Here is a 72089-nt window from a genome sequence, read left to right on the forward strand (position 1 = left end):
GCTGCTCCCACACAGAAAGCAGTGCCAGTTCTCAGGAGCTGCAGTTACCCAAAGTTAGGCTTAGAACAGGGACATGAGGGTCATTCAGATTCCTTACTCTTCCCCTAGACCTCCCCTTCCCATTACTGCAGGAGGGTGAGGAAAGTAATATCCAAAGAGAGACAGAGAGCTGGGGGTAAATTTATGTTCTGGGATTTATAGTCTAATAGTTTGGTGGCTGAGAGAAGCCAGTATGAAGGGCATCTTTGCTAAGACAGAATGCAATAAAAATAATTGAGTGGTTCAAAAAGAAACTATTTTCACAAGAACAAAGTCAAAACACTTTAATAATTTAAATAAAACCAACTTCAGGAACAATATACACCATACATAAAAGTTGAACAATTAAATTGAACAGTGTATTTAAAAGCATCAAATTCTTAAAAACTCCCAAAATGAACTCAAGGCCACGGATATGAAAAGGTAATTTTGAAGAACTTACAGACCAGAGTAAAACAGACAAGGTAGTTACTCTGCATTTACCAACACTCTAGACCGATACCATGGATATTTTAAACTTTTATGAGAACACTTCTAGGGAATCTTAAAATAAAGAGTTAAAAAGGAATACAATTGATCTCAGGAAGATGAATTAACAGCTAACAATTTCTTTGGTCCTCCAAGTCACAGCTGTAAAAACTTGAAAATATTAAGCATGAGATGAATGTTAATTCTATCTCTGTCTAAATGTTAGGTAGGATAATGTCTATATCAGGTAAATTTTAAAGGGAACTCCGAATCAACCACCAAACTACTTTAGAAACTCCAAATATAGAGAAAATAAAGGAACTAAAAGTAGGGAAGAGTTAAAATTAAAAAACAACAACAAAAAAAAAAACCACCTCTGCCATCTTGCCCTTGCATAAGCCAAATAGCATCAGAGTGGCAGAGGCAGAACTACCAGAGTTACAGCAAGTATGCGGTTAATCCTTGTTAAGGTAACAGGATAAATTTGAAGAGCACAGTGTCAGCCTTCTCCATATCAGAGACTTCTCCATGGAATAACTGTATTTGTTTTTGCAGAGAGTTGGGGTTTTAGTTGTTGTTGTTTGTTTCAATTTGGCCCACACTGCCCCAGTGGAGGAAATTTTAAGATAATCATTAATAAGGCAGCAGCTTCCTGGACTAAAAGACCTATCCCACTTGAACAGTCACACCAAAGATAAGATCCACTTGGACCACACGGGAAACTCGTATACCCTTTTCCAGTATTTTACACTCATTCCAGAAAATGATGGTGCATTTTCACAGACACCAACAAAACCGCTTTCATTAGACATGGGACAGAGCTCAAAACAGTTCACAGTGCAATCTGCATTCTCTCACATTCACGGAAGCTATGGTTCTGCAAACCCGAAAATGATGGACACTTTCAAAAGTTTCTGTAAATACTTAGAAAAACATTTGATAAGTTAAAAAAAATTTTTTTGAGGCATCTACAAGGAACTCACAAAGTAAGCTCCCAAGAAAAATGAAAAGGTAGAACTGTGAGAACTAGTTATTTGCAATGTCAGGACTAAGTCTTATAAAATAATGGCTTTTTTTTTTTTTTAAAAAAAAGGCAAAGGTATCTACACTCTAAATGGTGTGATATTCTCCTCAAGGCACAGAGAGTTAAATGTCTAAATCCCTGTATATTGACATGAGAATATACTCGTAAACAACTCCAGGAACTAATCTCCTGTACTTGAATTTTAAAAAGAATAGAGGGTAGAAATTGCCTTTTTAACTCACAGTGAAATTAAAATACATAGATAGTCCACTACCTTCCCCTTGGTGACATATGTTACAACTGGATAGTTTAAAAAATATATAAAAAATAAAGTGTCAGGTGGTTAAATAATCATGATTAAAGTGGAGCCTTTTGGATTTTCAATTTGCAGAGCAATGCTGCACACTGTACATAAATTATTTCAAGCACACCATTTTTGTTTGGAGAGGGTAAAATAAACATATTGACCATAATCTTCTCCCATCCCCAACATTCCTGTGCTTCTGAATCAAATTACCATACTCTGAACAAAACACATGAATCCTTCTCCCTTCCCAGCACCCTCAGGTTACCTGAAAGGCAGTGGTTTTATACAAGTAACTTACACTATCCTGGAAAAGGGAATGGCTACCCACTCCAGTATTCTTGCCTGGAGAATTCCAGGGACAGAGGAGCCTGGTGGGCTATAGTCCATGGGCTTGCAACTTATACTATTGGCAGTTTTCTTGAATGTTGCCACTAAAAGGTGGCAAGAAGAAAATACAGGGCTCACCCCTTTATTAATTACTTTTATTTGACTTGCTATAAATAATTAAATACAATTAATGACAAGGATGAGAGTTCACATCTGTAACAACTGAAAGTGGAATGTACAAACAATTAAGACCAGACAAAACGATGCTTCTAGCTGCACGATCTGTAAACCATGTGGCACAAGCTGAGGCTCAGCTCTTGATGAGGGTCAGAAACTCCTCCCGGGTCTTCGGGTCCTCCCGGAACACCCCCAACATTGTGCTGGTCACGGTTCTGCTGTTCATTTTCTGCACTCCTCGCATTACCATACACATGTGTCTATGAAACAAGGCAACAAAGGTAGTCTCATGGAGCAGACAGCTGCTGGGTTGGGTTTTAAATAAGAGCAGCCCAAAAGACTAAATCACAGTTAGCAAGTATGTCAAAAAGTCACTTCTTAGATAAATTTGGCCTAAAACATTTTTTTAAGTTCGTAAGCCTTATAGCTTTTATTTGTATCAATGGTTGGGTCCTTAAGGCATCCAGTCAGAGGAGGAAAAGTGGAATTTTCTTCCTGGGTGAAACTAATACAAAGGTCTACAAAGATACACAACTTCTAGAGAAAAAGAAATTCAGAGTTCTCACTTGATCCATCTTCAGGACCAAGTGAGCACTTAGCTAGCCTAGGTGTTCAGAGAAATACTGAGGTACACTGGTCTCACCAAGCGGGATCCAGAGAATGGAGACCAAGGTGGGTGACGTTAGCCAGCAGTGCACAAAGAATGGGTGAAAACTGCCCACAAGATGTACATAATTCTCAAAATTCATTCTAACTTAAAGAAGTGTCTTCAGTTGCCCTTTTTACCTGTTTTTAGGTACAACTCTTTATTTTTTAAATGTGTGACAACGTATTCAGAAAACTCTGCTCAAAGAATCAAAGAGCTAAAGAAATCATTAGCTGTTATTGTTGTGTACATTCACTACACCTAAGCCTATGACTCCCTACACCTCCAACCCCCAAAACCACTATGACATTATTAAATGCAAACAGACTTACGTTGCTTCAACCACGACCCCCACTCCAGCAGGTCGCAAGGCCTCTGTGATTGCTACGGCAATTTGCTTCGTAAGGCGCTCCTGAACTGTGGATGTGACAAGGAACTCAGTTTAAGAGTCTGACATGAACAGACAGCTGGAAGCTTTTGCTGTTTCTAGAATATTTGAAATCTTAAAAGCAAGACTTTGGTGAAGCACCCTTCACCAATGTGCTTGCTCTGCTGTCCAGGCCACAGGACGCCCCTGTTCGATTCCCTCACCTGCAGTACAGATGCCAAAGGGAACTGAGGAAGCCCTGGTGCCCTCCAGCACCACTGGAGGGAACAGATTAGAATGACGGCTGTCTCTTACGTGTGCAGAAAGACCAAGAGAATATTGACAACCAGCACCCCCATGGACGGAGAGTAAAAGAAATGAATACACAGCTTGCAACAGGATTAACAAAGGGGCTATAGTCCAATTATTAAATTGCTCTTAGAGCCATGCTGACAACCAATGATTTAACCTAAATTTTCCTGTGCTGAATAAACAATATCTTTGAACTAAGTGTTCACTGCAGCACTGCATTTATTTGAAAACTCCAAATATCAGAGCAGGAATTGGTTAAATTAAGCCACAGCACAGTTGTACAATGGAATGCTGAACAGTCAGCAAATAAAAGACATGGTTATGTGTATGTGGGGGGAAAAAAAAGTTTGATAAGGGAAAAAAGGGTGAAGCCTGTTTTCAAATACTATAATAAAAGTAAGTTGATTTTTTAAATGTTGGTATATACAATAAAATACGAAAGTCAAAGTGTTAGTCACTCAGTCTTGTCTGACTCTTCGTGACCCCATGGACTATAGCCCATCGGGCTCCTCTGCCCATGGGATTTTCCAGACAAGAATACTGGAGTGGGTTGGTATTTCCTTCTCCAGGGGATCCTCCCGACCCAGGAACTGAACCCAGGTCTCCTGCATTACAGGCAGATTCTTTACCATCTGAGCCATTAGGGAAGGTGGAATCTGCAAATGCAATGATTTTTTTCTGGAAGCTTGAAATACAGTGGACGTTCTCTCTCTGTTTTATATTCCCAACAAGGTTTCTTTTACTCTTTTATTTATTTATTGTGTGCCATGCCATGCAGCTTGAGGGCATCTCAGTTCTCTGACTGGGGTTGAACCAGGGTCACCACAGGGAAAGCACCAAGTCCTAACCATCAGACCGCCAGGGAACTCCCTTAATTTCTATAAGACATACATATCACACTTGTAGTAAGAACAAAGAACACTTTTCCCTTAATAAAAAATGGTTTTCTGTAAATAGAATAGTTTAAAAGTTACCTTGTAATCTTCTACTGTAGATTTCTACAATCCTAGAAAAGAAAGAATTGTTTTAATTTTAAACTGAAGTGAAACTGGAAGCCTTCCCCGTAAGTCTAAAGAATAATTGCTTTACTGAAGTAATTGTAGGGTGTGGGCAGTGGATAGATGCTTAGAGGAGAAGGATACAAGTAAATGAGAAAAGGGAGGTCTGAAGGAGACCACCAACCACAATAGAGCGGTGCTTCCCTAGGTCTGCAAAGACAGAATGAAGTGTAAATATTCACTGAGGAAAAACAACAATTAGAGGTGAGTAATTTTCAAGCTCCCAAATCACCAATTTTAGACCATGTCTCAAGTGTTCTAATTAATCATATTGTTTAATCAGAGCTTAAATCTCAAGCTAAAAATAAAGACTATTTGTTAATTAATAGCAGACTAACGTCAACTATGTACCAACTAAACCTATTAGGATAATCAGATTAGAGCTAAACGGACTTCTTCTTCAGACATCTCTTTATAATACATAATCACACAGCAATCTCGATAGGAGCCCTTGATCTCAGCTTACAACAGTCTGTCCAGTGATGCATTTCCCCTTTCAACACCTCTTCTTCTGGCTGTAAAATATGGGGATAGCCACCGAATTACACATTTGAGGATTGCAATTCATGTGAAGGATCTTTTCCCTAAAATTTGGCATTTTAGTCATGAATCTGGACTCAATTTAAGGATCAGCTCGCCTACAAGGTGTGTTACAGCCCTTTTCCCCACTGTGCCATTCAGACAGAACTGACGACTTGCTTTATTACTTGTGATAGTCAAAGAAGGCAGTCACAGGTAGGCCGCCAAGTCTCACAGGAACGCCTCTTACCTTTCTCTGCCACCCACAGTGCCTGCATATTGCTGGTCGACAATGGCTACCGTGCTGAAAGAGCATCGTTTGTTATTGACCGTCTACTGTGTGTGTTGCAAGTATGTGGCAAACAGGGGTCTTATACCCAGTTTATAATTTCTTATTCCTATTCTTTTTCAAGTAAGAAATAGGTATTGAATCCCTGTCTTCTCAGCATTAAAGATAATCATATAGTGTATTGTCAGGCCATTCAAGATGGCTGTAGTCTTGCTTTCTGGACATCTGCTCAATGAGGCCCTGCCTCTCTCACACGACTATCCAATTTTCTTAACTACCTCTGTGCTTGCCCAATGCCCAGTTGCTAGTTTCCCTGGTAACTGATGAGTCAACCTGATGTCAATTCCCTCTATAAATGGCAGCCTCCTCCTTCCCAAGTAGCTAAGGTGGCTGCTGGGCACAATGAGGTGTTGTTTCAGGACCTTGCTTTGAACTCATAAGGCTCCCCTGTGCACCAAACTGTTGATATCTCTGTTGCTGTTTTGGGGTTTGTTCTTCGGTCTTGAGGCTGGGCAATCCAAGGCTTGCAGGCCTGTGGGGTGCAGCCCAACAACTGCCAAGCCAGCCAAGGCAGAGGAAACTGCCATGAAAGCAGAGATATCAGGGAATGTGGGTGGGGAATGCAAAGTTTTGGGGGAATCCTGAGGTGGCCATCCATGAGCAATGTGGGACCCTGTGGCCACTGCATCATGAGAGATGCCCGCTTTATATTTCCCCCAATGAGTGAAATGTTGATACACCTTATATCATATGTTATACCAAGATATAGCATAAGTATGCCGTACCAAGATATCATTATAATCTAGTTTACCATGTTACTGGAATCAACAGTTTTCTGTTTTAATCTAAACTATTTTTGTATTCTTAAAGTAAAGCTCCTTGGATGATAAAAGTTTTTTGATAGTTAGGATTTTAATGACTATACTCATAATTGAAATTAGTCTATAATTAAACAGCTTTGTCAGGCTTTGTTATCAGGCACAGGCAACTTCATCTAATACAGCTTTTTAGGTTTTTTCACGCTCTTGAATTACTAACATGAAAGTCAATGGTTACTCAAAAGTTTGAAAAAATGCCTACTACACTAACTAGGTTTAGCCCCTTCCCTGCCACTCCTCTTCCAACATTAATTTTACTTTTCCTAATGGTTACTAGCTTATCTAGGTTTTCTAATGCTTGGCTCATTCCCATCCATCTTCTTCTTTAATCTTTGAGTAAGTTGTTAAGAAATTTTTAAGGAATATGTTTTGTTATATAACCTCTCATCTCTAGATAAAATTATTAAACTTATAAGCAATTATGATAGATCATGCTTTCACCTTGTCACCATTGAGTAAGATGCTAGTTGTGGGTTTGTCATATATAGCCATTACTATACAAGACAATGAGGTATATTGCCTTTATACTCTTAGTTTTTATCATGAATGGACATGGAATTTTGTCAAATGCTTTTCTACATCTATTGAGATGATATGGTATATCCTTTAGGGCTTCCCTGATAGCTCAGTTGGTAAAGAATCCACCTACAATGCAGGAGACCCCAGTTCAATTCCTAGGTTGAGAAGATCCCCTGGAGAAGGGACAGGCTACCCACTCCAGTATTCTTGGGCTTCCGGGTGGGTGAGTTGGTAAAGAATCTGCCTGCAATGCAGGAGACCTGAGTTTGATCCCTGGGTTGGGAAGATCTGCTGGAGAAGGGAAGGATTACCCACTCCCGTGTATCCTTTTGTCCATATCAAAGGTTGGGAGGTAATTAGTGTTCCTACTCCTTCAGGTTTGTCAGTTGCTCTATGCATTTCAGCCAGTTCATGTTTTGTTTTGAACTCATTTGATGAAGATTCATGACTACTTTTAATTTTTTTTGTTTTTTAATTTTTTTTTGGCCAAGCCACACAGCATGTGGAATCCTAGTTCCCCAACTAAGGATCAAACCCATGTCCCCTGCATTAGAAGCACAGAGTCTGAACCACTGGACCACCAGGGAAGTCCTCATTACCACTTTTATTATACAACCTTCTCAAAATAAGAGGACCCACTTTATCCCCTTTGACAAATTTTGCCTTAATTTTAACTAGCATTTTATTTTTTTTAAAGGGGGGATAGGGTTGGATACTACACTTAATCCAACGAGCCAGGTGGCTCAGTGGGAAAAAACCCACCGACCAATGCAGGAAATTCGTGCTTGATCCCTGGGTTGGGAAGATCCCTAGAGACAGGAAAGGCAACCCACTCCAGTATTCTTCCTGGAGAGTTCATGGACAGAAGAGTCTGGCAGGCTACCAGACCATGGAGTTGCAAAAGAGTTGGACATGACTGAGCATGCACACACTTACTGGTCTTATAACATCTCTGCTAGGTCCTCTGTTTTATACTTTCTCTCTGTATTACAATATAATATATATAATAATATATATAATATAATAACTCTGTATTATACTTTCTCTCCTCTTCCTCCTCTGGCAACTGGGAAAGTAATCTGGTGATACTTTTTATAGGAAGAACCCATGGATGGTATAATTTAACCTTTGCAAATCTCAGAAGTGTTTCTGATGCCTTCATATCATTTGACTTGACAAGCTAGACTTGATACCAGGCTGCAAATTCTCAAGTGTGGCTAGAGAAAAAAGCAAAAGAACAGGAAGAAATAGAGCCAGGTCACAGTGGGACTTAGCTAAAGTAAGAAGTTTGAACTTTATTAAGAGCTATAGAGCTATGAAGGGGGAAGCACTGTCAAACCCACACTTGAGAAAGAACACCCTAGCAGCACACGAGAGCAGAGCTGAGGATCCTAAGCGACGTGAGGACAGGAGTCAGGAAGTTAACACAAAATCCAGGAGGAACATCAAAGTCCCAAGAGTAGCAGGAAGGATAGCCAGCAAGCAGCATGGCAATGCGAGGGAAGCGGGGTGGTACAGGAGGTCAGTGAGCATACAACAGCAAGAGAGGGATTCCTCCTCACTCCTCGCCCCAAAATACATAGAGCAGAGATCTACATATAAAAATAAGGTCATAAAAATAACCCCCCAAAACATGAATTTATGACTATGCAAGTTTTAAACTTCATGAAAAAGGATACTAGAAAACAAGACAAATGATAAGCCTGGAAAATGATTCCCAGCTTTAATATTCAGAAAGCTCATATAAACCAGTAATAAAAAGACAAGCAACCTAATTGAAAAATTAGCAAAGACTAAGATCAGGAAGTTTCTGAACAAATTTAACCTCACTCTAAGTGCAAATTAAAACAATAGGTACCAATTTTTACTTACCTTGTTTGGACTTCAGACTCTTCAATGTTTGCCAGTGCTCGCAAAACGGTAAAGAAACACGTGCCACTAACCTACTATTAGAGTACAGATCTGTAGGATCTTTTCTGGACAGCAATTTGGTAATATAAACAATTCAGCTACTCTCAACCCAGTAATTTTATTCTACTCTTAGACTCAAAGTATGGAAATAGATAAAAATGTATTCACCGACAGTTTCTTCCCCCATCCATTTTTGACAACAGTCTCAAGCTGTAGGCTCAAAGACTGGTTAAGTGAATTATATTAAAGAAATACTGGACTTCCCTGGTGGTTCAGTGGTTAAGAATCTGCCTGCCAATGCAGGGAACATGGGTTCAATCCCTGGTCCGGGAAATTTTCACATGCTATGGAGCAACTAAGCCCCTGTGACACAATTACTGAGTTCGCTCACTGCAGCTAGAGAGTAGCCCTCGCTCACCAAAGCGCAGACCCAGCTCTGCCAAAAGTAATTAATTAATTTTTAACAAATACAATGTGGCCATTAAAAGGAACTTGGACTTTTTAGACTAAAAGTTGCCCAAGGAATTTCACGTTGTTTTTTTTTAAAGTAGTAGTAGATGTAGGACATGATCCCCTTTTGTCTTATTTAGCGAGCAGTTTTAAGGCCACATGTTCGCGTTGAAATCTTCCAGAAGGATAGTGAAAGATCTCTAGTGGGGAATGGAAATAGGAAAGAAAAGTTTTCCCTTTAGTCATTCACTTGTATTTAAGTTTAACTGCCACATTACTTTTATAAGAGAAAAATGAGAAAAAAAAACCAAACAAACAAAAAAAAACCATTCCCTTTGTAATCTAATCTACCATTGTTAACTATCTCCCAGTCTGAACCTCCTGGATCAATTGACCTGCTGCCCACCCACTGGAATATGTCTTGCTCCTACCCTCTGATTTTCCTTTGGTTGTTCATTAACTATACCTAGAGGCGCTTCTCTTCTGTTCAGAGCTCTGCTCAGCCCTCCACCCCTAGGTCTCCTCCACCCTGCCAGGCACAGCCATCATGGGTCCTCTGCACCCAGGGCTCCTGACCAGGCGAGCCTTGGCACCTGCTGCCTCCTACTGCTGGCTCTCCTCGAGGGCAGTGGCCGTGTCCTACTTCCCTCCAGCAGCCACAGTAACTGGCACGGTCCTTTCACAGTAGTTGCCAACAGCTGAGCCACAGCCACGTGAGGCACTACAATTCTATATTCAAGATTTAATTGTGTTCACTCAATTATTCTAAAGCAAGAAAACAAATACATGTTCAATGGATTTTCAGCAACAGAAGGAATTTCTATTCAAACTAAATTTACTCTAGAATTCTACCAGGGTTAAACCAGATCAACTTACTTCTGGCATTTTCTTGTTACTTAAAGCTTTACTGTTTGATATTTGACTTCCCTGGAAATGAAAGGTCATTCATTTGAAGGCAAGCATATAACAAACTTCACATACAAGATTAAAATGAGCGGTGAAATTTTGCTAAGACATTCAGCTTTATTCCTTTTCATTCCCTAAATATTCCCAACTTCGTATAAGGAATAAGCAATTGGATAATATCTTAGCCTTCTTTTTATTTAATAGATCTTTTATTTAAAACCTTTACAAAATATCTGAAACTAATATACACTCAATTTTCAGTTCTTTGGTTCCTTTTTTTGGTGTCTTACGTTTTAATCCTATTCGTCTAAGGACAAATCCCCATGCTAATAATTAACCCCTTTGTATTGTTCATAAAAGCTTAATTATTGGAGAGCTTTTTCTCCCATTAGGAAAGGAAATAACCAAAGGCTATTCCCTTCCACCCTCAAGTCACCACTTCTTCAAGGACCTCACTAGATCACTCTCACACCCATTTCTATAAAGTGCTGCTCATGGTCTACACACAGTGAGGTCTTCTAGAGAAGACTGCTTACATTAAGACCACAGCCTAGTGTAGTCTGCCAGGCTTTTTATAGTATAAAAACTATCTATTTTACACCTTTCACACACAGAGAGTCTACAGGTGGGAGCAGGGCCAAGATTTCTATACGAAGTGTAGGACTGGCAATCGTGCTGGAAAAGAGGGTACCAGGGGACTGGGCCTACTTCTATGTTTGCACAGCAAGCCCACTGAACTTACTTAGATTATTTATTAGAAAACAGTAAGCATAACCAATTACAATAAAGACACTTGTATTCAGTTGATATAACTTTATCATTTGGGAGTAAAAGTTATTGGGGAGGAGGTTGCTAATAGAAATTATAATAAGGTAAATTACCCCACCACCACCACCCGTGCTATTTTTCAGCCACTCCTTGGCACTGCCATTGGATACAGATCACTGAAAGACACCAACATGCTTGCATATTTGTATTAAGAGCCTGACTGCAGTAAAGCAATAGTTATGATTTTAAGAACATCCTTTCATGGTACCAAGGAGCTCTGTCTGGTTGTGAGATTGAGGAATGAGGTCAGAAACTAGGGAAGTTAAATTTCTCTCTTCTACCTACTTTCTCCTTAATCCCTAGAAGAAATGAGTAAGAACATGGACATGAAAACAAAGTAAAAAGAACTGCTGTGGAAAGCAGGTGTCAGACTGCTGGGGTGGTATTTACAGAGTCCAACACAGAATTGGAAAGGATTTGGACCACTGTTTCAGGATCGTCTAAGTGGCGAAGAAACAGGAACATATCAGAGCCATAGGATAGTCGGTTGGTCACAAAGTTATGTTTATTTCAAGTTTGCTATGCTCACTTTCACCTCAGTCAAGTTATCCAACTTAGCTTGCTTTATTTTTAGAAGGAGGGGGACAATGACTGCATTTCATTACCTACTCCTTCATTTTAACCTCCTCCAATACACACACCTCCCAGTATTTCCTCATCACACAGGAGTCACTAATGCTATACAAGGAAACTATACAAAAGGGTATTTAGGTCTGGCCCCCAATATTCCACTGTTCCTATCAGAGATATATAAACACTAACCCTCAGGTTGACTTCTAGCTAAACACAGGCGACCATGCTGGTATATCACCACTTCTTTCCTAAAACTTAAGAATAGTAGTAAAGCCCTGAACCCACAGGATAAAGAGAAAAAAGGACTGTAGCACAAAGAGAAACAGGAGAGTAAGCATTCTCAGAATAGAGCTGGGGGAGCGGCGGGGATGAAAAAGTCAAGGAAGGCATAGTCTTGGATCTGAAGAGTGAGAGGAACCAGAAGTGAACCAACTGGCCCTGCAGGACCCAGAGAGAGGCATGGAGGTACCCAGGCACAGTGGAAAGCAGGGCTGAGGCCCAATGGGGGTTCGTTTAAAAGTCAGAAGTGCAGTGCAGTTACACCTCCGCCCAGGTTTCCTCTCTCAGCCCTCTTAGCTAAACCACCCTTAAAGAATGGGAGCTGGGTGTACTTATGGCTGATTCTTGTTGATGTATGACAGAAAACCACAAAATTCTATAAAGCAATTATCCTTCAATTAAAAAATGAAAAAAAAAAAAAAAAGAACAGGGCTGAGCTGAACTTACCCTCAGGGCCTCTCCAGTCAGGAAGGCTCTCCCGAGAAAAGTGTGAGGTAAGGCTTCAAGGCTGTGCAGGTGGGAGGTGGAGAAGGAAGGCAGGCCAACAGAGGAGTGAAAAGAAAAGGGCATCTGTGTTTCAGGTCCTCTAAGTCTGTCTTAGACAGACTACATATATGTCTATATATTATTTCTGCAACCATGAAGTAAGTTGGAATGTGCCTTCCAAGTGAGATCCACATGGATCAAGAGACAAAGCTTGATAAGATTTTCACCATGAAGGGACAGGTCCTATAAACCTGTCCTCTTATTCACTACAGTCATACTTACCGAGCAAGTTTGCTGAGGCCAAGAACTTGCTTGTTAGGAAGATAACCGATATGGACCTTCAGAGAAGAGACAGAAATCATGAACTAAGTGAAACACAGTACTTCTTTGTGATAAAAGGAAACAATACAGTATACTTACTATGTAGTTCAGCACAGTGAAAACATATTTCTAAAACATCTAGATACTTTAAGATAGAAAATGAAGCACTTGCATAAATAATGAAAAATTACATAAATGAAATAAAAGGGAAATAAGAATGATTATTAATAAAATGACAAGCTTGAAGTATAGTTGTGGTATTTCCTTGTGAAGTTAAACTCTGGATACAATTCTTAAAATCCTTCCTCTGTTGAGAGGAAACTTTCTCAGGAAAGTGCAAATTATCCCACAGCAACATTAAAATGTAGTTAAAGAAGGCGTCCTTTAAACAGCTAAAACTGTAACTACAAATATTGCCATTCCACACATCATGGTGGCCTTGAATCCCACCCTGTTGCAGATCTCTGTTGCACAGAAAGAGGGTGCCGAGGCCCTCTGTCGTGCTGGGAAGCCCCATTTCTAAGCTGCTGGAGAACACCATCCTCCTGACAGGGGAAAAAGGACACAGTTACCAGCTGGGACTCAGAATGAACCTGGATCCTAAGTCCTAAATTCTTGTAGGACCTACTATAAAGCAAAGCCATTTCTATAATCTTACAGAGCACTGGTTAATATCTAGTATGAAAATGTTACCTTTCAGTCAAGTATGAGAGGACATTAAGTTCTCCAAAAAGATTAATAAACGATCATTTATAGGCAATCAATTTACCTAATATAAAATGACTAATTCATTTGCATGACAATTTGCCAGTCTTAGTTGCATTTGTTCACCCAATATTTACTGTACACTTCAATAATCAGTAATTAGTCATTTTAATGACTAATTAGTCATTGGTCATAGTAATGGGTGCTATGCTTCGGGAGTCTGAGAATACCAACTCATCACCTTCCTGGTCAGCAGAAAGAAAAAATTATGTAGCACCTGGACACTGGGTATTTCAAAGAAAAATTAGAGTGGAAACTTCCCCATAGAACCAAGATACAGAAGTATCATCGAGATTTACATACTTATATGCAGAGCTATAATTTGTTTGCACAATTTTTAGTCTTCCTTAAGATCCCATCATCTAAATGACCACTTTAGACAATCATCACTGAATAATATGTTCAAAAACAGAGCTAATGAGAGCACAGACACAGAGGCAACCATAGCAGAAGGTAAAAGGGTACAGTGGAGAGAGGCTGAGTACAGGATCAAGCTCCTGGATTTGGCCCCAGACTAACCCCCTGTGTCTTCTTGGACAAGTCATAGCTTCCTAAGCCTAACTTTCTCACTTAAAAGGTGGAGACGAGCTCACACGTTCCCTCATGTTTTAAAATCCTGAACCCTGCTGTCACAGTCGAGCATCATTAATTGTGGAACTACCAGACCATATATGCCTCCTGATATGATGGAATACAGAGCTCTCAGCATCCCAATGAACTACTCTATTCAAATATGTTTTTAACCTTAAACTTAAGAAGTTTTAGATCAAATCTAGTATATAGAAAAATCCAAAGACTGAATGGAGAGCAAATTCAGAAACTGAGAGGCTCTATAGAACAATTGGCCTAGTTAGTTGAGTAAAAGAATGTCATTAGCGTGGATAGGTGGGTGGCTGTCAGGGGAGACTATTTTAAAATAAGAGACTTCAGATGCATAACAACCAAATGTATAAGCCTTATTTGGATTCTGGTTTAAACAAACCAACCACAAGACAGTTGAAACACCTGAGAAAATATAATATGGATTAGTTATTAGATGCTATTTAGGAATTACTGTTAGTTTTGTCTGGGCTTCCCAGGTGGCACAGTGGTACAAAACCCACCTGCCACTGCAGGAGACGCAAGAGATGCTGGTTTAATCTCTGGGTCGGGAAGATGCCCTGGAGGAGGAGATGGCAGCCTGCTTTAGTATTCTTGCCTGGAGAATCCCATGGACAGAGGAGCCTGGCGGGCTACAGTCCATGGGGTTGCAGAGTTGGACATGACTAAGCAACTAGAACATGCACACTTTTGTCTACGGTAGTGCTACTGTGGCTAAGTAAGAATATTTTAGAGATGGGTATTAATAATTAGTAATGAAGAGTCCTGTTGTCTAAGATACTTCAATATATTAAAGGACTTACTGCCAACTTTTAAGGTTGATAATCCAATCAGTTATATTTCTCAAAAAAAAAATCCTTATCTTTTAGAGAAATATGCTGGAAGAAATTACAGGAAAAAAAATGTCATCTAGGATTTGCTTCAAAACAGTCCAGTGGGGACGCATATATTAATAGAACAAGACTGGCCCTTTACTGACAACTGTTGAAACTGGTTGATGGAAACATGGAATATTATATACTAATCTACCTATTCTTAGATATGTTTGAGAATTTCTACAATAAAAGGTTTAAAAAGAGATGCCACTACACACACATCAGAATACTAAACTTAAAAACACTAAAAGTGCCAAATGTTGATGAGGATGTGAGTGACTAGGACTCATGAGAGTAAATGAAATGTAAACTGTACCAAATTGCTACAACCAATTTGGAAAGCTAAAAGTCAGTATTTAATAAGTTGAACATAGGTATACCCTGTATCGGCAGTTCCACTCCTAGGTATACTGCTAAAGAAATTCATGTGAGAGGTCGGTCAAGATGGCAGAGAAGGAGGATATGGAGCTCAGCTTCCCCCACTCCCCAAAGTCACATCAAAAATCCATCTACACGTGGAACAACTCACAAAGAAAACCAACTAGAAACTGACAAAAGATTTCTTATATAACCAAAGCTATAAGAAAGATTTCCATGTAATCAGGTAGAGATTTGATTATGGAAAAAAAAGAAGGCATCAGGGCCAGTGCCCCTACGAAAGAAGGCCCACAGGTGCAGACCCTCCCCCTGCGGAGCCCCCTTGCCTACTGGGAGGTCTGCTTGAATAGAAGAGGGGCTGGAGCGGCCTGGACTCTTCTCGCAAGGAATGTATACATGCTAGCTTGCTAGCAGTCAGTGAAGGGAGACTGGCTGTGGCTCCACCTGGCTTCCACACTTCCAGTCCAAAATGCTTGCTGAGGGAGGCAGGGGTGCATGGGAGGAGTGCTGCTAGTATAGATGATTCAAAGAAATGGAAATATATACCATCCTCTTGGATTAGAAGGATTTTTACTGTGAAAATGGCCATATGACTCCAAATACATATCTACAGATTTAATGCAATCCCCAGTTCAGTTCAGTCGCTCAGTTGTGTCTGACTCTTTACAACCCCATGGACTGCAGAACGCCAGGCCTCCCTGTCCATCGCCAGCTCCTGGAGTTTACTCAAACTCATGTCCATTGAGTTGGTGATGCCATCCAACCATCTCATCCTCTCTCATCCCCTCCTCCTCCCGCCTTCAATCTTTCCCAGTATCAGGGTCTTTTCAAATGAGTCAGTTCTTTATATCAGGTGGCCAAAGTATTGGAGTTTCAGCTTCAGCATCAGTCCTTCCAATGAATATTCAGGACTGATTTCCTTTAGGACGGACTTGTTGGCTCTCCTTGCAGTCCAAGCAACTCTCAAGAGTCTTCTCCAACACCACAGTTCAAAAGCATCAATTCTTCAGCGCTCAGCTTTCTTTATAGTCCAACTCCCATATCCATACATGACTACTGGAAAAACCATAGCTTTGACTAAACAGGACATTTTTTGGCAAAGTAATGTCTTTGCTTTTTAATATGCTGTCTAGGTTGGTTATAGATTTTCTTCCAAGGAGCAAGCGTCTTTTAATTTCATGGCTGCAGTCACCATCTGCAGTGATTTTGGAGCCCCAAAAAATAAAGTCTGCCACTGTTTCCCCATTTATTTGCCATGAAGTGACAGGACCAGATTCCATGACCTTAGTTTTCTGAATGTTGAGTTTAAGCCAACCTTTTTCACTCTCCTCTTTCACTTTCATCAAGAGGCTCTTTAGTTCTTCTTTGCTTTCTGCCATAAGGGTGGTGTCATCTGCATATCTGAGGTTACTGATATTTCTCCTGGCAATCCTGATTCCAGCTTGTGCTTCATCCAGCCCAGCATTTCTCATGATGTACTCTGCATATAAGTTAAATAAGCAGGGTGACAATATACAGCCTTGACGTACTCCTTTCCCTATTTGGAACAAGTCTGTTGTTCCATGTCCAGTTCTAACTGTTGCTTCCTGACCTGCATACAGATTTCTCAAGAGGCAGGTCAAGAGGTCTAGTATTCCCATCTCTTTCAGAATTTTCCAGAGTTTGTTGTGGTCCACACAGTCAAAAGCTTTGGCATAGTCAATAAAGCAGAAGTAGATGTTTTTCTGGAACTCTCCTGCTTTTTTGATGATCCAACAGATGTTGGCAGTTTGATCTCTGGTTCCTCTGCCTTTTCTAAATCCAGCTTGAATATCTGGAAGTTCACGGTTCATGTACTGTTGAAGCCTGGCTTGGAAAATTTTGAGCATTCCTTTACTAGCGTGTGAGATGAGTGCAACTGTGTGGTAGTTTGAGCATTCTTTGGCATTGCCTTTCTTAGGGACCGGAATGAAAACTGACCTTTTCTAGTCCTGTGGCCACTGCTGAGTTTCCCAAATTTGTAAACTATTTGTAAAAATCAAAATACCTAATCACAGAACTGAAACAAGTAACACTAAAATTTACTAGAATTGCCATTTACAATTCACTATATTTGTCAAAACAATCCTGAGGGAAAAGAGAAAAGCTGCAGGCATAGTTCTCTCAGACTTTGGACAATACTACAAAGCTCCAGTGCACAGAAATCAGTGGAACAGGACAGAAAGCCCCCAAATAAATCCACGTACTTACTTACAGTCAATCTGTGACAGAGGAGACAATATACGATGCAGAAAAGACAGTCTCTTCAATAAATGGTGTTGGGAAAGTAGGACAGCTACATGGACATTAATGAAATCAGAACATTCCCTCGAACTATAAATAAAAATAAACTCAACATGGTTTAAAGACCTAAATATAAGACATAACACACCATAAAACTACTAGAAGAGAACATAGACAAAACATTTTCTGACGTAAGTCATAGCAATATTTTCTTAGATCAGTCTCCCAAGACTAAAGAAATAAAAGCAAAAATAAACAAATGGGATCTGATCAAACTTACAAGCTTTTACACAGCAAAGAAAATCATTGACAAAACAAAAAGACAATCTATGTAATGAGAGAAAATATTTGCAAATGATGGGATCAACAAAGGGTTAATATGCAAAATATACAAACAGGTCATACAACACAATATTGAAAAAAACAATGCATCAAAAAATGGGCAGAAGACCTAAACAGACATTTCTCCAAAGAAGACATACAGATGGCCAACAGGCACATGAAAAAAATGCTAATTATTAGAGAAATGCACTCAAAACCACAACAAAGTATCATTTCACATAAATCAGAATGACCATCATCAAGAAGTCTACAAATAATAAATGCTGGATAGGGTGTGGAGAAAAGGGAACCCTCTTACACTGTTGGTGAGAATGCAAATTGGTGTAGCCATTGTGGAAAAACAGAATGGAGGTTCCTTTTAAAAAAACTAGAGTTACCATATGATCCAGCAGCCCCACTCCCAGGCATATATCCAGAAAAGATGCAAACTCTAATTCAAAAAGAATGTTCACAGTAGCACTATCTATATGAACATCACAATGTTCACAGCAGCACTATTCATTAATACAATAGCCAAGACATAGAAACAACTCAAGTGCCCATCAAGAGACAACTGGTTTATGACGATGTGTTATATGTATGTGTGTGTGTGTATGTTAGTTGCTCAGTTGTGTCTGACTCTGCGACTCCATGGACTGTAGCCTGCCAGGCTCCTCTGCTGTGGGATTCTGCAGGCAAGAATACTGGAGTGGATTGCCATTTTCTTCTGCAGGGGATCTTCCCAACCCAGCGATCGAACCCAGGTCTTCCACATTGCAGGCAGACTCTTTACCGTCTGAGCCACCAGGGAAGCCCAGTTATATGTATACAGTGGACTATTAGTTAGTTAAGTCGCTCAGTTGTGTCCAACTCTTTGCGACCCCATGGACTGCAGCCCACCAGGCTCCTCCATCCTTGGGATTCTCCAGTGGACTATTACTCAGCCATAAAAAAGAATGAAGTATTGCCATTTGCAGCAACATGGATTGAGCTAGAGAACACTAGGTGAAATAAGTCAGAAAGGGAAAGGCAAATATCATATGATATCACTTATATGTGGAATCTCAAAAATAATATACAAAATAGAAACAGACTAATAGACATAGAAAACAAACATATGGCTACTAAAGGGAAAGGCAAGAGGAGGGGGATAAATTAGGATACAAACTACTATGCATAAAACAGATAGGGAATGAGTATTTACTGTATTGTACAGGGAAGTATATTCAGTATCTTATAGTAACCTATAATGCACAAGTCTGAAATATAGATACGTATATAGCTGAACAACTTTACTATAGCCCTGAAGCTAATATAATATTGTAAAGCAACTATACTTAAAGTAAAAAATAAATTAGGGAGTTCCCTGGTTGCCTCGTGGTTAGGATTCTGGGTTTTCACTACCATGGCCCAGGTTCAATCTCTTGTTGGAGAACTGAGATCCTACAAGCCACATGATGTGGCCAATAAATAAATATAATGTTTTTTTTAATTAAAAAATAAATAAAAATGTTAAAAAGAAATATGATGCATCTGTACATCAAAAGAATGCTGGTAGCAGTATTGTTTGTAATAGCCAAAAAGAAAAAAAAACAAAAAACAAAAAAATCACCACCACCACCAACCAAAAAACTCAAACACAGAGAGAGAGGAAAAAAATACAAATATCCACCAAAAACAGAACAATAAATTGTGGTATGTTTGTACAAAGGAATTATATATAGCAATGAAAATAAACAAACTACAATGACAGGCAATAACATTAATGACTCTTGCAATGTAGAACAAAAGAAGCCAAATACGAAAGAGTACATGTTGCAGACTCCACCTATTTATATACAGTAATTGAAAAACAAGAAAAACCAATCAATCTATAATGTTAGAAATCCATATACTGTGCTGACAAGATGGGTTGGGGATTAACAAGGGGCACAAGCTGAGCTTTCCAGACATTGATAGTGTTCTAGTTCTTGATCCGTGAGGTAGTAGGGAATACCCTAATGAGTTGTACATTTTTCTACGTTTCATTTCGCAAAAATGAAAGAAATACTTTAACAAAAAATGTGAGGCAAATGTTAACACATTAAATTTAGGTGATAGGTATATTCATACCACTATTTCCTATAAGTCTTCCATTCAAAAATTATTAATAAAAAGTAAAAATATAACATAAAATTATGATATGGGAGGAGGGAAGAGAACAGGACAACTCTTGGGAACCCACTTGTTCTCAGAGGGGTATTTAACTACAACATTAACTTTATCTAGCTCACAGATTCATTTTTCCTAAAATATTTTAAAAGGGTTGGAAACAAATCCACTAATACTATAACCTCTGCCACAAGGAATTCTGCAATCATTACCACTCATGTCATATTACACGGAAGTATAGCTTGGATCAAATATTATTTAGTTAAAATAAAGGGCAAAGGTTTTTCAGAGACTGCAGCAGGTACCTAGAAAAAAAGATGGTCTTTAATCTCATTATTTTAACCTATTAACATGGTATTTACTGTGAAATGCTTGCCCTGAAGGGCTTTTGCTACTTGTTTCTATTTAGTTCATTTCCAGCCATTAAATTAGTTGGGCTGATAAAGAATAGATATTCATGTGTATCTGGGATATTAAGAATTACCAGGTGACAGTTTAAAATGTAATTATCCTAACTTTAAAACTGTCATTGTGCTTTTAAACGCTGTTATGAAACAACACAGAAAAACTTACCTTTCCAACAAAAGGTACTAGATGATGTTCACACATGGAAAACATGTCTATGTCCTTCACAATCACCATCTCATCATGATCTTCATCAAATATGGCATCATTTAGGACATCTGAAACCAGAGGCTTGCTTTAGTAATGTTTCCAATTTTACAGCAAAATAAAGAATAGAGAAGTTAGCACTCCATAGGTTACATATAAATTGACAGTCAAGAATGTTAATCCTAATTAAAACATGAACAGCATGCAAATTAAAACTAGCTATTTTTCTTCCACCAAATTAGCAAAGTCTTTTCTTTAAATGATAGAAAATCCTTAGCATATGGTATTACATTTAAAATGCAGGATTACCAGTGTATTTGCAGCATAAGAGAGGAAAAGAAAAAGGAGGAAAGGAGACAAACTATGCAAAACAAAAGAATGGGTGTTTCTGGCGATAAAAATGGGCTACTTTCACTTTCTACCTCACATCTTCTTGTACCTAACACTTTGTCTATAATGAACATGTAGAAAACTCTATATGAGAGAAAGTTAAAATAATGACATAAAAAGTTAAAATAATGAGATTAAACACCATCTTTTTTTCCAGGTAGCTGCTGCAGGCTCTAAAAACCTTTGCCCTTTATTTTGACTAAATAAAATTTGATCCAGCATATACTTCTGTATAATATGACATTAGCTTTCTGACTTCTGAAGCTATATCCAGATATCCATAAACTTGACCTCTGTTATTACTATCCTAAATAATTTTCTACTCTTATAATATTTTCTAGCTATTGTATGCAAGCATCAGACTCATTCTAAATAGTTGCCTTCCTCCCTTCCTAAGGAAATTAACACTATAGTTTTTATGTGTGTACCTATTCAGGTTGGCTCTGGGTGATGAACAGTGTCTGGTTTACCCTGTGGACACGGTCACATGTGACCAGGCTTACAACAGACATTTCGAAACAAAAACTTTATTGTTAAAAACTACACTCATATCTGAACAGCGTGGCAGACTGGGTATAACCAAGTCATCTAGCTGTGTAATTTCAGAGATTTGGGGATACCCAATCCACACAGCATGAGACAGAAGGGAGGAGATGAATAGAGCTTGTAGCCACCTACTGCAGGCTGCTGAGTGAGTCACAGAGAAGATGTGCAAATGTCCACCCACACAGCCCAACCTTCCGTGGCTCCGTCGCTACTAGAAGAGAGTCATCATTGATACTGAGTCATCATTAAACACAGCTGTCACTGCCTGTGTTAGGCTATTCAGAGACACACCTGACTGTGTCGCAGAGCAGTCGTTAGTGGGGTAAACAGAAGTGAACATGTGGGGTTTAGACATACAGATAAACACAACACCCCTGTTGAGAGAGGTTGATAAAATCCAGGGAGGAGAAGGCTCAGGGCCATTCTTTTAAGTAGATACTCCTTCTCCAAAAGCAGTTTTCTATTCTGAATATGAGGCCCTAACCTTCAGCTGTGTTTTTGAAAGAAGTTCAAAAATAGATTCTCAATGCTCCCCAAAGGATCCTGGAGTTCTCCATGATTTCAATGTAACGGTACTGCCACTCATAGCTGACTAAAATCTTGAGTCACACAAGGAAATCTCCCTGAAAGTAAAAACAAATTTTTTTTTTCTTAAAGAACAAAAGAGAATTGTCAAATATAGGAAGTGTTCATTTGTCTTCTCTGGCAAAGAATGAGAACATACCCTTCTAAGTTCTGACAACAACCATATGGCATGTGTTAAATGTTGGCCCTGGAGTTACGCTTATGTTAGCATCTGGCTCCATCATTAACTGCTGAATCTTGAGCAAGGCACTCTATGCCTCAATCTTCTCAGCTATAAAATGGTCATGAAAAAAGCTTCTACCTCATAGGGATATCCTGAGAATTAAATAAGATAATCCACTTGTGTTTAGAAATATGCAGGTGGGATCAGTGGTAGATAGTAATATTACTATTACTATAATTATGGTTAAGAGAGTTGCCAAACTATGTTCCCATGCACACTGATGTACGTGCACGTATGTGTGCCAAGTTGCTTCAGTTGTGTCCGACTCTTTTCAACCCTGTGGACTATAGCCTGCCAGGTTCCTCTGTCCATGGGATTCTCCAGGGAAGAATACTGGAGTGGGTTGCCATGCCCTCCTCCAGGGGATCTTCCTGATCCAGGGATCGAATCTGCATCTCTTATGTCTCCATAGTAAAGTGTCTGCCTGCAATGCGGGAGACCTGGGTTCAATCCCTGGGTCAGGAAGATCCCCTGGAGAAGGAAAATGGCAACCCACTCCAGTACTCTTACCTGGAAAATCCCATGGATGGAGGAGCCTGGTAAGCTACAGTTCATGGGGTCACAAAGAGTGGGACACGACTGAGCGACTTCACTTCACTCTTTGCCACTAGCGCCACTTGGAAAGCCCACATTGATGTACATCACAATTTAAAAAGCAACAATTTGCTTCTAAGGAACAGACTACAGAAAAGGAAAAGCAGTAACTTTACTATGGAGAAACATGGCAGACACTCCTTTAATCAAGTAATTAGGGTTAACTTTACCAGTAATAGGGGGCTTCCCCAGTGGCTCAGACAGTAAAGAATCTGCCTGCAATGCAGGAGAATGGGATTCAATTCCTGGGTTGAGAAGATCCCCTGGAGAAGGGAATGGCTATCCACTCCAGTATTCTTGCCTGGAGAATCCCATGGACAGAGAAGACTGGTGGGCTAGGGTCTGAGAGTCAGATATAGTTGAGCAACTAACACAATAAACTACAAGTAATAAGACATATTGATATTATGCAGCACCTAACATAAGACCATGAGCAGGGCACATCACCTCTGTAGTATTCTTCCCCAAAATCTGAAACTGCAGTCTCATCACCAGACAAATCGAAGGACATTCTACAAAATACCTGATGTGCATCCTGTGCTCAGTCGTGTCAGACTCTTTGTGACCCCATGGACTATATCCTGCCAGGCTCCTCTTTCCACGGAATTTTCCAAGCAAGAATACTGGAGTAGGTTGCCAACAAAATACCCAGACAAGTACTCTTTTAAAGAAAGACACAGAGGGAATTCCCTGGCAGTCCTCTGAGTAGGACTCTGCACTCCCACTGCTGTGGGCCTGATTGGGGAACTCAGATTGTACAAACCATGCAGTGCTGCTAAATAAGTAAATGAAAAATACAAAAGATATGGAAAGATCAAGGAATTGTCCACATTAAAAGAGACCAAAGACACATAACAACTAAAAGCAATAGAAAAACTAAAATTGAAATAAAGCCTGTGTTTTAGGTCACAGTGTTGTATTGTACCGTGGCCATATGAGATGTTATCACTAGATGAAGCTGGGGGAGGGCTATATGGAATCTCTTTGTACTACTTTTGTCATTATTCTATAAGTCCAAAAGTATTTCAAAATAAAAAGTTTGAAAGAAACAACCAAACAATGTCTATCAACTGTAATGTATAAACAGTGGAACACTATTCAGCAATAAAATGGGATAAAATAATGATTGGTGCACTGTGGTTGAACATTCTAAGAATTATACCGGGTGAAAGAAGTCACATACATACACACACAAAAACTATGTGAGATTCTAGAAAAAGTAAATATAGTGATAGAAAGGAGGCAGATGGTGTATCAGAGACCATAGAGATGGGAGAGAGGAATGGCTGCAAAAGGATATGAAGACATTCTTTGTTTGATTGATGGAAACCATCTAAACCTTGGTTGTATTGGTAGCTATGCAACTGTATGAGTTTGTCAAAATTCAAATTGTACACATAAAGTTGGTAAATTTTATTGAATACATGTTGCAAATTAATAGAGCTTTCTTTAAAAAAAATTGTGGTATATTATGCAACTTTTTGTGTAAAAGTCGAAAGGAGGAGTTATGAACATAAACACATAAACACTTATCTTCAAAGAGAAACACTAGAAAAATAAGCCAAAAAGCAAACAAAATGATTACCCATACAGGACCAAGAGAACAAGGGGAAAAGGATACCATGGAAGTGAGATATCTTTGAATAAAATCTGTTCTATAATTTTGACCTTGAAATCATGCAATTGTTTTACATACTCAAAACTAAACCAAAAAGAAGAAAACTAGCAACCTCATATGTCGTCATGCTTTGTGTGCTAATGGAACACTGATATGTTGCCTATATTCCATTTCATTAAAATGGACCCAGACTATAAATTTGACCCAGCCGAGTCATTTTTCTTCAGTAATGAAGTCTCCCTGCTATATTTATTTATGTTTTGCTGCAACATATCTGAAAGCTACCATCTGTAGCTAATAAGAACAAAGCACTGTCACAGATTGTTTTAATTTCCTGCCTGTTATCAGCAGCAAGGAGGTAACCCTGGAAACAAGGATTTATAGCATTCTAATTCCTACTGTTGGTCATAACCAACAAAAGAAACCGAGCTGCCTCCAAAAGTTAAAGGTCCATCTATAACACCACCACACACAAAATGTATAAAAATATACCTTTTGAATGTCATTAATGACTAAGCAATGACAACGAATAACCCTGCCGGGCAGCCATCCCTCAAGTGTTTAGTCCCTTCCTGAAAGTGCAGTAAGGCAGGCCTACGATATAACCCAAAGTACATATGTACGCACCCTCTGAACCAGGAGTTCTGACTCCTCCAGTGAGCTTGTTAAAACACAAAATCACTGAACCCTGCCCCTGGAGCTTCTGATTTAGAAGGTCTGGGTGAGCCTGAGAATTTATATTTTTAACAAGTTCCCAGAAGATGCTAATGCATCTGGAACCACACTCTGAAAGCAGCTGTTTTGAAGTATTCCATGTTCTGTGCTGCTACAGAATCTTTACACCTTCAAATACTCCTAGTAACACAAACACATATCTTAAGGAACACAGACCTGTTTTTGCAGGGGTAGAAGGAAACTCCTAGAGGAAATTCCACACAAAAGGAAAATTACATCTAATGAAATTTCTTTTGCATGAATGGTAATAGTAATTAGCACTATCCTGGATGTTTTGTGATCAGCACCAAAAATGAGAGATCTCTGAGGAAGTAAGAATTGCACAGCCAATGCATTGTCTGGAGGACAGTATTTAAAAATGACAGAAGAAGACCTGGAGCACTGAACATGTGCCCGATTTAAGTGACAGGAGAGAGAGAATGGGGTCTGCCTACTGCTTTCAAAATTAAGACAGAAAAAGACACAGAGAGTGAGACCTAATAAGGCATCAGACCTCTGTGCTCTCGACTGGAATTAAATCAACTCAAGGGGCCAACAAAGATAAGCCCAACTGATTTAGTGTAGAAACAGCTGAATCACTGGCCTGAAACCTCTAACATTAGAGCTGCCGCAACCAGCACACAGGACTTACTGTGTTGTACTTCCTGCACCACTGTTAGGCGTGCTCATTTCTCCCAAACTTGGAAGTAAGTACTGCAGCTTAAGGCTTTGGAGTTTCCACACAGGACCCTATATGCCATGCGCAGAGCCAGAGCTAAACAGAGATCTTCCATTTTATCTAATTAATATGTCAGTCTTTACCCTGTGATTTACTTCCTTAAAATAGAAGAGACTTTAAAGAAACTCATGAATTCTTACTGCAGTATTATTGGTAATAACATATATTTGGTATTTAAGTATGCATCAGAAGAACACTTATACATCTTACTTAGAAAAGCACTGAAACAGACTTCCCTGGCCATCCAGTGGCCAGGATTCCATGCTTCCAATGAAGGGGGCCTAGGTTCAATCTCTGCTCAGGGAACTAGATCCCATATGCTACAACTGAGAGTTCATATGCCGTAACTAAGACCCAGCGCAGCCAAATGAAAATAAATTTTAAAAATATCATTAAAACCATCAACTAAGATATCTCCTCCTCATGAGCAACAGTAACCTTCTACCAAGATGTATGTTTGATTGCATGCACCCCTTTGTCAAAATCACATATGTCCTGACCACCCCGCTTACCTCTGCTGAACAGTTTTCAAAGTTCTCTGAGACATTGTCTCTTGGGTTATAATCCTCAGGTTGACTGGAATAAAAATTTCCATTTCTTACTTAGATTGACTGTTAATTAATTATTCCATCAACCAGAATATAACCATTTAGAAGAGATAAAAACAATACTACCTGTTTGTGGACATACACATAAAATGAAAATATAAATATAGGCATGAGAGTAAGAGAACAAATTCATGGCAGTGGTTAACTTTGTGAAGGGGGGGAAACAGAATCAGAAAGAGATAACGATGAGCTTTACATGCATTTTTAAGAGCAATTATAGCAAAATATTAAAGTTGGCTAAAATCAGATGAATGCTGGCTAAACAAGTTCTTTACACGTCTTCTTATATATTTGAGATATTTCATTAATAATGAAAAAAGATTCTTTAAACTGAGCTCATACACATGCTGGTAGGGTTTTCTTCCCCCTGAAAAAAAGCAAGCAACTAGAGTAGGATTTCATAGGAAAGACTGTTTGTAATGCTACAAACTCCTTCAGAAACACACTAAATCACACTCTGCAATTAAAAAAAGGCTTCTGTCCTGAGTGTGGCATTGAGATGTTTGCTTTCTACCTCTTGTCTGAAAAGTTTGTCCTAAGAGCAACATTAAAATAAATTAAAAGAGCAAAGAAAATCACTATTGCCACTTTCATTTCCATCATGGTACTACACATCTTGTTAGTACTTATAACACACACAGCTTTTAGCACTTAACAAGACAAAGCTAACATTTGTGAAAACTGGCCAAAATAAGCATGAACCCGAACATTCCACAGACTGACATAATGACAGAAGCTAAGATGACTTCAGACAACCATTCACACCATCTGCTGGAGCAGGCAGAGCTGCTGCATGCTTTGGTATGCTCCATGAACTCATTTCACAAACTGCAAGTTTGTCAGCAGGAAAGATCCAGTGCACTGCAGAAAAGTAAAAGTCTGGTTATTTTGGGAAATTTTCCTTCCTGCCATACTTCAGTTCAGTTCAGTTGCTCAGTCATGTCCGACTCTTTGCGACCCAATGGATTGCAGCACGCCAGGCTTCCCTGTCCATCACCAACTCCAGGAGATTGCTCAAACTCATGTCCATCAAGTTGGTGATGCCATCCAACCATCTCATCCTCTGTCATCCCCTTTTCCTCCTGCCTTCAATCTTTCCCAGCATCAGGGTCTTTTCCAATGAGTCAGTTCTTCACATCCAGTGGCCAAAGTATTGGAGCTTTAGCTTCAGCATCAGTCCTTCCAATGAATATTCAGGACTGATTTCCTTTAGGATGGACTGGTTTGATCTCCTTGCAGTCCAAGGGACTCTTAAGAGTCTTCTCCAACACCACAGTTCAAAAGCATCAATTCTTTGGCGCTCAGCTTTCTTTATGGTCCAACTCTCACATTCATACGTGACCACTGGAAAATACCACAGCTTTGACTATATGGACATTTGTCAGTGAAGTAATGTCTCTGTTTTTTAAAATGTTGTCTAGGTTTGTCATCCTTGGCAGAGGTAAATTCTCATATTGCTTCTAAGCAATTAAAATATAGTTAAGACAACATGAATAGACCTTGAGGGCATCACACTAAGCAAAATAAATCAGAGAAAGACACACAGCATATGATCTCACTTATAAGTGGAATCTAAAAAGGCTGAACTTGGAGAAACAGAGTCTAATGGTGGTTACAAGAGGTTGGGAGGGTGAAGGAGATTGGGAGACGTTAGTCCTAGAGTACAAACTTACAGTTAAAGATGAATAAATTCTAGGGATTTAATGCACAGCTTTTTTATTATAATCAACACATAGGACTGGCCAAGGCCAGTTTTCATTCCAGTCCCACAGAAGGGCAATGCCAAAGAAAGTTCAAACTACCATAGCATTGTGCTCATTTCAAATGCTAGTAAGATTATGCTCAAATTCCTTCAAGTTAGGCTTCAACGTTACATGAACTGAGAACTTCCAGATGTTTAAGCTGGGTTTAGAAAAGGCAGAGGAACCAGAGATCAAATTGCCAACATTTGTTGGATCATAGATAAAACAAGAGAATTCCAGGAAAACATCTACGCAAAAGCTTTTGACCATGTGGATCACAATAAACTGTGGAAAATTCTTAAAGAGATGGGAATACTAGACCACCTCACCTGTCTTCTGAGAAACCTGTATGCAGATCAAGAAGTAATAGTTAGAACCTCACATGAAACGAATGACAGTTTAAAAATTAGGAAAAGAATAAGACAAGGCTGTATATTGTCACCTGTTTAACTTTTATGCAGAGTACATCATGCAAAATGCCGGGCTAGATGAATCACAAGCTAGAATCAAGATAGCCAGGGAAAATACCAACAACCTCAGATATGCAGCTGATACCACCCATCCTTTCAGCTGGCCTTATCACGAACACAACATCTATCAGTGAGAGACATGTTTCATATAGAAGTTAAAGACCTTTTTCTTGATTACAACAGTAATGTTCATAATAGTTTATTCATAAGACAATAAAATAATGAAATGAGAAAACGGAAGCACATAAAACCTCTCTACCCACAACTACTTGACTGGCTCTTAGGGACCCACACGCACAGTGGTTCAAGAAGTAGTACAGTAAAGTAGAAGGAATGAGCTCTCTCTCAGGCTCTGCACAGACTGTGACCTGGCTGGCAGGGCCCTTACGGGTAAGATGATGGGTTTGAAAAAGGAATTCAACATGACTCCTAGGTTCTGGCTTGCACAGTTCGGGGGTGTTGGAAATCAATGCCAAATTACAATAGAATTACCCTTCCACCCCACTGGTCAGCTTCTGGGATGTGCACAGCAAAGGCTAGTGGCTTTCTGTACTGAGGCAGAGAAATGCATCTGTTTTATTCAGATGGATTCATGGATAAAACTGAAGGTTGCCAATCATATATACTAGTGACTCTCAAAGTTACCTAAGCCAAAGAACTCTTGTTCTGGTCACAGTTTACTACTCTGAAAATTTGTAGTAGATGAAAATAAGATCCTTAAAAGGCTATTTAAAGAAAGAAACATGGTATATTCAAGGAGTCATTAAAACACACACATACACATTTGTCAAATTCAGTTCTTTAATTGGATAATTCTGTATATCTTCCACAATCCAGCTGTGTAAGTGAAAATGGAACTTATAAGATAGATGGTGGTAACAAGGTCTGGTTCGTGGCAGTTCTAAAGAAAGAACACACCAATCTGATAAACTATCCATTGCTTTAAAGTCTTTAATACATTCATCCTTAGCATTCTGCTTCACTTATGTCATGAGATTTCATATTGACGGATTTTATAGAACCATTCCATTTTATGGAACCATTTGACGGATTTTATGACAGATAAGTACCAGCAGGGTGTACAAGCCTCTATCATTCATGACAAATGATTAAAGGACAAGAAATCATCTTTTAGAACAGTGGCTCCCAATCGCTTCTCGGTCTTTTGGCTAAGATCAAGTGCAGAACAGTGGCTCCCAAATATAGCCAATCATAGGACACCCTGGAAAATATAGTTTCCCAAGCCACCCTGACAAAGTCTGATTCACTGGCTATGGGGTAATCCCAGGATTATGTCTTTTAAAAACCCAAGCAATTCCAATAATCAGTCAAACCAGGAGCACACGCTTTTAGGGGTGAGAGAGGATGAGGATTGAAAATGGACCTACTACTGGCTGTAATTTGTTGTTTAGCAAGGCCTGAATGATGGGCAATATAATTTCTCTCCATAAACCCTCACTACAGTCACACAGCAGAGGGTGACAACTCAGGCAGAACAGTGTGAGCTCTGCGCAAGAGGCCTGGCAGAGGGACTGAGGTTGGGGGCAGTGGGGTGGGTGGCAAGAGGAGAGAGGAAGGGAAGAAGGTGGAGCTACCTTCAGAGCAGGTGGCAGAAAGAACCACGTGGTCCAGCAAAAAGCAGAGGAAGGAGGACCTCACACGAGAAAGTTGTTCCCATCTCCCTGAAAAATATGAGCCCTTTAAGAAACCAATTGGCTCCTACAGCTCACTAGAAATCAGTTCTGAGAGTAACACGATCAAGTTTTCCTAGGAGTCCTGTACTACTGCTTTCCAAGCTGGACACAAACATATCAAACCGTGATATCAAAAACCTTAAGATCTGAGAAATAAGCCTATATGTAAAAATATTCAGAGAAAGACCATAGCTAAACTACACAAGTAATAGTTTCCATAAGGGGAAAATTATGGACCAGGAGAGGAAATACAGTTAAACTAAAGATACAGATTTGAGCCAGGCCTTAAAGATGGATAGGAGGAAAGAGAGGGTTTTCTAGAGGGGATGAGGAAAGGAGGTACTATGTGAAATGAAATAGGGAGGTGGGAAACAATAAAGGTGCACTTCCTGAACAAGTCATGCACTGGGCAGAAACTAGATTCCCTTCGTTTAGAGCATTTTTCTTTCGAGTGAAAATTTATATTTAGTTCATGGCCTCTTTCAAGTCCTGCCACAGTCTGCATTGGTCAAAAGTTATCATCCCCATTTAACAGATGAGGAAATGGATGCTCTATTTGGAAACACAAAGTCCTGCTGAAGAAGAGCCAACTGTTAGTCCAAGAGCTGGAGTTTGACCCCTGTCCTCTGCCTTCCAGATGAGCGCCTCATCACCAGCCACCTGCACCTGGAGAGACCAGACCAAACTGGGAGTTGCTGCAGCTATGAGGTGATGAAATCCAAAGTCAATGACAGCAAAGGAAATGTTGTCATTGTTATTCAGTCTCTCAATTGTGTCCGACTCTTTGAGATCCCGTGGACTGCAGCATTCCAGGCTTCCTTCTCCTTCACTATCTCCCGGAGTTTGCTCAAACTCATGTCCATTGAGTTGACGATACCATTCAACCATCTAATCCTCTATTACCCTCTTCCCCTTTTGACCTCAATTTTTCCCAGCACTAGGGCCCTTTTCCAATGAGTTGGCTTTTCACATCAGGTGGCGAAAGTACTGGAGCTTCAGCTTCCACATCAGCCCTTCCAATAAATATTCAGGACTGATTTCCTTTAGGATTGACTGATTTCATCTCCTTGCTGACCAAGAGACTCTCAAGAGTCTTTTCCAGCACCGTAATTTGAAAGCATCAATTCTTCAGTGCTCAGACTTTTTTATGGTTCAACTCTCACATCCATACATGGAAAAACTAGGACATGAAGAGAGCAAATCTGATTTTTTAAAAGAAAGATATGAAAAAATAAATAAATAAAGGAAAAATTAAAAAATAAAAGAAAGATAAAAGTAGTTATAAATATGGAGGCTGAAGGAGAGGAGAGGGTCAAGCTAACTGCCAGCCCAGGAGAGCAACTAGAAAGAGTGGCCTGATACCAGCTGGCTGCTGGAACCCACAACTGATGCACCTCAATGGCAAAATTCTGTTTTACCAACTATTTATTTGGTTTATACACAGGAAAATTCAGTAATTTAATGCTATTTTGACCTTTACTTTTTGAAATCAAACTGGAAGTTTCAGGGGAAAGGAGAATCCCATTAAATCTTCAAACTAATAAAAAGACTTTTTTAAAAAAGGAAATTCTCTATGGCAGTTTATCCTAGGCAACCAGTAAAAGACTATTTTTCAAACCAACTAGAGTCTTACAATCTTCAATATCCAAATATTGTATCTCTTCTAATTGTGATATTACATGAAGAAAACAGTGCTCCTGCTGAAAATGTTTTCCCTGAATTTAATCAAGTCTTTAGACCTAAATTCCAGTTTCCAGGAACATGAGGGGTAGAGAAACAAGTTGAATGAAAACAAGAAGAAAAGAATCACACAAATCTCAAAGGTAGAATATCTTACAGGAGAGCTGACAATCTCTGATAAATTAAGGGGAGGACGGTAGTAGAACTTTAGATTAAAACCTAACGATCAAATGCAAATGTATGGATACCGTGTGGGTCGCAGTCTGAAACAAATCATGAGTGAAAGACATTTGGAATAACTGGAGAATCTGAATGTAGATTAGGTACTAAATGATATGAAGGAATTAATAGTTTTACTAGTTGTTGTTTCGTCACTAACTCACGTCTGACTCTTTGAGACCCCATGGGCCTGCCGGGTTTCTCTGTCCGTGGGGTTTTTCAGGCAAGAATACTGGAGTGTGTTGCCATTTCCTCCTCCAGGGATCTTCCCAACCCAGGGATCAAACCCATGTCTCCTGCATTTGCAGGCAGATTCTTAACACTGAGTCACCTAGAAAGCCCTAGTTTTACTAAGGATAGTATAAATGGTTAAGAAGAAAAACACCTCTGAGTGTGACACTTCACCTCAAAACACACACCTCTGATTTGCTCTCAGAAAGGAAGAGGCCATACCAATGTGACAAAATGTTAATTTTGAATCTAGGTAGTAAGTATACAGTTGTCCCTTATACAATTTTATCTACTTTTATATTTGGAAGTTTTACATAATAAAAATTAAATGTAAAATAAAACACGACGACTCTAACAGAATATCAGTTTTCTTGGTATTACAGTTTAACCAACAATTCCTCTTCTAAATGATATGAAGATTTACAACAGACTAAAACCTCAAGTGCTAGTATGACTAGCAACTGTTTATTCTTCTTGAAGAAGTGTCTACAAGACTCCTGAGGTGAAAGTCTTTAAATAAAGGCTTTGTACAATCAGAGGGGCTAAGGTTAGAAGACCACCAACCCTAAAGAACGCATCAGTGAAGAAACTTCAAAAAAAATCTGTGTCACAAGAAAAATAAGAGAGTCCTGTTACCATAGAAACTATCTGTGCAGCTTGAATGTTTCAAAGGAACACAGCACCTCGCGCAACAAAGCAAGCCTGCGGTCCTTGCTAGGACCTCACCTGTCAACTGCTGGAAGTCAACAGAGTGAGCCAAGAGCCATGCTGACAAGTGTGCCCACAGTCCAGAGACCTCGGCAAGACAATTCAACTCTAATCTATCTGCCACTTCCTGCAGACCAGATCCACAACAGTCCTGAAAGTCACTTGAGTAGGGTCACAAAGTAGTTAGTGTGGATGCCCTGACTAGTCCAGACTAGTTGTTCTTCCAGTTATGCCAGGATGATTCTTGCCTAACACACTAAGATAGCTTGAGAAGCACCAAATGGACCCTTAGTATTATATCAGTGAGCATTTATAACAAGTAATTATGTAGTTAAAATACTTGTCTTTCTCATAAACTACTTCACTTGTAAAGAGCCATGCTCAAAAAGGTTCAGTTTATTGTGAAGGGGGTATAAAAAGAAAGAGATGGAGAGTAAAATGAAACAAGCAAACAAAACCCAGCATGTCCTAAGTTTGGCCTCCACTGAGGCAAAGCCTGAAGGTGCTAACAGCTAGTGGCTGTCAGCTCACTGCACCTTACCCTCACGGCTGAAAGGCAAATTGTTTCTGACGGGCAACCAGAGTGGCACACCTCCACAGTTCCCTGGGCATTAACTGAAGCGCTTCTGTACTGAAGGGGCGGTGAATTAGAGAGGTATGATCCACAGCAGCGCTACCTTAAAGTGGTCTGGAGTTCCACCACACCCTCGCCAGGTTCACAGCCTCTCAGCTGAACTCCAGCACCCATCACCTTCATCACTTCTCATGAGCATCTTACTACAAGTGCATAAAGTATACAGCCGGTATAATTATATTTTAAGCTATTTTAGTGACAAATTCCTTGTTTGGGATGTTTGTCAATGGCCTCTTGAACTGGGCCCTGATTTCCACTTGGAATAAACACTAAGACAGGCACATAAAATAAATCATGCTTCACAGCGATAGCCATGAATTTCAGTGAAACAGCATCTGGACAAATGATCTCAAAAAAATTCAGCACAGAACTCAGCAACTGCCAATTTCCTCCTCTAAACCTGGATGCTTTTTCTCAGAACTCCAGAGAAGCGAAAGATGTTGATTGGGCTGGGGAGATGGGGGCGGGGGGAGAGACTCATGTTTAGCAACCAAACCCCCTACCCCCCAAAAAGAGGAAAAATCAGAGGAAGAAAGCAGACATAATGACCAAATACTGCAGGACAAGCCTCATGCAGGATGTGTGCCTGAGTCTCCAGCTCCAGTGTGAGAAGGAGAAAGAGTGGTTTTTCAAACCAGGCTATTCACTAAACTAAAATGCTCAATTGCCCTCCTGAGGAGATGGTGATGGAAGATAATTTTTAAACGCAGGCAAGAGGCTGGAACACAATAAAACCTCACAGCTGTGGTGAGGAAAGACAGGAGGAAAGGAGTCAAGTGTTTTCAGAAAGCAGAGACCTATGCCATGTCTGTAAGATCACGCTGACACTACCGGATGGGAGCAGGAAAAGCTAGAACGCAAACAGCCGGTAAAGACGTCACTGTACTTCAGGTGAGAGATGACTGAGAGTCAGGCCAAGACAAGGTAACAGAGTCTACAGATATTCACGGGGTACAAAAGTCAGAACGTGGGGCACAAGTAACCAAGGCGATTAATGAGAAGGAAGAATCGCAAGATGAAATGAACAACCTTTACAACATTTATAACATCTGTAAATGTGTTCAGGTGAAGTGGCCCATTAGAAGGGCTGACTCACCAGAACGGACTTTAAAAACATCAGAGAAAGGAGCCAGCCCTTTCTATGCCGATCTTTAAAAAGTTTAAATAAACCTAACTGCTGTGAAAGCTTCATTTAATTCTATGATACGGACAACCACACATGTAAGTTGTAACAAAGATATTCTTCTTATTCCAGAATACCTAAGAGCATAATCTTGACAATCATGGACTATTTCTGTTTAAAAAAAAGAAAAAAAAAGATAAAAAGAATTTCCTTCTAGGTTCAGCTCCTCTATAGTCATCTGTGGTTTCAAGTTTCTCTGCCATAAGAAGTCACCTTCCTTGTGACCACACAGAACCCCACTTGCTCCTCTCAGCAAGAACTCACTGCCTGGTCCCTGCTAAGACAGATCATGGGCTCCTTGCAGAGCAAGCCAAGGCCAACCAGTTTTCCTTTCCCTTTAAGAGTTAGCACAGGGTTATTCACAAACCTAGTGTTTGACAAATAAATACAAACATAGTTAAAGTATCTTTGATTCTAAAGATTTCTTTAAATAAGTAAATAAAAATGTAATACAAATTTAAGAACATACAACATTCTACAGAATGAGTTACTGGCTAAAACAAGGACCATTTTCTAACTTTAAAATGATGTTCTTAACACGGATGAACCTTGAAGACATTATGCTAAGTGAAATAAGCCAGACACAAAGGACAAAAGGTGTGATTCCACTCATAGGAGGTCCCTAGAGTACTGAAAGGCACACAGAGTAAAACGGAGGTTACCAAGGGCTGGGAAGAACGGGGATGAGGGAGTTATGGGCTAACAAGTAAGATTTCAGTTTGGGACAAAGAAAATTTTCTGGAAACAGACTGTGGTGATGGTTGCACAACAGATGACTGTACTTAATGCCACTGACCTATACACGTAAAATGGTTAAAATGGTAAACTTTATATTGTGTTTTACTACAAAAAAAAAAAAAAAAGCAAACAAATTTTAAAAAAAAGAACATACACCCTTCAACTGTATGCAACATCAACACAGTTGCAGGTATGCGGTAGGAAACACAACTGGGTGAGCTGGTACAGATGCAACATAATTTTGCTATACTGTTTTGCCTAATTATCTGAACAGAAGATAAGATAAACTTGCATCTCTGCAATTTACATACCATTGTAGTTACAGAAAAAATTGCTTTAAACAACAGGAAAGATTAAGAATGTATAACTTAATTGAACAAAAAGGACAAGCCCTAAAAACAGATATTTAAAACAGAACTAAAAAGTTTCTAAACAGTAAAACCATTAAAACAGACTCACAAGATGCATGTATAACTGAATCTTTGCTGTATACCTGAAACTAACATAACACTGTTAACCAACTACACTCCAATATAAAATAAATATAAAATAAAAAGCTAAAAAAGACTCACATTGATAAAATGACCACAACATAAATAAATGTGCTTTAGACAAAATATATAAAATTTTGGTTTTCAAATATCTCCCACAAGGATTAAGTGGAGAAGTTTAGAAGTTTAATTCGCGTTAGAACTGAGTGTAATTTAGCTACATTTTTGTAATTATTCACAAATTCCCCTGATTAAAAATTTCATGAACTATCTCAAAGTCAGGATGTTAAAAGATGCCTCAAAATGAAAACTACTTGGCTTTCTCTTTGCTAGAATTCAGAATGAAAAGCAGAGTTCCTATGGGTTACACTTCTCACATCTTAAATGGACCTTCATATTAAAACGTAGCACAGTCACTTAAAACCTGGGCGGGCATGATGTTGACGGGAACGTGAGCACTGTCCTCACACACACCTGGACGCTGCTGCACTGTGCCCTCTGGCAAGAGACCTGAGCCAGACGCCCCTCAGTTTCCACCTCTTGTGCAGTCTCCAAGCCGACAGAAGGATATTATAAGCTCACATGCACACAACCTAGCTCACTTCCCAGGGTTTGGGTGCCCACACTCTTTTCTTCAAAACCTAAGGCTTTCATTTACCAGCATCCAGCATGCTGATGCCTCGACACACACCAAGGGGAAGCTCACAAGATCCTACCAGTCAGGGAAAAATACCTCCAAAAAATGTCTTGTTTTCTGTAATTTATCACATTACTCTCTGAAGTCCTACAATCTGACTTCTAAGCACATTAAGCTATTTAAACTACTAACACTGAAATAAAATATCAGGACTCATTGATAACACAGACAGAATGTATACAGCACTTCACAGACGCTGGGCACTTTATGTGTACTAACTTACTTAATCCCCCAGTAACCTTATAAGATAAGCGAGTACTATCAAATGCCCTGTTTTACAGATGAGGCAATCAGGCACAGCTGCTCAGTAACAGGGTTTGAAGCCAGGCAATCTGGCTCAGGTTCTTTGTCTCGGGACCTTTGCCTTCTGTTCTGGGTTCCTCTTTAAGCCATTTCCTGCCCACTCCTACACGCCGGGATCTCCCGCCCCTCACACCTCCCTTTAAGGCCGTCCCTGCTGGTCTTGCTCTCACTCTTCTTGGCGTCAGCATGCTGACATCGCCTCATTCCTTGGAGGAGCTCAATCGCTCTCCTAGCTGCAACTGTCAGCCTTATACTGATAATTCACAAATTTGAATTTCTAGCCTTAAACTATCATGTTATCTCTCGGCCTGTTTAAGTCACTTTGTTTTCCTCTGCCCAAATACAAATTCTAACCACCCTCATTTCAACGTCTATTCCCGTTGCTTTTAGTGCATAACAGGATATCCCAGAGTTTACTGGTGAACAACTATTTTATTATGTCCTGGGATTCTGTGGGTCAGGACTTCAGACAAGGCACACAGATGACTGACCTCTCTCTGCTCCACAACATCTGGGGCTTGGCAGGGATGACTATTTGGCTGGGGACTAGAATCACCTGGAGGAATCTTGACTCGAATGTCTAGGGTTTGGTGCTAGCTGGTGGGTGGGCCTCAGCTAAAGCCATCAGCTGGAACACCCAGACGTGGCCTCTCCTCGAGGCAGAGACCCTCACAGCATGGCAGCCTCAGAGTAACCGGACTTCTACACAGTGGCTCAGGGCTCCAGAGTCTCCCATATTCTTAAAACACTTTCCAACTAATCCAAGTCCACAGTTCCTCCTCACCACAAAAGAAGGAATATACTAATAAGCATCAAGTGTTTTTCACATACCTTCTTAATTCTTATAAGATCCCAGGCAAAGCAAGCATTGTCATCCTTCACAAAAAGAGAAAGATGAAATTTAAGTTTAGACACATGCCAATAATTATACAGATAGTTAAGGGACGAAGTCACATTCAAACTCAGAATCACCATGAAGATCAAGCTTGCAAATATATACATCTAAATATTTTTTCTCTAATTCCAGGGTAAAGGTTTTCTGTAACTAGATTTTTCTTATCAGCTAACCATTAAAAAGTTGTATTTCTTTTGCTCCTAGACTTGAAACAAATTTGTCACAATGTTTTTAATTTACCTATTGGGAAATACATGCACATACTGCAAAAATTGAAAACTGAAAATACAGTGAAAAGTCAAGCATGTCATCTGCCATCTGCCCAGTTCATACCCCTGATTAACATGTAACCACTTGTGCATCCTCCAATTCTTAATGAAATAACATTTTAATTGCCACCTACACACCCACACACACACCTTTCCCCTACAAAACAGAACTCATCTGCATCACTTAGCTATTCTAAGGGATCAGTAGGGTGCTTCCTTTTTCATGGCTGCAGTGACTAACCTTGAGCATGAGGCATTTTGTGTTTGCAAATCCCAGAAACAGGATTTTTAAATACGATATATGCATTTGTATTCAACAGCTGTTGCCAAATTATCATAAGTATAGTTACACTCTCAATGTTAATATTTGTTTCCCTGTAACTTCAATAACGTAATGAGTATCAAGTTTCTAGGCTCTGGCCAATCAAACGAGGAAAAAATATATCTTTGAGTGGTCTTTGTGTATATATTTTACTAAGGATGAGGTCAAGCAACTTTCCATGTATTTAAAAGTTATTTGATTTCCCTTTCCTGTGAATTGTGCCCTCAGGTCTTGCCAACTCTTCAACTGTTTTTGGCCTTTCTCTCACATTAATTTATAGCATCTCTTTCCATATTAGCATGGTTATTCTGTTGTCTACAATATGAATTATAAATATTTCTTCCCAGTTTCTCATTTGACTTCATTTCTGTTAGTATTTTATATGTGAAAATTTTTGGTTTTTATATAAAGTAACTGTTTTCTTTTATGGCTTCTATATTGGTCATAATTAAGCAGATCTCCAGTGCAGAATTAAAGAAATATACATAAGAAAAATTAACAACTTTATGTCTCTTTAAGCTTTATTTAAAATATTTCTAAATTTACTGAATGGTTGCAAAGATGGCCTAAAGACTTCCCATATACTTTCTTTATAAAAGAACTCCAGTTAATAAATTCAGAAATTAAAGAACTAAACACCCCTATTTTTCAACTTCTAAAAAACACTGGATCTAGGCAGTCACCAAGGACTACTAAAATCTGTAATTGAAAGGCTGGTGAGAAACTCTTAAATGGACAAATTGGGCTGATAACACCTAAAGTCGATCCATTTTAACATCACAGAATGACAGACAACCAGATATTTAGCTGCAACCAGATATTAGAAAAATACACCACCAACCATGAAGCATTCTTGACTAAATTTAAGAGTCAGTGTGATGAGAGGGAGGCAGGGAGTTGCTGCTCAGTTGCCAACTCATGTCTGACTCTTTGGGACCCAGGGACTGCAGCACACCAGGCTTCACTGCCCCTCACCATCTCCCAGAGTTTGCCCAAGTTCACGTCCATTGAATCAGTGATGCCATCCAACTATCTCATCCTCTGCTACCCTCTTCTCCTTTGGCCTTCAATCTTTCCCAGCATCAGGGTCTTTTCCAATGAGTCAGTTCTTCACATCAGGTGGTCAAAGTACTGCAGCTTCAGCTTCAGCATCAGTCCATCCAATGAGTATTAAAGGTTGAGTTCCTTTAAGATTGACTGGTTTACACAATGAGGTACCATTACACGCCAGTCAGGATGGCTGCTATCCAAAGGGATAGAAAAGGGAACCCTCTTACACTGTTGGTGGGAATGCAAACTAGTACAGCCGCTATGGAGAACAGTGTGGAGATTTCTTAAAAAACTGGAAATAGAACTGCCATATGACCCAGCAATCCCACTTCTGGGCATACACACGGAGGAAACCAGATCTGAAAGAGACGCGTGCACCCCAATGTTCATTGCAGCACTGTTTATAATAGCCAGGACATGGAAGCAACCTAGATGCCCATCAGCAGATGAATGGATAAGGAAGCTGTGGTACATATACACCATGGAATATTACTCAGCCATTAAAAAGAATTCATTTGAATCAGTTCTAATGAGATGGATGAAACTGGAGCCCATTATACAGAGTGAAGTAAGCCAGAAAGATAAAGAACATTACAGCATACTAACACATATATATGGAATTTAGAAAGATGGTAACGATAACCCTATATGCAAAAAAGAAAAAGAGACACAGAAATACAGAACAGACTTTTGAACTCTGTGGGAGAAGGTGAGGGTGGGATGTTTCAAAAGAACAGCATGTATAGTATCTATGGTGAAACAGATCACCAGCCCAGGTTGGATGCATGAGACAAGTGCTCGGGCCTGGTGCACTGGGAAGACCCAGAGGAATCGGGTGGAGAGGGAGGTGGGAGGGGGGATCGGGAAGGGGAATACATGTAAATCCATGGCTGATTCATGTCAATGTATGGCAAAACCCACTACAACATTGTAAAGTAATTAGCCTCCAACTAATAAAAATAAATGAAAAAAAAATAAAATAAAAGGAAAAAAAAAAAAAAGATTGACTGGTTTCATCTCTTTGCTGTCCAAGGGACTCTCAAGAATCTTCTCCAGCACCACAATTCAAAAGCATCAATTCTTCGGCACTCTGCCTTCTTTATGGGCCAGCTCTCACATTCGTACATGACTACTGGAAAGACCATAGCTTTGACTATACAGATCTTTGTCAGCAAAGTGATGTCTTTGCTTTTTAACACACATCATCTTCCAATTTCATGGCTGCAGTAACCATCAGTAGTGATTTTAGAGCCCAAGAAGAGGAAATCTGTCACTGCTTCCACCTTTTCCCCTTCTATTTGCCATGAAGTGATGGGACCAGCAACAGAAGCAGCAGTTAGAACTGGACATGGAACAACAGACTGGTTCCAAATAGGAAAAGGAGTACGTCAAGGCTGTATATTGCCACCCTACTTATTTAACTTATATGCAGAGTACATCATGAGAAATGCTGGGCTGGTGGAAGCACAAGCTGGAATCAAGATTGCCGGGAGAAATATCAATAACCTCAGATATACAGATGACACCACCCTTATGGCAGAAAAGTGAAGAACTAAAGAGCCTCTTGATGAAAGTGAAGAGGAGAGTGAAAAGTTGGCTTAAAGCTCAACATTCAGAAAACTAAGATCATGGCATCTGGTCCATCACTTCATGGCAAATAGATGGGGAAACAGTGGAAACAGTGGCTGACTTTATTTTTCTGGGCTCCAAAATCACTGCAGATGGTGACTGCAGCCATGAAATTAAAAGATGCTTACTCCTTGGAAGGAAAGCTATGACCAACCTAGACAGCATATTAAAAAGCAGAGACATTACTTTGCCAACAAAGGTCCATCTAGTCAAGGCTATGGTTTTTCCAGTAGTCATGTATGGATGTGAGAGTTGGACCGTGAAGAAAGCTGAGTGCAAAAGAATTGATGCTTTTGAACTGTGGTGTTGGAGAAGACTCTTGAGAGTCCCTTGGACTGCAAGGAGATCAGTCCTGGGTGTTCATTGGAAGGACTGATGTTGAAGCTGAAACTCCAATACTTTGGCCACCTGATGTGAAGAGCTGACTCACTGGAAAAGACCCTGATGCTGGGAGGGATTGGGGGCAGGAGGAGAAGGGGACAACAGAGGATGAGATGGTTGGATGGCATCACTGACTCCATGGACATGGGTTTGGGTGGACTCCAGGAGTTGGTGATGGACAGGGAGGCCTGGCGTGCTGCGGCTCATGGGGTTACAAAGAGTCGGACACGACTGAGTGACTGAACTGAACTGAACTGATGGGACCAGATGCCATGATCTTAGTTTTTTTCATATTGAGTTTTAAGCCAGGCTTTTCACTCTCCTCTTTCACCCTCATCAAGAGGCTCTTTGGTTCCTCTTCACTTTCTGCCATTAGAGTGGTATCATCTGCATATCTGAGATTTTTGGTATTTCTCCCAGCAATCTTGATTCCAGCTTGTAACTCATCCAACCCAGCATTTTGCATGATGTACTCTGCATGCAAGTGCAAGTGAAAGTCACTCAGTCATGTCCAACTCTTTGCAACCTATGGACTATATGGTCCATGGAATTCTCTAGGCCAGAATACTGGAGTGGATAGCCTTTCCCTTCTCCAGGGAATCTTCCCAACCTAGGGATCGAACCAAGGTCTCCTGCATTACAAGCAGATTCTTTACCATATGAGCCACAAGGGAAGCCCAAGAATATTGGAGTGGGTAGCTATCCCTTCTCTAGCAGATCTTCCTGACCCAGGAATTGAACCAGGGTCTCCTGCACTGCAGGTGGATTCTTTACCAACTGAGCTATCAGGGAAGCCCTGTACATGTAACAGGGTGATAATAAACAGCCTTGACATACTTCTTTATCAATTTTGAACCCATCAGTTGTTCCACATAAGGCTCTAACTCTTGCTTCTTGACCCGCATACAGGTTTCTCAAGAGACAGGTAAGATGGTCTTGGTATTTCCATCTCTTTAAGTTTTTCCACAGTTTGTTAAGATCCACACAAAGGCCTTACTAGCATAGTCAAGGAAACAGAAGTAGATGTTTTTCTGGAATTCCCTTGCTTTCTCTATGATCCAATGAATGCTGCCAATTTGATTTCTGGTTCCTCTGCCTTTTCTAAAGCCAGCTTGAACATCTGGGAGTTCTTGGTTCCATTATGCTGAAGCCTAGCTTGAAGGATTTTGAGCATAACCTTACTGGCATGGCAGATGAGTACAACTGTCTGGTAGTCTCAACATTCCTTAGTACTGCCCTTCTTGGGAACTGGGATGAAGACTGACCTTTTCCAGTCCTGTAGCCATGGCTGGGTTTTCCAAATTGGCTGACATATTGAGAGCAGCACTTTGATAACATCATCTTTTAGAATTTTAAATAGCTCTGCTGGAATCCCATGACCTCCACTAGCTTTACTGGCAACAGTGCTTCCTTCCCAAGGCTCACTAGACTTCATACTCCAGGATGTCTGGCTCTAGGTGAGTGACCACACCATCGTGGTTATCTGGGTCATTAAGGTCTTTTTTGTACAGTTCTTCCATTTACTCTTGCCATCTCTTCTTGATCTCTTCTGCTTCGATTAGGTCTTTACTGTCTCTGACCTTTATTGAGCCTATCTTTGGATGAAATGTTCCTTTGATACTTCCAATTTTCTTGAAGAGATCACTAGTCATTCCCTTTCTGTTGCTTTCTTCTAACTCTTTGCATTGTTCATTGAAGAAGGCCTTCTTGTCTCTCCATGCTATTCTCTGGAACTCTCCATTTAGTTGGGTGTACCTTTCCCTTTCTCCCTTGCTTTTCGCTCCTCTTCTTTACTCAGCTGTTTGTAAAGCCTCCTCAGACAACCACTTTGTCTTGCTTTTTTTTTCTTTGGGATGGTTTGTTATAATATTATGAACCTCTGTCCATAGTTCTTCAGGCACTCTGTTTACTAGATCTAATCCCCTGAATCTATTTGTCATCTAGACTGTATATTTATTGGAGATTTGATCTAAGTTGCACCTGACTGGCCTAATGGTTTTCCCCACTTTTTTTAGTTTAAGCCTGAACTTTGTTATAAGGAGCTAATGATCTGAGCCACAGTCAGCTTTCAGTCTTGTTTTCGCTGACTGTATACAGCTTCTCCATCTTCAGCTACAAAGAATGTAATCAATCTAATTTTGGTATTGACAACTTGGTGATCTCCATGTGAAAAGTCATCTCTTATTGAAAAAGGGTGTTTGCTATGACCAGGGCATTCTGTTAGCCTTTGCCCTGCTTCATTTTGTACTCCAAGACTAAATTTGCCTCTTACACCAGGTATCTCTTGACTTTCTACTTTTGCATTCCAATTCCCTATGAATAGGACATCTTTTTTGGCATTAGTTCTAGGAGGTCTTGTAGGTCTTCATAGAACTAATCAACTTCAGCTTCTTTGGCAAGCCTCTAAATCTAACTACTAATATATAAGCAACACAGGAGCTAAAGGAACATGTTAAACTATTAATAAATTGTGAAAAAATAATAAGCAGAACCCAGGAGGTGGGGAATTCTATAAGACAAATGACCTTGTTTCTTCAACAAATTGTTAGCAGATAAAAAGGAATACCAAACTAACAAGTTAAAAGAGACATGAAGACATTTATCAGATATAATGTGTGAATCTTATCTGAATCCTTATTCAAACAAAGCAATTTGTAAAGAGATACCTGTGATAGGCATATACAAACTCATTATACTATTCTAACTTTGTATACATTTGAATATTTCTACAATAATTTAAAAACTGACTGCAATCCTGACATTTTCTAGCAATTTTTCCCCATGAGAATTTTGATGTGCCAGGCAAACAGGCCACTCACTTCAATCAATTCCCAGTCACTTCAATTGATACCTTGGAATAACATGTTTACTGAATATAGAAAAAGCCATCTCACCAAATAGGTGAGTTTCTACAGGTGCACGACTCCATGAAGGACACAAAGATGTCTAAAGGATGACCTCTGGCATAGAAGTGTTCAGGAGATCCAATAGAAATAACTCCCATGACTTTTTCATAAAGCTAAATCCCCTACATCTTTCTTTAGTGTTTAAAAAAATCAGCATTTATTGAGCATTTATGCATAGAGCACTGTGCTAGAAGACACACATTAAGAAAGGGTCCTTGTCATTAAGAAATTAATTCAAACATTCATCAAGTTGTCTACATGTGCTGGGCAATCTGCTAGACATTCTAAGGTAAGGACAGACAGTCACTTTTCTTCTAGAAAACTGTGACTCAGGCTTTAATAAAACCAAATTCTAATGAGCAAATGTTCTCTCAACCTTGAGTGTAACAAATTTACCTTGATTCAGACAATCTTTGGACAATCTTTGATTCAGTTCAGTTCAGTTCAGTCGCTCAGTTGTGCCTGACTCTTTGCGACCCCATGAATCGCAGCACGCTAGGCCTCCCTGTCCATCACCAACTCCCGGAGTTTACTCAAACCCATGTCCATCAAGTCGGTGATGCCATCCAGCCATCTCATCCTCTGTCGTCCCCTTCTCCTCCTACCCCCAATCCCTCCCAGCATCAGGGTCTTTTCCAGTGAGTCAGCTCTTCACATCAGGTGGCCAAAGTATTGGAGTTTCAGCTTCAACATCAGTCCTTCCAATGAACACCCAGGACTGATCTCCTTTAGGATGGACTGGTTGGACCTCCCTGCAGTCCAAGGGACTCTCAAGAGTCTTCTCCAACACCACAGTTCAAAAGCATCAATTCTTTTGCACTCAGCTTTCTTCACAGTCCAACTCTCACATCCATACATGACTACTGGAAAAACCATAGCCTTGACTAGATGGACCTTTGTTGGCAAAGTAATGTCTCTGCTTTTTAATATGCTGTCTAGGTTGGTCATAACTTTCCTTCCAAGGAGTAAGCATTTTTTAATTTCATGGCTGCAATCACCATCTGCAGTGATTTTGGAGCTCAGAAAAATAAAGTCTGACACTGTTTCCACTGTTTCCCCATCTATTTGCCATGAAGTGATGGAACCAGATGCCATGATCCTAGTTTTCTGAATGTTGAGCTTTAAGCCAACTTTTTCACTCTCCTCTTTCACTTTCATCAAGAGGCTTTTTAGTTCCTCTTCACTTTCTGCCATACAATCTAAATTATCCCTCAATCTAATTTCCATAAACTCAATGGAGAATGTATAACCATAGGGAACATATTCATTATATTACCTGGAATTATGAATTGTTCATATAATCTTAGATTCATAACCTAGGATTCATCAAAGATTAGATAGTTGCCCTCTCCTGGCAAATTCCATTACTGCAATCTGACTCAACCAAATACTGGACTCAAATTAGGGAGGTATACAGCAATGAGTCAGTGGGGGAATGCCCAGGCATGGAACAGTTTCCAGAGCTGGACAAAGAAAAGAGAGAAGATACAAAAAGGGAAGAGGAGGAGAAGGGAGGTGATTCAAGCAAATCTGTAAATTACTATTGTTGCAATTAAATTGTGAGAGATTATGATGATTCTCATTCTCTATCATTCTCCCAATGCTGATACTTTTCAGATAAAGTGAAAGTGAAAGTCACATCCAACTCATTGCGAACGCGTGAACTATACAGCCCGTGGAATTCTCTAGGCCAGAATACTGGAGTGGGTAGCCTTTCCCTTCTCCAGGGAATCTTCCCAACCCAGGGATGGAACCCAAGTCTCCCGCATTGCAGGCGGATTCTTTACCAGCTGAGCCACAAGGGAAGCTCAAGACTTGGGTAAGTTCTTTCTATGCCTCAGTTTCCTTATCCCTAAAAATAGGGCTAATATTACCTACCCCATTGGCTTATTGTGAGGATCAATGAGGCAATACATGTAAAGAATGCACACGGTGTTCAGCACATAGTAATCAGTTGTGTTTGTTGTTATTCAGACATCAGCTCAAGCATCCACACTTCCGATCTCCCAGCACAGATCAAGTTCCTTTGTTAAATGCTCTCACTGAGCTGTGTACACACCTTTTCATCATTACATTTCTCAATCTATAATCACACATTCATGTGATTCTACTGAATATTTGATTTAATGCAACAGACTATTCTATGAGAGAAGAAACCATACCTGGTTTTACTCAGTCTACTTCCCAGCATTCAGCACAGTGGGTGGTACTCAATGAATAAATTAAATTCAATTGCAAAGTTCCCAGACAGTCTAATGAATAACATCACTTAACACTCGAATAGGCTAAATTGTGTTGAAGATAAGTTGAAATCCTAAATCTCAATACCTCAGAGTGTGACCTTATTTGGAAATAGAGTTAAAGGCAAACATCATTAGCTAAATTAAGAAGAGGCAAAAAAAAAAAAAAAAGAGGCAAGTGTGCTAAGTTGCTTCAGTCACGTCTGACTTTTTGCAACCCTATGGACTGTAGCCTGCCAGGCTCCTCTGTCCATGGGATTCTCCAGGCAAGAATACTGGAGTGGGTTACCATGCCCTGCTCCTGGGGATCTTCCTCACCGAGGGATCGAACCCGTGTCTCTTATGTCTCCTGCATTGGCAGGCGAGTTCTCTACCACTAGCACCACAAGGCACACTGGAGTAAAATGGACTCAATTCTACGTGACTGATGTCCTTAAAAAAGGGAAATTTGGACACCAACAGAAGCAGAGATGGGAATAATGCAGCTGCAAGTTAAGAAACACCAAGGACTGCCAGCTACCCCCAGAAGCTGGCAAGAGGCAAGGGAAGGATGCCCCTGACTCCCTTCAATTTTCAGAGGGAGTGTGGTTCCACCAATGGCTTGAATTCATACTTCTAGTCTCCAGAACTGTGAGACAGGTTCTGTTGTTTGAACAGTTCAGTCTGTAGTACTTTGATATGGCAGTCCCTTGAAACTAGGACAAGAACCAGTTTGTTTGGTATTTCAAAGTTATGTGTAGTGACTTTTCCTCCCAGGCCAGAAAAAAAAAATGTTAATAGATAATACATTTTTAGAAGAAACTAGTAAGACTAGCTTTTCTCCTCCATTCTCAATGACTATACCCTAAAATCCAGTCATATACTTTAACAGTCTTGTTATTTTTTTCTCCTTTATTCACAACACCTTTTCCAGCAATACACAGAACTAAGTAATACACTAGAATTCATTAACAAAATGAAAACAAAACTTAGTAGTGAATCGAGATTTAAATGAACTATACACACCCAAAATAGTACCTCTCAATGATGAGGTTAACTTTTCTACAACATACTTTAAAACTTGGGACATAAATTCATCTTTTGCCCACAGTATGGGCATAAACTCATCTTTTGCCCACAATATGGGAGGGGATAATAAATAAGTTGACTTTTTGCACCCCCTTCACATCTTAGAAGTTGTTACAATTCTAAGTTTATCATGGGATTCTGATATGGTAAATCGAAGAAGTTTGTGATTAAAAGAAAAAGAAAACCTTTTGTGAGTGCTGGCATATTTCAGTATGAAGCAGCTAAGACTCAATTTTGTGCAAACAGAATATCTAATGCCTGGCTTTATCTTTAGAGAATAGCTGTCATCTTGCAGTGTACATGGTTGAGGCAGAGTGGGGAGACAGTCAAGAAGTCCATCACCTGTGGTGCCATCGCCTCCTCCTGCACTACAGGTTCACATGCTTCCCATGTGAACCTGGGGCACTGTCAGCTTGATTTATGAAAACTTCCCTGGCATCCTGGGCAAGACAAGCTAAAATCTATTGCAACTAGAAATGTGACAGAAGAGTCAAGATTCTCGTGTATTTCCGTAAACTCATAAAAAGGACAATTAATGAGACAAGTTATACTCAACCTCTGGTGGATAGTACTATCTAAGGCTTCCCTTGTGGCTCAGCTGGTAAAGAATCCATAGGCAATGTGGGAGACCTGGATTCGATCCCTGGGTTGGAAAGATCCCCTGGAGAAGGGAAAGGTTACCCACTGTAGTATTCTGGCCTGGAGAATTCCATGGACTGTATAGTTCATGGGATCACAAAGAGTCGGACTCCACTGAGCAACTTTCTCTTTCACTTTTGGGTGTCCCTGATGACTCAGATGGTAAAGAATCTGTCTGCAATGCAGGAGACCCAGGTTCAATCCCTGGGTCAGGAAGATCTCCTGGAGAAGGGAATGACAACCCAGTCCAGTATAGCTGCCTGGAGAATTCCATGGACAGAGAAGACTGGCAGGCTTCAGTCCATAGGGATCACAAAGGGTCAGACAGGACTGAGTGACTAACACTTTCACTTTCACTATCTAAGAGGTCGTTACCATTTACACCCAGGAGAGGACAGGGGAAGGGAAGGGTCAGACACAAGGACATGAAGACCAAAGACCTCAGGGAATAGTAGAACCTCCAATTTAATTAAGGTTCTGAATTTCAGAAATAGTGGAAATACAGGAAATATTTAGAAAGAAGACCTCAGCAAAGTAAAATCTTGAATATGTAAGAGAACTTGAATGTGGTTAAACTCAAATGGAACAGCAATAGGTAAAGGTGAGCTGTCCTGTGATGCTATTCAAAGGATAGCCAGTTCCTGGAAGAGATGCGTTTCTCTTCCAGCCTTCCCTCCACTACAAGCTACAACCCAGAGGTGAACAACAACCAGGAGACTTACACAACCTTGACACAGCCCCATTACAGCTGACCACAGAGGCATCCATTAAAAGGTACACACAGGAAAGTAAAGAAAAGTGAACCAGGCAAGGGTCATGAAGATACACTGCAGCGCAAGGAGAACTGAAAGACTCCCCAAACACCAGAAACTAGCATCAATCCACTCAAGAGGAACTGAAAAAATAAACAATAATAATTTGGGGAATATAAAGTACAAATTTATTTAATTTTATATTTTACAATACTTAATTCAACACCAGTAACAGGAATTAATACAGAGAGATAAAAGATGTTAAGTATCTTATTTATAAGCATAGAAAAGTGATAGTTTCAAAGAAGTTTGTTTCTATCCAAAATAATCTATATTGGGCATTGAATTATGATCTATAAAGAAATGAAAATTAGGAATTGGGTAAGAGTGTTTTCTCTATTACTTACTTCTGTATTTTCTATAGATTTAAAGTATCCTTCCTTCGCCCACCTAGGTGGGTCCAAGGCCTGGACCTCCACCCTTTCAGGTTCATTCCTTTAAGTTCAGCATCATCCTTGTCATCCTCTCCTCTGTCTTCTCTTTATGTACCTCTAAGAAATCAACATTAAGTACTTAAGTATGATCCTCTAGATAGAGGCTTTCAAATTTTTGACCACAATATAAGAAACACATTCTACGTATGGAGCTAGTACATACCGCCTGCAGAAAAATATTATACCAATAAACCTACTTGGGAGTTTCTCAAAACATTTACCCTTACTACATATGATAGACTGATTTTTCACCATTGTACTCCACTTTACTCCACTTTATTTTAAGGCTGGTGATCCAAGTATTAGGTCAGAACTCAGTCTGAAATGCTTAGTAGAGAAAGTAACACTGACAATACCTTACTAAGTAGCAACATAAGGAAGCAGATAAGAGATCTGTCTTTAGTCTGCCAGGATTCAAACACCAGCTCAACCACTTGAAGCTGTCAATCTCTCTGACTCTGCTTCCTTATCATGGGGTAAAAGAACAGTGCTTACCTCAAAAATGAAGGTTAACCAAGACCACACATATAAAGCACTTGGAGCATGAAAAGTATTCAGTTAATGGGTATTAATATTCTTAAATGGTCTGTGAGTTTTTATTGTGGTAAAAGATATACGTAACACTCATCATCTTAACCATTTTAACATGTGCAATTCAGAGGCATTTAGTACACTCACAATGTGTGCAACCATCAAAACTCTATAATCCCAGAACACTTTCATCATCCCAAAAGGAAACCTAGGACCCGTTAAGCAGTCTCTCCCCATTTCTCTCCTCTGCCCAGGCCCTGTTGGGCAGGGTGATGATTAGATTCTCCCTAATCGGATTTCTTTTCCTAGGTCCACAGACTTTTTAAATAATAAATTAACAGTTGACTAGAATCATTTTCTTAGGTAGAATGAAGTGTTCTTTACAGTCATTAGTTCTATGGCTCATGAAACAAACCTCTACGAATCATTTAAGTAAATATTTTTGAGACACTTAAGGTAATTCTGTGACTTGCCTCGGAGTCAGAAATCGCTCTCTCTATGAATTCTATTAAGGCAAGATTTCCAAAGCTTGACCAAATGTGAAGGACATTTTCAGTGTCCACAAGAGGCAGAACGAGCAAGGCCCTGAGAAAATGTTTCTACATTACATCGTGGAATATCACCAAATCACAGAATATTTACCAAAGGAAGAATGTTTATTCTTCAGTCTTTGCATTTTGAAATTCTGTATTCGAGGCTCCAAACATTTACCAACATTGGGTAAAAAAAAGGAAACAAGGACACAGAACTAGATACCCATGTCTGGGCTTTAGGATGTCCTGTCATTTCCTTTTTGGACCTCACCCCTCTCACACTGATTTCCCACCCTTCCTTTCGGGGGTGCTAGGGGGGAGACCAGTGCAAAAATAACTGTTTTTCCCAGAATCAATTAAGGAAGTCTCCAGAAATTTGACGGGGGAAATAACCTAACCCGGGAGGTAACCTTGCAAAGCAGCTCTGTTATTCTTTGAGAAATGGAGACGGCAGAAGGTTTCTTGGGTCAAAGAAATAAAAGTCACCAAGAGGTACAGAAGATGTGAACTGGAAAACAACGTCCTTAGTCCCACCTGTGGAAGTCAGAGCTTTTTTTTTTTTTTTTTTTAACTCTCCCTGTTTTTTTTTAATTTGACCAACAACCCTCACCCAGAAAACAGGCAGCGAAGTCCTCTGTTATTTCCACTCCGACCCTGCACCCTTGCTTTTCAGCCTCCCGGGCAAAAGCCTGACCCTCCCCTGGCGCGGACAGCACTGGGTCAATCCTGTTCCTTTGGGATGGGGGATGGGGGGTGGGTGATACAGGGACTCCGGGTCTCACTGCCCAGAAAACTTCCCCGACTCCCAGGGAGACGCTTTCCTGCTCTGGGGTTTGCGGAGTGGGGTAGGAAAGGGGGAGAAGGCTTTAGGAAGCAAACTAACCCAAGAAACTTCACACCTCAAACTCCGGGAAAGCCTGTACCCAGAACTATATCCAGTTCTGGGGAAGTCCTGAGCTGGAGTGACCTCGATGTGAACAAAACATAACTATGACTTTCGTTAAGAGCCGGGTGCCCTGGCAAGTCAGCGAGAATGAGGGTCCCCGAGGCTTCCCCGGCGCTCCTAACACACGAAGCCAAGACTTCATCCCAGACCTACCAAAAAATGAGACCTCAAAAGCAAGGATGACTTAAGAAGCCATCACTTCCAGGAGCCCAGATGCACGTTCCTCAGGTATCCGGCCCTGGACGTTCAGGCTCCCACCCGGGGGCGTAAGGAAGCTCGGTAACCGTGGTCCCGCCAGCCGAGGCTGGAGGAGAGGGCTGCGTGCAGCCAGTGGGGAGGACCCCGCGAGGACGGCTACAGACAGGCCCGGGGGGAGAGGCCGCTGACTCTCCAGGAGCCCGAAATGAGTCCCACCCAGGCCCCTGTCCTTGGCCCGTCGCTGGGCCAGGGCCGAGGGCGGGGTTCGGCAAGTGCCAGCATTCGGCTTCCTCCGCCAAGAGTGAGCAACTCCGGAAACTTCCCCGAGCCGGCGCGGAGCTTCCCGCGGCCACCTCCCCCGTACCCGGCACGTCGGCCGGCCAGCGAGCACACTGACCTGAGATGGTTTCCTGGTAGCCCTTGGTGAAGAACTGCATGGCCGTGGCCGCCCTCCAGGGCGTCTTGATCAGCCCCTGCCGCTCAGGGTCCTCTCCCAGCGAGCGCAGGATGGACGAGTAGGCGGCCGCCAGGTTGGGGAGGTTCAGCTCGTTGTCCTCCTCGCTGCGGGGCCGCTCGCCCTTCCAGCCGTCCGCCGGCTGGGCGCTCTTGCTCTCCGGTCGCGGCGGCTTCTCGGCGGGAGGGCTTGGCCCGGGCCGCGGCGGCTCCCCCTCGAGGAACCCATTGCTGCACCTGGCGCCCCGCGACTTCAGCGTCACCCGCCCCGGACCCTTCTCCATGGACCCGCCGCTGCTGCTCCGGAAGGACCCTCAGATGCGTGAGGGACTTCAGGTGAACTTCCCGGGCGGGGAGTGGGCTGTGACCCGAGTCACCTGAGGAAGGTAGGCCTCGAGGTAGGAACACGTTCCGAGTCCGGAACAAGCGAGCCAGAAGAGTGCTGCGGCGCCTCCTTTTTATGGGCTGGCGGCTCGGTCGGCGCCGCGGGGCGTTTCTATTGGTCGAGCCTCCTGGCGTCACGGCGCTCACTCCGCCCCGCCCCGCCCCGGCCCCCGCCCGGTGCCCTGGAGGCCGGCAGATGCCGGGAGGACCTTGTCCGAGCCCCACCCGCACCAGCCGGGAGGATTGGATTGGACCCTTTGGCTGTGGCCAGATAAACCAAACCCTAAAGGGGGCTGGTGGCCGGAGCGTGGGGAGGCAAGGTCTGAATGCCCAGTCAACTCTTCCCTCTTAGGGCAAAGAGGAGGCTGCATGAGAAGTGTACTGGTCCCCTCGTCCTGTCAAAAGATGAGCAAACAGGTGGCCTTGTCTGGGAAAATGTGGGTATGGAAACCAACTCATACTTTCAGGTCAAGAGAATAATATGAATTGAAACGCTTGATTTCATTAGTTAAAAAGGTGTCCAACGCACCTGCTTCCTGGCGCTGTCAGGAAGAATGTTACACCAAGTGGCCCTTAAGTGAATCACTGTATCTAGGAGGATGGTATTATGTGGTGGCCAGAACTTTGACCCTGCAGAAAATGATTAGCAAGCGAAGAAAAACTAGGGCTTTCATCAAAGAACCATTTGCGGTTTGTGGAAACCCAATTGTAGGAATTTGGTGCTGATTATTTTAACAGTGACGTGCTAAGTACCTTTCCCCTGATGTTGTTAGAGATTGTGAAACGTTATTGATCAACTGGACTCTTAACCAGTGACATCTGCTTTGACTGTGTAAGATTTTCTAAATGGACCTTTTTTTCTCATTAGGGGGATTATTTCACAATGCCAAAGGTGAGTTTTAAAACATGTATCAAGTTAATATTTTATGATTTGCTCCAGAGAGTTTCTTATGCTGAATTTCTGACATATAGACAGATATTTAAAGGCTTAGGAGCAGACACACTAGCAGGGAAGTCCCTGGAATTGATATATACTAATAAATTGGCTCAGTCATTACTACTAATTTCTATTTATTGGATGTCTGCTTCAGGCATGGCCCTGTTCTAAATTTTAAGAAAAGAAATATGGAAAATACCTAGCCTCCCAGGAACTTTTAGTCTGAAATATTGGTGTAAGTGGGGTTTTAAAAAATAGTTATTGGACTTCTGTATACATTAAATATCAAATTATACTGATGAAGAAATATGAACCTCCCTTGGAAAGCCTCTTTGTCACTCTCCTACTATTTATTGTAAGTGCCCCCCACACCCCTGCAAGATCCTATAATATTTTTTCCCTCTAACTGCTCTGCCGACTGTCCAATGATACTTCCTAGTCAGAATTATCCACTGGGTCTCAAACTATTTCAAGCTGGGACATTAAAAGATGACCTTGTATTTAACAAATGAAAACAAAGATACCAAATGAAGTATTTTTTAAATGGAGGGATTCAAAGAAGATGCTGTCCATAAGATTTTTTTTCAGTAGCCCTTGTAAAGATTAATATATTTCCCAAAGCAATTTCTAATGAAATTTTTATCTTAAAAATGAACGTTTTCTTATAAACACTGCCACTAGGCATTAGCACTTTTGTTACCAATTACCAGTACAAGGTGTTTGGATTTGTTATATATTTACTTGTAAAATGGAGGCCATGCATTTCAGCCAAATGCCCAAAGGTAATACAAGGAAGCTTTAAAATCACGAACACTATACAAACAGTTTAACAGTGAAATGTAGGTAGTTGGCAGAGATGGTTATCAGTAGAAATGGGAGAAGAGGGAATAAATTAAAAGAGGAGGGCTATATTCCACAGAATTAATTAGTATAAAATGGTTCAGCAGTGAAACTATAGGCGTTCACAGCCAGGAATTACAACAGCGTTTGTTTTAAACCCAACAAGCGACTCATTTTCACCTTGGACTCAACCTGGGAGTTGTTTTTGTTGTTGTTCAGTCACTCAGTCATGTCTGACTCTTTGCTACTCTTTGCAACCCCATGGACTGTAGCACGCCAGGTTTCCCTGTCCTTCACTGTCTCCCAGAGTTTGCTCAAACTCATGTCCATTGAGTCAGTGATGCCATCCAACCACCTCATCCTCTGTCGCCCCATTCTCCTCCTGCCTTCAATCTTTCCTAGCATCAGGGTCTTTTCCAATGAGTCGGCTCTTGTGGCTGACTCATCAGGTGGCCAAACTATTGGAGTTTCAGTTTCAACATCAGTCCTTCCAATGAATATTCAAGATTGATTTTCTTTAGAATTGACTGGTTTGATCTTCTTGTTGTCTAAGGGACTCTCAAGAGTCTTCTCCAGCACCACAGTTTGAAAACATCAGTTCTTTGGTGCTCAGCCTTCTTTATGGTTCAACTCTCACATCTGTACGTGACTACTAGAAAAACCATAGCTTTGACTAGACAGACCTTTGTCAACAAAGTGATGTCTGGGAGTTGCCTTCTACCAAAAAGCCAGGGAATTTTTTCCTTTTTTAAATTCTCCCATTTCTAGGGCAGTAGCAAAACAGAGAAGCAAACGAGTGAGATACACGGCACCAAAGGTTGAAAATACCGCAGGGCTACAGACATATGTAGTCACTTGCGAAGGGTAACAGGTAAACTAACATTAGGCATTTGACAATGGTAATTGAAAAAAAAGTGAATTTCTCTAAGTGTACTTGATGGAAATTTTTTATTTGAAATCCAAACTTTGGAGGAGATTCTGGATCAGGATGGACATAGATAATAGCAAGATAAAAAAAAAAAATAATAAGATGGACACAAGAAAAATGTCCTTGTTCCGCCCCTAATTTCTAGAAGTTAGCCTATGGAGTCAGTGCAATCCTGAGATGTCTCATTAAATCCCCAACATGTAGGGAGAAGCAAAGTGAATGGAGGCCCTTACGTTTCTTCTGTTCTGAATGAGGAGGAATGGAACAAGAGAGAAAACAGGAGAATGTGAACCCTGAACGGACTTTCTGAGATGGAAGGGAAGGCTTGAGGGCAACCTCACTGAGTTGAGAAGGCCATCTCCAGCCCAAAAGTACCTCACAGTGGAAGAATAGACATGCCCCAGACAATCACCTGTGCTTGCTTGTTGTCGTTTAGATGCTCAGTTGGGTCCAACTCTTTTACAACCCCATGGACAGTAGCCTACCAGGCTCCTCTGCCCATAGGATTCTCCAGGCAAGAATACTGCAGTGGGTTGCCATTTCCTTCTGCAGGGGATCTTCCCAACCCAGGGATCAAACTCACGTCTGTTTTGTCTCCTACATTGGCAGACAGGTTCTTTACCAGTAGCGCCACCTGAAAAGCCCAGGACCCTGGTAGAGGATCTTTAATACCATCTCGGAAGAAAGGGCAGATGCTAAATAGAGAATTATTAATAGGGAGTCCAACCACCACAGCTGAATTCTGTCCTAACTGTCACAGTCCCTCACAGAAAAAGAGATACGACACAACCTCCTCCAGCCCCAAACTGTGGCAGAGTCAGAAAAACAAACAGGTTTGCTGTAACAGAAAACACAAAAAAGTCATCCTTGATAATATGAGGTGTGGATAGGAGGCAAAGAAGCAGCAAACATACAATCCCCAGAGGAACAAAACTAAACAAAGAAAGGTAATAATGTAACATGTAAAAGCTACATACAAAAAAAAAAAAAATGCAACAGAAAAGACAAACTCGTTTATAGAGTTTAGAAAATAGAAGAAAATTCCTCACAAATGATTTTGTGTGATTGGTGTAATATGGACACTCAAGGCTGGGCAGACTGGGAGCATCCAGGAGTTGAGTAGGTGGCAAGATGGGTGGGTCACCGGCCCACACCTGGCCCCAGGAGGGGATGCTGGAAGGTGGGGGCAGGCCCAGGTATGCCAAGGGAAGTACCAGAAGGGTGGCCTAGGCAGCCAGACACACCGTCCACCCTCAGAGCTCCGTAGGCCAGCCTTGGGAAAGCATCTGACTCAGGTGAGGCAGGGTTGGGGCCCGGCTGGGGGATCCCAGAGCTTAGGGGCCGGCATCACTGGGGGCTTCCTCAGTTGGAATCAAGCAGTTCCTGGAGGCAGACTTGGAGGTGGTCGTTTTTCTCCTCCAGGTAGTCCAGACAGGGGTTGATCTGGTCCAACATGGAGTTGATGGTAGCTTATTCTGCTTGCCCAAAGCCCTCCTCCTCACCTGCCACACACCCCTCTACTTGCACGCCCAGGTCCACGTTAGGGCTGACATCGCAGGCTCAGGCACCACAAGGACAAAGTGACAATAAAACACAGACACTGTTAGGCAGATAGCCAGTGTGGGGCAGAAAGTGAAGGCTCACAAATGTTCTCTGCTACAGAACAGCTTAATAAAAACATGAGTTCAGTAAGACAAAAACCAAGATAAGAAAATGATAGAATTGAAAAAGTAGTTGCAGATCTAAGGAAAAATAAGACCATCATTATTATAGGATTAATTAGAAAGAAAGTGAAAGTCACTCAGTCATGTCTGATGCTTTGTGACCTATGGACTATACAGTCCATGGAATTCTCCAGGCCAGAATGCTGGAGTGAGTAGTTTTTCCCTTCTCCAGGGGATCTTCCCAAGCCAGGGGTCAAACTCAGGTCTCCTGCATTACAGGTGGATTCTTTACCAGCTGAGCCACAAGCGAAGCCGAAGAATAACGGAGTGGGTAACCTATCCCTTCTCCAGCGGATCTTCCCTACCCAGGAACTGAACCAGGGTCTCCTGAATTGCAGGCGGATTCTTTACCAACTAAGCTATTGGGGAAGCCCAATTAGAAAGAACCATGTACAAAATAGACACTGTTGAAAACGTAATTATTGACGTGAAGAACGGCATGAAAATGAATGCAGAATAAAAGATAAAGATGAAAGCTGTTAGAGAACAGATGATCTAGCATAATAATTAGGGTTTCTGAGGTAGAGAACCCAACCAATGAGAAGATGTAGTCAAATATATAAAGTAAGCATATTTCTCTTGTGGAAATAAATGCTTATATTTATATTCAAATGATTTTCAACAAGGGTGCTAAGACAACTCAGTGGGGTAAAGAAGAGTCTTTTCAACAAATGGTACTGGGACAATTGGATATCTTTTTGCATCTCTATCTCACACTGCCTAAAAAAATCAGCTCAAAATAGACCAAAGACTAAACCTAAGAGCAAAAATTACAAACGTTTTAGAAGAAAACATAGGCATCCATCTCCATAACCTTGGGTTAGGTCATTAGATTTATTAGAAATGACACCAAAAGTGGAAGCAACAAAAGAAAAGATAAATTAGACTTTACCAAAATTAAAAACTTTACCAAAAGTAAGATTGTTGTATTTCAAAAGACACTATCAAGAGAGGGGAAAAAACAACCCACAGATTGGGAGAAAATATTTGCAAATCATATATCTGACTAAAGCATATATCTAGAATAGTATCTAGAATATATAAGACGTCTTACTGACTTAATAATTGAAGGACCAATAACCTAATTTTAAAATGAGCAAAAGATTTGGATAGACATTTCTCCAAAGAAAATACACATGTGTGGCCAATAAGCACAAGAAAAGATGCTCAATATCATTAGCCATCAAGGAAATTAAAATTTAAGTATGGTTGACTACTACCTTACACCCACTAGGATGGCTATATTCAAAAAGATAGGTAATAGCAACTGTTTCTGAGAATTGAAGAAATTGGAATCTTTATACACTTCTGGTAGGAATATAAAATAGTTCAGCTACTTTAGAAACAGTCTGGCAGTTCCTTAAATGGTTACAGATAGAGTTCTCATACAGCCCAGCTCTTCTACTGCAGGTATAAACCCAAGAGTAATAAAAATCTATGTCCATCAAAAACCCTGTACACATCACTTCTTGGCCTTTTGACTAAGATCAAGTGCAGAAACCTGTACATGAATGCTTATAGCACCAGCATTCATAATACCAAAAAGTGGAAACAACCCAAATGTTTATCAACTGATGAATGAATAAACAAAGTGTGATGTGATATATACATGCACTGGAATATTATTCAACTGTAAAAATGAAGTGCAATACTAACATAGCCTATAACATGGATGAAGCTTGAAGACATTATCCCAAGTGAAAAAAAACAGGTGAAAATGGTCACATACTCTGGCATATTATTTTATGAAATTTTCAGAATAAGCAAATACATAAAGAAAGAAAGTAAATTAGTTGTTGTCATGGCCTGCCTGGGGGGGGATAGGGAATAGGGAGTGACTACTAACAGGTATGGGGTTTCTTTGGGGGGACGATGAACATTTTTTGGAATTAAATAGTGGTGATGGTTGCATAACTTTGTAAATATACTAAAAATTACTGAACTTCACACTTGATGAACTTTATGGTGTGTGAATTATATCTCAATAGGAAAAGAATAGTTCTCTTAAAAAATAAAAATATAGTTGGCAAAAAATATATACAGTTTTCTAGAACATATTGTTCTAGAAAAAAATTGAAACAGAGGCTTAACACCAAGCTGGATAGAAATCAAGGATAAAGATGGCTTCAAGGATAGGGTATTTTAAGCATCCAGACAAAATACAAGCCAAACCAAAACAACAAATTGCCTAAAAAGGGTTGAGAATAGGAATATAAGCTATCCTCCAAAATTTCCACAGCAACATCCATTGCAAAAAAATAAACAAAAATTTTGAGGAGACAGCTTTATGGCTTTAAGGAAAGTAAGTTATCCCCACTCAAGAAAGCATTCAAGTATAACAGTACACCACCTCAAATATACATGTACTCAGAAAACACAAATCCTGTAAGTTCCTTATCGAGAAAACTACTTGATATGAGATCTTGCTAATTAAGAGATAATCAAAATAAAGAACTCAAGAATGGAGAAATGACTCTTTGTGACCCCATGGAGTGTAGCCCGACAGAGGACCGGGCAAGAATACTGGAGCGGGTTGCCATTTCCTCCTCCAGAGGATCTTCCTGACCCAGGGATTGAACCTGCATCTCTTCCATCTCCTACATTGGCAGGAAGATTCTTTACCACTGCACCACCTGGGAAGCATTTAAATATAAAGCCAATTTAAAATATTTAAATATAAAAACAATGCTAAGGTATAAAACCAGTACTAAATAACTTTTGATATCATTACAAACAGAAAAACATGAACTGTATGAACCTGGACAACATAAGAAAAATAATACAACCAACCAAAAGGAGATAGGCACAGTCTTCATCCTTCTTAAAATGAAGTCAATAATATTATTTAAAGTGAAACATAGTAGTAAAAAAAAATCAAAATTTAAAAAAAATCATCATGGTGTTTAGAATTTTTTTTAACTTCACAGGAATTGTTAAAGAAATATTACTGGGAGTGGAAAAAAGATTTGTGTCAACTTGACTGGGTTAAGTAAAGTAAAGTTTCTCAGTCGTGTCCAACTCTTTGTGACCCCATGGACTGTAGCCTACCAGCCTCCTCCATCCATGGGATTTTCCAGGCAAGGGTACTGGAGTGGGTTGCCACTTCCTTCTCCAGGGGACCTTCCTGACCCAGGGATCAAACCTGAGTCTCCTGCATTACAGGCAGACGCTTTACTGTCTGAGCCACCAGGGAAGCCCTGACTGGGTTAAGGGATGCCCAAATATCTGGTGAAACATTTCTGGGCATGTCTGGGAGGGCGTTCCTAGAAGAGATTATGAGTGGGAATCGTCCAGTTCCTTGAGAGCCTGAAGAGAACAGAAAGACAGGGCAAAGGCAAATTCACTCGCTCTGCTTGAGCTGAGAGATATATCTTCCTCTGCCCTGGACATCAGTCATCACTCAAGAACCATGGTTCTCAGTGGGCTTTCCAATTCAGATCATGGCTTACACCATCAGCCACCCCCTCACTCCACCCCTATTCCCAAGACTTTGGACTCAGGCTGAATGACAGCACACGACTTTCCTGGTCTTCCAGCTTGTAGATGCCAGATCATGGGACTTCTCAGCCACCACAACCATCTGAGCCAAATCCTATAATAAATCTCTTCTTGTATATACATTTTTATCCTATTGGTTTTGTTTCTCTGGAGAATCTTTACTAATACAGATTTTTCAAAATAGATTCCTTCAGATCCCCTTTTTTCCTATTACATTTAAATAAAATGAATTTAAATGTTTCTGTTAAAAATAACATTTCTGGTAGGATGCCATTTGGCAAAGGGTTTCAACCAAGTTGTAGTGAGGAATCGGAAATTCACATTGGGATGCCACTGCATGGTATTCATAGCTACTGATTAAATAAACTGTATATAGTCCTCATTATACTGGGTAGATTCGGGCATAAATCATTTTAAAGTCCCAAGTATACAGGAATTCCCTGGCAGTTCAGTGGTTGGGACTCCGTACTCAGCCTGAGTTCAGTCTCTGGTAGGGGAACTAAGGTCCCCCAAGCCATGCAGTATGGCCAGAAAAGAGGGGGAAAAAAAAGGCACAACTATAGCATAAGCCCCAACTGGAGATTGGATCCTGATGCCCACAGTCAGCAATCAGGCAAATGTCACTGATTTAAAATACTGAAGACTATTTTAGCCATGTTTCTTCTCTGGGTGTGCTACATGTTAACTGAAGCATAGGAAATAAGGTCAGAGAGGACAGAATCCAAGTTTCTGTTTCCTAATGAGCTATAAAAAGAAAGTCAAGCAACAAAAGCTGTCACACCCTGAGGTGTCTTTGGGAGAATTCATAGAGAGAGCTGAATGTGAAGCATTCTTCAGTCTGCTTGATGATGGGGGCTGAGAGTGCAGCTTTAGTCCTGGGATCTCTTTCTCCAGTCACTGCCCTGGTTCTGGACCACCTGCACACCCGCTGTAAAACACAAGCCTCTTGACATCCGTATTCCAATCTGACCTTGTCTATATTGGTAGGCACTGATAGAAGACTCCCTGGAGATAATTTCCCCTGTTCTATACTGGATTCCCAAACCAGAGGTGAACACTGAGATGGAAAATCCAAGCCAAGAAGGAGAAATTTAAAATTTCATGCCACATGTTCAGTCACTCAGTCATATTCGACTCTGCGACCCTGTGGAGTGTTACCTGTCAGGTTCCTTGTCCATGGAGCTTTCCAGGCACAAATACTGGAGTAAGTTGTCATTTCCTTCTCCAGGGGGTCTTCCTGACCCAGGGGGTTGAACCCACATCTCCTTCATTGGCAGGTGGATTAATTGTCCAAATGCTTTCAATTTGAACTGAGTCTTTCAGAATTTCGGTCATTTCCAGAGTCAAGCGTTTGTCCTTTTTGGTCAATCACCTACAAAATATTTATGGTTTTAAAGGTTAACAAAAATTAAAGTTGTCATCTGCTCTGGCAGAGTTAATGAATTTCTGAGAGGGGTTTTAGTGTCATGGAAGGGGATTGGCCCTGTGATGTCATCAGGGTTAGGCATCACACATACGTTCAACAAATATTCAGTGAAGGTCTGCATAAGGCATAGGGAATACAACAGTGAACAAACAAAAACTCCCTGCCCTCAAGGCGCTTACATTCATTCATTCAAGTTCTTTGATGTCGCTATCTCTTAAGACATATGTGCTTTTTTTTCCCCTTTGGTTTTAGAAGAATTCTAGAGACTTGTTTTTTTGTTGTTCAGTCGCTCAGTCGTGTCTGACTCTTTGCAACCCCATGGACTGCAGCACGCCAGGCTTCCCTGTCAACTGCCACTTAAAAAGTAAAACTGGGTAAGCTCACAAATTAGAAAAAGTAAGGGCCATCTCATGTAGTGGTTAAGAAACAACCTATCACTCTCTCTGGGTTCATGCTTTTAGCTCCATTGGTTATCAGCATGGTGACCATGGGCATATTTCCTGACTTCTTTAAGCCTCAGTTTCCTCATCCATAAAATGAGTATGATGATAATAGGACATTCCTCTTAGACTTGTGAGAGTGTTTGAGATAATCTATGTAGAGAACTTTGCAATAGTACTAGAGACATAAGAACTAATGATAAATGTTAGCCATTGTTAATGGCAAAAGTGTTTAAAATACAAAAATACTACTCTACTTATAGAATTGGAATTGGAAATGAGTTTAAGTGCTAATTTACTTAGGGGAGCCTAAGTACAGACCAGAAAAAATTTAGTGTTTTCTCTTATGAACTGAAAATCAGAAGTTGAAATAAAATATTTCTGAAATTATAATGTAAATCCATAAGAATATGATTTGCTTCAAGCTTTTCAGCAATAGATTGTGCTAAGTGAGGTAAAACTGCATTGTAAACATTGTGAGTTTGGTATCTTTTTTAGCACAGTTTGTGCAACCCCTGATCATAGAAGCACAGAATTATACTTTAGACAATGCATTTTGTTGAATATAATCTCCTATTAAATGCCTATTTGTTGAGCTCCCAACCAGGCCTTGTGAAATGGCACAGTTCAATAAGGAAGGCTGTCAAATTCATGTATGATGAGAACACTGGAGTGGCGCTTTGTCGGCTGAGATAAAGATGATCTGGACACTGATCACCATTTATCTGCAAAGAGCGCCGTCTCTAACCCAGCTGTGTCTGTGGCGAGATGGTACATCCAGTCATGCATTTCCACTGTTCATGCCTTCCCTCTGTTCCCCTCTATCAATTAGTGTGGGAGCTATTTCTGGAGGACACCTAGTTTATCCAAGTAGAGGATTTGTTTTCTAGTCAGCAAATGCTTTCAAGTGGTAATTTAACTGTCAATGAAAAATAAATAAAAGGTGTTGCGAATTCTGTGTGATCTTAGCAATTCTTGGAAGCTCTGTTGTTATTGAATGTATCTCCCTCTCAGCTGCCTGAGGAACTGAATTTTAATGTCACACATCATGCAGTTCTTTCCTGAATGTAATTGTAGCTTTTCTGATGCCATACTTAGAGCTGTTCAAATGTTTGGCTTCTGGCAAATATTTCCTAATATATTTCCAAATATTTCCACTGCCATCATTCATGACAGTGATGGGTCTGAAGCAATTTTTAATACATTTTTAAATCCCACTAACTTGTTAAATAACCAGAGAAAGAATTCTATATAAATTGAAAATATCTTTATTACCAGAAGAGGTGTCTGGGAAGATATATGAGAAACTGTAAGGATCTGATGTTTTCAAGACCGTGGTTGGTCCTTTGCAGGACCACATCTTAGAAGCTAGTCACGCATCAGAGAGGTGCCATATAGTGTGATGAAGCCTGGGACTGGGTGGACCATTGGTATCTGCCAGCAACTGCTAAATGCCTACCAAATATTCTTTTTTAAAAAAAAGTTTTTGTTTTGTATTGGAGTATAGCCGATTTATAATGTTGTGACAATTTCAGGTAGATATATGCATGTATCCATTTCCCCCCAAGCTCTCCACCCATCCAGGCTGCCACATAACACTGAAAAGTTCCCTATGCTATACAGTAGGACCTTGTTGCTTATCCGTTTTAAATATAGCAGTGTGTACGTGTCGATTCCAAACTATCCCTTCCCCGCATCCTTTCCCCCTCCCACGACAATGATAATTTCATTCTCTAATCTCTGAGTCTATTTCTATTTTGTAGATAAGTTCATTTATATCATTTCTTTCTAGATTCTGCATAGAAGGGATGTCATACAATATTTCTCCTTCTCTGTCTGACTTGCTTTACTCAGTATGACAACCTTGGCAACCCACTCCAGTATTCTTGCCTGAAGAACCCCATGGACAGAGGAGTCTGGTGGGCCACAGTCCATGGGATCACAAAGAATCAAACATGACTGAAGTGAATGAGCATGCAGATCCATCCATGTTGCTCCAAATGGCATTGCTTCATTCTTTTTACTGTCTGAGTAATATTCCATATGTACCACATCTTCTTTATCCATTCCTCTGTCAATGGACCCAACCCAATATTCTTTCTCCCCTCCTTATTTTCACTGACGTTAACTCCAATTTAATTCAGAGAGGCAGTGTGCCTGCACTTGGCTAAAAACACATCATTTCCAGTTTCCTGCAGCTTCAGTGCTCATATAACATAGTTGTGTTTAATGAGTTTATCAGTTGCTAGATGGCACTTCTGGGAAAGGCCTTTGAAAGGGTGCAGACAGGTGCTCAGCTAACACATGCCTCCTTCCCTTCACCTTCTTCCTCTTGCTAGGAATGCAGAGGCCATGCTAGAAGTGGATTAGGCATCAAGTGCCCAGCAGACTACAAGCACATGCTCAGGACAGCTGGGCAGAAAGAGAGGAAGATTCTAAGTCCCCAGTTACAGAGCAAAACCTCTGTTCCAGCCCTGGACCACCTCACCCCAGCTTGTCATTCCTTGAGAAAAGTGAAGCAGTTTATTGAGCAGCTGGTGTTTTGAGTCCCTGTCCTTAGAAGCCAAACACAATTCCTGACCTGCAGTGGAATGCTGCAAGCAAAATGGGAAATTGCACAGAGGGCTTTAAAGATCCACCTACTGGAGGCTGGAGAAGTCCCTGTTTCAGCAAGGCACAGTATTTGGTCAAACTGTGAATAGGAAGAGAGATGGAGCCTGGTTGGTTGATAGTATTGCTGAGTCATTCCAGACCAGCTCTGCCACCCCCAGACCACTTACTGGGTACGAAGAATGATCCTTTATATTTTCTTTGCATTTTATTTTATAGAGTGCATTCTACTTATGGCATATAAATGAGAGGAATAATTCCAAATACTTTGCATGGTATCCAGCATATGAAAACTATTTAATAGAAATTTGTTGAATAACTAAATGGGAAAATCTTATCATTCTATCTTTGTCTCACTTCAGAATGTACATAAATGAGGATCCTGCTTTTGTTGGTTTTACTGTTACTTATCTGCCAATTTATTATGCCTTGCTCCAGAAAAGTAAACAGTGTACAGATTGATTAAATAATTAGGTTGGACTTTGTGACAGGTAGTCCTAGACAAACCATGATAGACAATGATGACGGCCCAGTCACTGGTACTTTGGACCTCTCTTATGGGCAGCAGAGCCTATTAATTAATTCTAATTAATACAACTTCTGATTAATTACAAATTCTAATTAGTACAGTCAGAGCCAGACCTAAACAAATGTAAATGTCAGTCATATTAGGTTAGTATCCTGCATGATTTTCCTGACTCCCCGATCTTTAATTGACATCCATCGCTACTGTATAACTCTGTGTTGAAGAGGGGAAATCCCACACTGAATAAACAACTCTGAATCTTTCCTGTAATCGGACCCCTTCCTGATGACTTCTAGCCTCACAAAGCCTCCAATTCCCTTCTGTAGCTGTCAAGGGCTCCATTTACTACGATTAGAGAAATGATCTTGCTGCTCTCCTTGACTTTCTGGGTTTTTTCTTGCGTGATTCAGGGTTTGAATCTCTAAAGCTGACAACCAGATTCTAGTATAAGGCAACAACCATCCTTGTTTCCTTAGGACCTTTCCAGTTTTAACCCTGAAGTCCTGGAATTGCAGAAAACCCCTCATTTCTAATCAAATTGGGATAGTTGGTTATACTGGTTACACTTAAAATATGTTATCCTGTTACTTTTCTCAGAGTTTCTGAGTTTTTATCTACAACTACCTTTCTGCTTTCTTTCTTACTTTCATTCTCAAGTGACATTTGTTGTCTAGTCTGTGCCAAGTATAATGTTAGGTGTTGGAGAAGTACAAACAGTAATAGGATTAGGATCTTCTCACCTACTAAAGGAGACAGATGTATAACTCGCATTACAAAATAGTGTAATAAATACAGCTAAAAAAAATTAAAATAAATACAGCTAAAGAAGTAAGTGAGAAATATTTTTGAATACAGAGGAAGAAGTAATTTAAGGTACTGGGTGAGTTAGGAAAGGGCTTTATAGAGAAGAGGACATTTGATCTTCATCTTAAAAATGATTAAGTAATCATCAAGCAGGAAGTTGTTGAGTAGTTTCTTCTTACAACTTAATCCTTTTTTTTTTCTCTTTAAGGATCCAACTCAAGAATTTGTGTTTTGTTTTGTTTTTTTTTTTGGCTATGCCATGCAATATACAGGATCTTGGTTCCCCACTTGGTTACTTACTCAGTTGTTCAGTCATGTTGGACTCTTTTGCAACCCCATGGATTGTAGCCCAACAGAGGGCCAGGCAAGAACACTAGAGCGGGTTGCCATTTCCTACTCCAGGGGATCTTCCTGACCCAAGAATTGAACCCACGTCTCCTGCATTGCCAGGCAGATTGTTTACCACTAGTACCATCTGGGAAGCCCCTTGGTTCCCCGACCAGAGATCAAACCCATTCCCCCCTCCCCCAAAGTGGAAGCTCAGTGCCTTAACCACTGGACCACCAGGGAAGTCCCAATCCTTCCTTTTTAATGGCACTTAAATGTGAACAGAAGATCAGCATAAAGACCAGGAAATGGATTCTCATTATTCATGATTTCTTATTTTTTATGAAATTTTTCTCTGTATCTTTCTCCAACCAAGAAATATGGTTTAGTAGTTCTGGCTAAAGAATGCAAACAGAAGTTGTTGGATGGATGGTAAAACTAATTAAAAGGGACAGACAGCTGGGGCAAGCCCTTCTGCCATTTCCTCTTCCCTTTCCTGGAATTCAGAGGTGATGACTGGCACTCCTACAGACATCTTGAACTAAGAGGCAACTTTCAAAATGACTACGCGAATGATGACAAATCAGAAAGTGAAAGGAATCTGATCCCTGATACTTGTAGAGCAACCACAGGAGTTCTGGGCTATCTACTCAGGGCTTTTACAAGAGAGGAAACTCATCTTTTGTGCATTTACAACCATTGCTATTTAGGGGTCTGGATTGTAGGAAGTTAAACCTAAACACAATGGATAATAGCAGACAACCTTTGGCCACATTCCTCTTCACTCCAACTCGAGCTCCCATCTCCCTCCAAACACTGTCATTCTCCTGCAACTTCCGCTCTTCTCAAGGTTAGCTCTGTTTGCCCACCACCTCAGCCATCCCATTCCTATTTATTCTGCGAATTAGTTAATCTATCTACTCCAGACCTCAGCCTAGCTCAGTCCTAATGTTCATGTACTTTCTACTCCCCAAAACTATTTTTCTTATTGTAGATAATTTCCCCCAAAAAAGAGTTCTGTATTAACTCTAACATTTTCCCTCTACTACATATGTTATCTCAAAAATCCCAAAGCTTTCTCAACCAATTTTTAGCTATTTGTTGAAGTTCTGTATTATTTACTATCCATGGAAAAGCTTGGTCCACAAAAGAAACTCTCAACCAAAAACGTACAGATTGAATTTGTCGTGTTAAAAGACTTTTTGCTACTATTTAGTTGCTAAGTCGTGTCCAGCTATTTTGAGACTCCGTGGACTGTGGCCCACCAGACTCCTCTGTCCATGAGACTTCCCAGGCAAGAATACTAGAGTGGGTTGCCATTTTCCTCCTCCAAGGGATCTTCACCCTCAGGGCCTGAACCTGTGTCTCCACATCTCCTGCATTCTTTACCACTGAGCCACCTGTGAAGCCCATGTTAGAAGATAATCTGAGGCACATTAAAATTTCAAGTTTATCTGAGTAAATCAATTCCAATTGGGAAGCACTAGACTAGAAGTGGTTTGGGTGTGCCACAGAAAGGAGTCAGTGTAAAGACTTTTATAGAGAAGCCACATAATCAAAGCAAGAAAGTTATTTAATTGGTTATAGCTTAAGCCACTGTCTTATTGGGAAAGACTAGCTTCTTCTCTGGGCTTCTCTGGTAGCTCTCCTGGTAAAGAATGCACCTGCAATGCAGGAGACCCTGGTTCAACTCCTGGGTCGGGAAGTCCCCCTAGAGAAGGGACAGGCTACCCACTCCAGTATTCTTGCGTGGGGAATCCTCATGGACAGAGGAGCCTGGCGGGCTCCAGTCCATAGGGTCACAAAGGGTCGGACATGACACAGTACAGCACATCACATGGCTGGCTGTGTGTGAATGGCTGTCTTTAGGTTTTGATTTCTTAACCTTGAGGCATTTTCAGGTTAGAATTTGGTTTGCTTACTTAGGCTGCTAGGGCATTATAGCCACCTCAGTCTAATAACCTTTCTGCTTAATTAATTTAACAATCCAAAGCCCTAATAATTTCTCCACATTTCATTTGCATAAAATGAATTGCTTAACAATAATGTAGAGAAAGAATGCAGTTTGGCATTGTTGAGGAGGAAGAAATTTTCCTCTGGCCTTCTAGGTTCTTCTGGCTAGTCTAAGAAATAAATTGACATAAGATAGGTAAATAGGAGAAAATTAAACAAAATTTTAATAACATGCATATATGAGAGAGACCCAGAAAATCTGAGTAAGTTATCAAAATGGCTGAAACCCTCATCTTAAATACAGGATGTTGGGAGTGGTGGTTTGGGATTTCAAAGGCAATTCACATGGAGGTAGAAAAGCAATTGTTTGGTAAACAAATGTTTGCTGGGCCTGCAGAGACAACAGGACACAGAGTGGGCTCTGATCTCTAAGAATTTCCCCAGCACTCTTAGCTCAGATTCATTGCAGATATTCTCTGACGAGAGCTCTATTCCTGTGACAGGCCTTCCATCTAAATTCTTCACACAGAGAGATTCCTCTGTGTGCTAGAACCTGCAAAGTGTAGCTTGGAGATGATGATCCATGTGATGATGACTTTTCTGTCTTTCCTCTTTCAGAGGAGGTGATTTGTAGACCCCCACCCCCACCCCCAACTGCCTATGTAATGTAAATAGTGTACACTTAATTTATTGCTATGGTAGCACATTGTATTTGTTAATGTATAAAACGAATTCTAAAAGGTTGACAAATGTATATTTTGTTGCTTAAATGTGTCTTTGCAGAAATTGACAATAAATAAGATATTTTGTGTCAAAAAATAAATAAATAAATTCTTCACACAGTTAGGGGGAAGGTCACAGTTTCTTCCAGTCTTATGGGCCTTGATGGTTTTCAGCTCAGAATAACCCACATGTCAAAGAGACATTTTAGGGAGGGAAAAGTTCTTTTAGGAAGTTTCACGATCCAAAAGCTAAATTGATGGATTGTTGCATCTCATTAAACTGGTCTCTTAGTCCGGTAGCTAGGGGAGTCTAGTTAAATTCACTGCAGGAGGCAGTGACATAGGTGGGCTCTCAAAGTTAGGCCAATAAAGTACAAATGGTCAGATATTTAATAAGAGGGATTTCCATGGAGACAAAAGAAAAACAAAGGTCAATGACTGGAGCAAATTATAAACCAGTTTCTGAACCTGGGACTGTCAGTTGAGAAACTTTCTGGATGTCAAAGCTGAAGCATCTTCTGCAGGTTAAAATGTCTCTGATGATGTCATCAGGTGTTCAGGTAAACCTTCTGAGTGGCTTACACAGCATCAAGCATGAAGATTGCATAAGCATGTGCTGTTGTGGTGATCTCTATCAAGTTTATATCAAATTATTCAGCTTCAAAGGGCTTCGGAAATGGGCAGCTTTAGTTCTTAACGATTCTGAGTCAAAAGTGGGAGGAAAATTGGAAATGTTACTTTAGAGTGTTGTAGTCAAATTTTTGAGGAATCCAGAAGAATTTAGGATGCAGTACAGTTTATAGAAAAAGAAAACTTTAAAGTCGATTGGCAACTAGAATCTAATATCCACAAGTGTCTAGTATAGTTCCTGCTGAAACACACTTTTTCTCCTTCAGATCACCCTGAGTTCTACCAAAGATAGCCAAATTAAGACTTATTTGCAAAATAAGTTTAGTCTCATTAAACTTGGCCTGCTTATTTATATACGTTTAGCAAGAATAGCACTTGACCATAGAGGTTCCTTTGAATCTGCTTTGCCAGTACATTTCATAAGGAATCTCTAAGTTGAACTTTTAAATGGTTCTTGAGACCAGGAGGCCATGCCAAGAACATGCAATAAGACTTGTCTGTACCACTTATAGGTTTGGATGAATTCCTCTCTTCTTGAGGTCCTCCAAATATCCCGAAGTACCTGCATCTGCCAGGAACTAGCATCCTTTATTCATCTATCTGGTAAGGCTGCTGGGATTCCTGTAAGCAAGGTACCAGGCTCTTTTTTCAAGGGGATTTATGGCTCCATAAAGTCACCCTTCATTCCTTAAAACTGTCTTGTCATATTTGATTGACATTTCAGTCAAAACCATGGTAATGTTTATAGCCAATGTTTTCAATTGTGTCTTCTTATAATAAAGAAGACAGATTTTTACTGAACTTATATTAATAACTATATTGCCCTGAGGATAAGAATATTTACTAAGAGTTTCCAAATTTGGAGGGATCAGGTAGGGAGGAAAATGATAAATGTTTCAATTTTGCTTACAAATATAATTTAATAAATTGGTATAAATCATAGTGTAAGAGGAAATGTTTCCTTATATCTGGAAAACAAAAAATTTTTAAAACAGTACCATTTCAGACAAAAAGTCATACACATTATAATCACATTTATCAGTTTATTTAGTCCCATGTGATTAATTCTTATTGTTTAATCTTGATCTTCTTTTAGTAGTTTTATGGAACCATCAAGTTTTTCATTAGAGTTCTGTAATTCCTTGCCTAATTCATTGGTATGATCTGAAAGTTATCAGAAAAATATAAGTGTCAAAAAGTCCCTTCTGTGAACCTTCTTGAAGATAAAGCATTTTGCAAAAGCATCAGAGTGAAACAATAACCATTTATAAATGACAAAAGACTTAAAATGGCATGGTTAAAGATCTGATCACAATGCAACTGACAAAGAAATTTTGTTATTTCTGTGACATTTTAAGTTAATAACTAGAATTGTGACTGACAATATTATATCAGGACATATCTAAATTTGGGGCTTCTGTGGTGGCTCAGCTAGTAAAGAATCTGCCTACAATGCGGGAGACCTGGGTTCGATCCCTGGGTTGGGAAGATGCCCTGGAGAAGGGAAAGGTTACCCACTCCAATATTCTGGACTGGAAAATTCCATGGACTACAGTCCATGGGGTCGCAAAGAGTCGGA

The 72089-nt window shown here is 40.4% G+C and overlaps 1 protein-coding gene across 2 annotated transcripts; it reads right to left on the reverse strand.

Moving 5' to 3' along the window:
- Window positions 1-294: 294 nt before the first annotated feature.
- Window positions 295-53222, reverse strand: GCH1 (GTP cyclohydrolase 1). Of its 2 annotated transcripts, none has more exons than XM_043472146.1 (6): window positions 52706-53222; window positions 20610-20719; window positions 12646-12701; window positions 4642-4673; window positions 3321-3405; window positions 295-2328 (listed from the first exon to the last, which is right to left on the reverse strand). In XM_043472146.1, the coding sequence occupies exons 1-6, from the start codon at window positions 53043-53045 to the stop codon at window positions 2133-2135; spliced, it is 819 nt and encodes a 272-aa protein (XP_043328081.1). In that variant the 5' UTR covers window positions 53046-53222; the 3' UTR covers window positions 295-2132. The 2 variants fall into 2 exon arrangements, with proteins under 2 accessions (XP_043328081.1, XP_043328080.1); XM_043472145.1 differs by having other exon boundaries at window positions 295-2602; window positions 52706-53218.
- Between the last annotated feature and the right edge of the window lie 18867 nt (window positions 53223-72089).

Source organism: Cervus canadensis, chromosome 6 (genome assembly GCF_019320065.1).
Source record: "Cervus canadensis isolate Bull #8, Minnesota chromosome 6, ASM1932006v1, whole genome shotgun sequence".
NCBI classification, from domain to species: Eukaryota; Metazoa; Chordata; class Mammalia; order Artiodactyla; family Cervidae; genus Cervus; species Cervus canadensis.

Coding starts and splice junctions, on each gene's coding strand:
- GCH1 (XM_043472146.1), bottom strand. CDS start 53,045: ATGGAGAAGGGTCCGGGGCGGGTGACGCTGAAGTCGCGGGGCGCCAGG. Junction 12,702..20,609: donor TAGTACCTTTTGTTGGAAAG/GTAAGTTTTTCT, acceptor TCTTCTCTGAAG/GTCCATATCGGTTATCTTCC. Junction 3,406..4,641: donor CTACAGTAGAAGATTACAAG/GTAACTTTTAAA, acceptor TCACATCCACAG/TTCAGGAGCGCCTTACGAAG.